This window comes from Drosophila rhopaloa, unplaced genomic scaffold, assembly GCF_018152115.1.
Source record: "Drosophila rhopaloa isolate 14029-0021.01 unplaced genomic scaffold, ASM1815211v1 contig_178, whole genome shotgun sequence".
In the NCBI taxonomy this organism is placed as follows: Eukaryota; Metazoa; Arthropoda; class Insecta; order Diptera; family Drosophilidae; genus Drosophila; species Drosophila rhopaloa.
Window position 1 is genome coordinate 7,614,225 of NW_025335059.1, and position 56,473 is coordinate 7,670,697.

At 40.2% G+C, this 56,473-nt stretch overlaps 7 protein-coding genes across 8 annotated transcripts in view; 2 read left to right on the forward strand and 5 right to left on the reverse strand.

The window, feature by feature from the left end:
* Window positions 1-220, reverse strand: part of LOC108048076 (putative gustatory receptor 98d) — a 2,714-nt gene extending 2,494 nt beyond the window's left edge. The window contains exon 1 of the mRNA XM_017128539.2: window positions 1-220. This exon is cut by the window's left edge and continues 654 nt beyond it. Coding sequence (XP_016984028.2) covers window positions 1-220 — 220 coding nt within the window.
* Window positions 221-485: 265 nt separating this feature from the next.
* LOC108048073 (putative gustatory receptor 98c) lies at window positions 486-1,872 on the reverse strand. The gene is made up of 4 exons (XM_017128534.1): window positions 1,002-1,872; window positions 871-947; window positions 642-809; window positions 486-590 (listed from the first exon to the last, which is right to left on the reverse strand). Exons 1-4 carry the CDS (start codon window positions 1,870-1,872, stop codon window positions 486-488), a joined length of 1,221 nt encoding a protein of 406 aa, XP_016984023.1.
* A 325-nt stretch (window positions 1,873-2,197) lies between these two features.
* On the reverse strand, window positions 2,198-3,596 carry LOC108048074 (putative gustatory receptor 98b). Its single transcript, XM_017128536.2, has 4 exons — window positions 2,723-3,596; window positions 2,583-2,659; window positions 2,355-2,522; window positions 2,198-2,299 (listed from the first exon to the last, which is right to left on the reverse strand). The coding sequence occupies exons 1-4, from the start codon at window positions 3,594-3,596 to the stop codon at window positions 2,198-2,200; spliced, it is 1,221 nt and encodes a 406-aa protein (XP_016984025.2).
* Window positions 3,597-13,428: 9,832 nt separating this feature from the next.
* LOC123037574 (E1A-binding protein p400) lies at window positions 13,429-19,239 on the reverse strand. Its single transcript, XM_044458980.1, is given in 6 exon segments — window positions 13,429-15,640; window positions 15,643-15,733; window positions 15,736-15,999; window positions 17,928-18,090; window positions 18,153-18,215; window positions 19,074-19,239. Coding segments are annotated over 6 exon segments (2,586 nt in total). The 5' UTR covers window positions 19,145-19,239; the 3' UTR covers window positions 13,429-13,706.
* Window positions 19,240-23,275: 4,036 nt separating this feature from the next.
* Window positions 23,276-24,727, forward strand: LOC108037697 (dynein regulatory complex protein 9). The gene is made up of 2 exons (XM_044459169.1): window positions 23,276-23,932; window positions 23,996-24,727. The coding sequence occupies exons 1-2, from the start codon at window positions 23,276-23,278 to the stop codon at window positions 24,725-24,727; spliced, it is 1,389 nt and encodes a 462-aa protein (XP_044315104.1).
* A 14,095-nt stretch (window positions 24,728-38,822) lies between these two features.
* LOC108041391 (integumentary mucin C.1) lies at window positions 38,823-41,024 on the forward strand. 2 transcript variants are annotated; one of them, XM_017119312.2, is made up of 3 exons: window positions 38,823-39,153; window positions 39,704-40,540; window positions 40,600-41,024. In XM_017119312.2, the coding sequence occupies exons 2-3, from the start codon at window positions 40,345-40,347 to the stop codon at window positions 40,731-40,733; spliced, it is 330 nt and encodes a 109-aa protein (XP_016974801.1). In that variant the 5' UTR covers window positions 38,823-39,153; window positions 39,704-40,344; the 3' UTR covers window positions 40,734-41,024. The 2 variants fall into 2 exon arrangements, with proteins under 2 accessions (XP_016974801.1, XP_016974800.1); XM_017119311.2 differs by lacking the exon at window positions 40,600-41,024 and having other exon boundaries at window positions 38,854-39,153; window positions 39,704-40,248.
* Window positions 41,025-54,933: 13,909 nt separating this feature from the next.
* Window positions 54,934-56,340, reverse strand: LOC108041390 (putative gustatory receptor 98a). The gene is made up of 3 exons (XM_017119310.1): window positions 55,524-56,340; window positions 55,104-55,339; window positions 54,934-55,047 (listed from the first exon to the last, which is right to left on the reverse strand). The coding sequence occupies exons 1-3, from the start codon at window positions 56,338-56,340 to the stop codon at window positions 54,934-54,936; spliced, it is 1,167 nt and encodes a 388-aa protein (XP_016974799.1).
* Window positions 56,341-56,473: the final 133 nt, after the last annotated feature.

Below are 56,473 nucleotides of genomic sequence, written 5' to 3' on the forward strand. Positions count from 1 at the left end.
GTATTTCCTGGTGTAAGGCCACAATATTCGCATAGCACTCATAGATGACCATCAGAAGGATTGCAAAGGAGAAGGAAAAGTATCCTGCCATCAAACAGTGCCTACGCCTCTTGTGTAATGTCCTGGCAAAAAAAAGGGGCGGTGGTGTAAGTCCGAGTATGGAAAAAACCTCCAGATAGGGACGAGCTGTGGTCAGCAGACGACTCCGATTCGCTTCCATTCCCAGCCAGGTGTCAAAAGGTACTGGTATAAGGATTAAGCTTGCTTGTAAATTGCAAGCACTTTTTTTAATGAGTTTGATATGATAATCAGAAATTTTCTATAAGATAACAATGAAAAAAGTGGGGAATGCTCTTAGAAACGTAATATAAGTTCGCAAAAGGGTGCAACTGGGTATTATTTGAACAATAAACTCTGTCTAAAAACAATAAGAATCAAGAATCAATTTTCTGTAGAGTGAATTTTTTTTTAAGTTACCCTACACATTAATCTGTAGTATTGCTAATATTATGGCTATTTTTGAATAGCGCAAAAACCTCAATTTTGAATTGTACTAAAATAATTATATAGCCGAGTATAGTGATAACCATCTAAAATAGAGAGGGTGAGAAAATAGTTATATTTGCCAAGGCCATTTTTACCCCTCCAAAGTACTTGAGGTTAATGTCGAACAAACCGCCGCACGTGAAGATCAGCTTCAGGTGTTCCATTTGCAAGGAGTATTCCCTTAGGCCCATTTTAAGCATTGGCCATTTTTCAGCTGTAGGCAAGCAACCTATTTTGTGTAGAGTGTGTGTGATGCTATTGTACTGAAACGTTTTGGGGATAAGAAATAAAGTAAAACACAATTCATAGATCTGACAAACTCACAGCTTTAATGCACCATTCACTATACAAGCAGGCCAGCAGAAGATTGATCGATAGTAAAAGACTTGCCCCAAATCGCTCTAAAGGAGGGACAAATAGAGTTAACCGTCCTAGGACTCTTAGAGATGACCTACTATATTGACTGCCATCGTTCGGATCGATAGATCTTATGAGAGCCCAGTTGACCACGTGCAGGATAGTCAGTCCATTGTAGAGGATCAGCAGCGGCATGGAGAGGGTGAAATAAGAGCCAATCTCACTCACTAACCTCCAAATTCGTCCAACCTGCAGCTGATTCCGTTTCAAGGCCACACACAGCTCCTGAATCCTGTCCCTGCACTCGCACTCCTTAAGTTCAACATGGATCTGATCGAGGACATGGCGCACTCGGAGAATCAGCTCGTAGATCAGAAGCACGAACAAGCAATATTCGGGGCCTTTGAGTTGTAGTATTATCAGGATGATCTGGGTGGGTATTATATAAGCCCAGTTAAAGGATCCCGGTCGCCTAAGGGTAAAGCGGGGTATAAAAGCCACGAGTAGCACCATCCACAGTCCTACGGCAAAGGCCAATCGAAATCGTAGGCTCCACCAGTATCTCCTTCCACTGAATCCCATCCAGGCGTTATCGATCTCTATTTCCAGATCCGCAATATCCTCATAGATTCGTCCAAGACGACGATAGTTCAGGAGAATGTTTAATTGGTTGCAAAAGGCCATTGCCACGATGAGAACTTTCTGTGTCCTTCCCATTACTTTGCTAAAGTCCTCCACGTGGAACTGATGTACATCCTGGTGTAAGGCCACAATGTTCTCATAGCACTCGTAGATGACCACCAGAAGGCTTCCAAATGCAAAGCAGCCGTATCCTGCCATCAAGCACCACCTACGCCGCTTTTGCATTGTCCTGCTAAATAAAAGAGGCGGAGGAGTTAGCCCGAATACGGAGAAAACCTGTAGATAAGGACGAGCTGTTGTCAGCAGGCGACTGCGATGGGTTTCCATGACCGGTGAGGTGTTGAAAGCTACTGACGAAAGCCGGTTAACTTTCAGAGGTAATTTCCTACTACTAAGTAATTAGTTAGATAAGACAATCAGCTACTCTTGTTAGCCATAAAGCATTTTATCACAAATAAAGTCCCTCTTGAGTTCGTAGAAACATTTTGTTTAGCTATATGGTGTTATATTCACCATTACCCGTTTCTTTTTGATAATAAAAGTTGGTGCACAAACATTAAAAAATAGGTTATAGGGGCATTACATTAATGAAACAGTCGCCAGAGAATTTATTTAATAAAAATAACTTTAAATTACATGTATTTTAAATGTGTTAAGCGCTACTGTTGAGGCTTGACTTATATTTTGTTTCCGCAATCGCTTGAACCTTGAATTGTATGAGAATTATGGTATATCCCAATATAGTGATCAGCATCTGCAAAGTTATACCAATGAGCAATCAATTATTAACAAAAGTGTGGATATAGTACCCCGCCAAAGTATTGCAAATTGATGTCAAAGAATCCTCCGCAGGTGAAGCGAAGCTTCAGGTGTTGCATTTGCAAGGAGTATTCACGTAGTCCCCTGGTTAACATCGGAAAATCTGATGATACAGACAAGCAACGAATTTGGTGAAGGATGCGTGGAAAACTATTGTACTGCATATATTTAATTTAAAATAAATATAGGGATAGATGTTTATCTTATAGTCGACTTACAGCATTAATGCACCGCTGACTAAGAAGGCATGCCATTAACAAGTTGAATAAAAGAATCAAGCAAGTTCCGAACCGGTCTGAAAAATGGTAAAAAGAACGTGATTAAGAGAATTGTGATTTAAGTATTTTTTTATACAAACCATAGCGACAGCAATCGTTTTCGATGAATGTGTTGATATATGCCCAATTGAGAACATGCAGGATGGTGAGTCCGTTGTAAATAAACAGCAGCATCACGGGCAGACAGAAGTAGCTGCCCAGTTCGCTCTCCAGTCTCCAAATGCGGCCAATAAGTAGCTGATTTCTCTTGAGAGCCACACATAGAGCTTGGAGCATATCCTGGCGATTGCAGTCCTCCAACTCCACCTGCAGTTGATGAAGGGTATGGCGCAATCGCAGCACCATTTCGTGGACCAGCAGGACAAACACACAATATTCCAGGCTCTTGAGCTGCTGCATTACAATTACAAGCTCGGTGAGAATTTTACTAGGCCAGCTGACATAGGGGCCCAGGGCAAAGAGGGTGAATCGGGGCAGTAAACCCACCAGCAGAATCAACCACAGACCAACAATGATAGCCAAACGGAAGCGGAAACTGTAGCGCTGGCCATGTCCACCGAAACACTGCGAGGCTTCGTCTATATCCTTCTCCAGATTTGCAATGTCCTCATAGATTCCGCCAAGGCGACGATAGTTAAGCAGCATGTTTAGTTGATTGGCAATGGCCATTACAGAAATCAGGCTCTTCTGTATGATACCCATTACTTTGGTAAAGTCGGCCACATTATAATCCAAGACTTCCTCGATTATAGCGATTATATTTATGTAGGTTATAGAAAAGACAAACACAAGAATAGCAGCTGCATAGCACACGAATCCGCTCAACAAGTACCTTTTAACGCGTTTTTGTATGGTACTACCAAAACTTTGGGGCGGTGGCGTCTGGCCAAAAACGGAAAAGATCTGAAGATACGGAAGAGCTGTGACCAACAGGCGACTCTTTTTTGCTACCATTTCAGGTGAGTATTGAAAACGGAATAAAGAGTATACCAAAAGATAACCCAAAAGAATTGGTGGGTGAACGTGTACCCAAAACGAGGGCTAGTGGTACCAGAAATAGGCAGTACCTATAATTATTTTATGACCTATGTAATTTTTTTAGTGGTATTATTTATTTTCAATTGCGTATGCTAACCTGACACTACTAAGGATTTCTCAATTGGCATAAATTCTGTATTTCTTTAGTAATAAATTATAATTGTGTTATTCCCTAAGATACCTTCTAGGCCAACTGTGTGTACCTTAGCCATCACTGGCTCTTCGCTTACCTAATTATTCAATATACCAGGCCAGCACATTTCACTAATTAGGTAGATAAGATGTTCTATGATCCACAAGGGGTTGTGCTCCTGGATGATTTCTATCTCGTTGCCTGGCCAATTCCCACGTCATAACGCTGGTAATTTCCATCTACCATACCATGCAAATGTGGGTTAAATTGTTTTTGTCTTTGGCCAGCCATCAGCATTGTCTTTCGACGATTGCATGTGCATCCACACATTTCCATCTCTCCATCTGTCGCTTTCAATTGCTCCACTTTCTTGCTTCATTTTCCATTTTGTGCACATAATTGCACTTCTTGTGAGCCAAAGTGGGCAAACAACCAACGTCACCGTCATCCACTGGCAAGCTGATGCTCCTTCTGCACAAGCCAAATCAAACGAAAACACCCTGCTCGGTCCACTCGCCCAACACAACCCAACCCAAAGCACCCGATCCCGTTCAATCCCCAACCGCCTGCTAATCCCGTGCTGGAATTTCCCTGGGATCCACATGCACACACGAGGATTTGGATGCGGACGAGGGTTGCCGGCGCGACGGCAAGACATTGACGGGATTAAGTGTCCTTTTTAATTTTAAACTACTTCACTTCACTTTGCTCAGTCAATGAGTGCTCTCCTCCATGCCCATCTTTTATACCCATCGCTCGGTTAGGCTTCTCCCATTTTTATTTTTTGTTACTTTGGCCGTGTATGTTTCTCTATCGAGTCCTTTTCTTTTAAGCTTGATTAAGCACTTTGTGTAACTCTATGACATGGACATGCATTTGCATGCTGGACGCCGTGCCAATGGCATTTTTAATTTGCAATAGCAACATATCCTGATCCTGCTCCACTTCACACCAGTGATGCTGGTAACGTATTGCAAGAAATATGTCTAAAATATCAACGAAAACCATTGTAAATAATAATTTCAATAATAATTTTAGTTTTTAAGCCCCTTTTAAGTGATTATACATTTTCATTTTAGCGAATAAACCCTATTAACCCTTTTTTTTACTAAGAATTTTTGTTATACGTTTGTAAATTAAGAGTTTATTATTTCCCCCAAAGCTTTATTTAATTAAAGTTTTTTAGAAGCTTATATTTATTTGTAACTTTTTATTTGATTATTAGGTTTTTTTCCAGATAGGATTTTACATTTAATTAGATATCTTAACGTTACAAATTACAAAATAGATAGAGACAAATAAAAAAAAACTTTTCAAAATATACGGTTCCTTTTTAATATTTAGCAAGGAGACCTAGGATTAAAATTGTATGAATATAAAACGGTTTTTTTAATGTTAAAAAATGTTATATAAATAAAAAATATATATATATATATTCGTTGATTTTTTGTGTGTCGGGAAAAAGGCCAAATTGTCATCGATGCCGGGACACTCAGCTTCGAGAGCAGCGCAAATTGCATGCATTAGCATGGGAACCGAGGGACGACGGGGCAATAAAGTGGGCGGTGATGGAAATCCTGCCCAGTGGGTGATGATGGAGGAGCAGGCTTCTCATTTATTATGCAGGGCATCGAAGTAACAATGACTTTGGATTATTGTTTCCTCCCTGCCGCAGCAAACAATTGAAATACAATAAAATTAAATAATTTTTAACAAGCCACAGGAAAACGGAAGTGCTCGTCCATACCCACACATACAGACAGTCATACAGATACAGCCCGCAGATTTACATGGCCTTAATAGCCAATCTCTGGCATTGGCGCACAGATAGTCCGTATATAAACCGCTTTTTTCACTACATTTTATCATTCTTATTACAAATATATTGTATATTGTTTAAATTGCATTTAACTTTAACAAAAAAAAAATATACATTCATCGATATATTTTATTCGCAAAGGTAAATAAATCCACATAAAGGAACCTTTGGCTGTGTGCGAGTGTCTGCGAGCAATAAACAAATACAATTTTATTATTTATTATTTATGTATTCATGGCCATTAAACGGATATCCGTGGCCGTGGTGCATTAAATTGCACTGCCGCCACCTCACCCATCCTCTACTTCACCCCTTACCTTTGTCATTACTTACAAGGACTCCCGCCCCCTCCATTTTTTTCAAACCCATAAAGCGGATCACGTGCTGGGGTTGTGAAGACAGCTTTAATGCACTTTAGTTCATATCCCGTGAGAGAGATAACCGATAAGGAGATTCCAACTAGTCGAACATAAAGCTTAATGATTAAGAAGGCTCCAATTGGGTATTAAAAAGGTTTTAAATATCAAAAGCAATAAACAAAAGCACACAGGAAAAACGTAAACATTCTAAAAAAGGTCTTTAAAGGTGAATTGTGAATAATAACTCACGGTTTTAAGTTCTTGCTATAACTTATTTTGTATTACCAACCTAAAGATGGAAACCGATAAAGAGCATGAATCGGTATTCCTAACTGTGCTTATAGTATTGTGGTTTAATTATATAAATATATTTTTACATTTGTACCAATTAAAAATGATTGTTTTATTGTGTTTATTATACTTTATTAAAAAAATTTTGTTCTTTTTTTCTAACATACAGTTTGGAAATTCCGTGTCTCTCTTTTGTTATATCTCTTTTTTTTAACGATTTATAATCATGAGTGAGTGCAATTCACTTCATGCAACATTTTTAACAACAAAAAAATTAAAAGAAAAATACGTGTTATATTTTTTCTAACACCCGGAGTTTTGTGAGTCTTATGAAAATTTCAGTTTAAATGCATACCAAACATTGGAAAGTTTTTAAAAATACAACATTTGCATCCATATTCCAGCTATTCCATAACTGACGTTTACAGTCAGCTTTGCCATACTTAAAATTGAAAAGTCTGAAATTCATTTAACGATGACTGCGTGACCTAATCGAATCTCCAATTAATATTTATCTTCAACTTAATACCACCTGAAGCATGTGATAAGCTTCCGTTGGGCCATAAGTATTTCGTTATCTGACAAGAAATCGTTAGGCAGGATGCGAAACAAATTTAAGGAAGTATCAATTGTTGGGGATAAAGGAGCATGCTGAATAGCAGCGTTTGCCGGTGCTAAGACACGGAGCTTTCCTTTCTCTCTTTTCCCTTTCAACGGATTGTGGTTGTCGGTTTTAGTTGACTTGGCACTGGCAAGCAGCCGAAGGTGTGTCTTCTGCTATCAATATGTAATCAATGCTTTCAAATAACTTTGCCATTCGCAGCAAGGCTTTTGTTTTGTACAAATCGGGGGTCGGAGAACCAGCATTTGGAGTTGGGTAATGGTAACACCTAAGCTAACCTATCCATGCGAAGAAACAATTGGACCTGGAAGTGGAATATAGAGAGCTTGGAACAGGGACTCGGAGATGGTGTGTGTGGCATGCCTGGGGCGCACAAAAGGGATTTCAATAATACGCGCACAATCCGTGCTGAAAGCTTAAACAATAAAAGTGAAAATTCCGCCAGAGCTTCTAGGTTCGAAAGAGAAGGATTTTATTGGGTGGTGTGATCCTTACATTGGAAATATGCGGATAAATCTTAAATCTTGTAAAAGATTAGGTGTCATTCCAGATATACGACTTACTAATTGGTTTTTTATTTAACAAATACTTTATTTAAAACTAAGAAATTGTTACTGCATTCATTTCACAAATTAATTATTAATTTGTGTCTGTTGCAATATCGTCAAATTTAAGTCGAAACCTGACATCGGTTTGCCTCTTTTTTTAACTATACTTATAAATTACTTATATTGTGTGACTTTGATTTGTAACTGATTTATGCTTCTTAGAAAATGGTCAAAGCTTTATTTTACACATTCATGAATTTTAAAATCACAACTTTTAAAATTTAATGAAACATCGAGATAATGAAATAAAAAAATGTATTATTTAAGGGTTCTTAATTTTTACAAATCCCTAATGACTAACCCCAATTCAATTCACGAGGCTCACGATCTTGAAACTTGTCCATCACTACAACAACTTAAAGTTGCGGTTGAACAGGAACAGGACAATGCGACATGTGTAGCCGTGTATCTGAGTATCCGTGCAATCGAGTCTCCGAGTTTATTCCATGTTGCCAGCCAGCCAGACAATGCAGATTAGCCCCGAAATGAAGGGGCCACCCAGCACTCGAGACCTTGGTAAGAGACAAAAGCACTCGGCCGGGATTTTAATGAATAACAACATGAAGAAGTGCGGACTGGAGAAGGAGAAGGAGATGGAGGAGATGGTATCCACATCAATTACATTGCGGTTGGCTGCCATTGCCAGGGACACTCTTACAATTGAGTGCCAGGAGCACGTTCGCATATGAATATGAATTGCAGGAGCACATGGCTGCGGCCATATCAATGAAAATCAATTCCACTGTCATTTGGGAATCTCTCAATTGGTCGAAGCAGCTCGATGAAACTTCTGTGTTTGTGGCACTGAATTGTCAATATCAGCTCAAGTTGAATTTGCTCCATTATCTGTGCAATTTGGAACACAACTCGGCGAGAACTGCAACTGTCGGTTTTGGACTCCCAGCTACTACCTTTTTGACCTCTTTGCCTGCGGCTTATTGGGCAAATTAGTTTTGCCTGATTGCAAATTGTTCGTGGAGGCTGCTCCTCCTTCTTGACAGAACGTAAATTCAATGTCCTCGTATATGTATGTATTATGGCTTCGTTCGTTTTAAACCGTACCCACATGGACGGAGCCACCCTGCTGATTTATGTTTATGGGCTTGGCAAATATTTGCGGCACTTCAAAAGCATTATGATGATTATTAGCATTGTTTGCCATCGTAGTAAAACTGTCATACGTGTCTGGCTGACTGTTGCCCAACATTTGCAGTCGAACAATATAGAAAAAGAGAGCATCGCCAACTGGAGCTCCAACTGTAGCTATAAATGTAGCTGTAACGGACAAACGTGAAACGTGACCGACGTGATGTTTATGCGAAAACATTCCCCCATCATCTGAATAAGTGCGATTGCTAGTGTGAGCAGCGGCATTAGCATCCGACATCGGATGTATGTACATTGCTGCAGAGGAATTCACATCATCAACGATTTCCGCTTGGCCCAAAAACGCGAATCGACTAATCGCCAAAGTGAGGCCCAACTTTGGGGAGACGCGTTTAAAGTGAACAAGAATCGATGGCACAGCCTTCCATCGCCTGCTGAAAGGATCCAAAACCCCAAGGGAATTGATGCTCAAACACTGAAAAAATGTATTTAAATGTTAAAGTGTTTTAAAGTATTACAAAGTTTCAAGTTGTAAGAGCTTTTCAAAGGACTTGCTTTAACAGAAGTATAATTTTCTTTCATACTTTTTAAACTCAAGTAATTAATTATTAAAAACTCTTGATAGTTTGAAGCTACTACTTCTTTTGTAATTCTTTCTTTGGTACTGTCTACTATATTCCATGTTCTTTCTATCATTTTCACAGTTTTTACACAGCTTTTAGCTTTACCCTTTAAAGGATCAATATAGATATATTGTATTGTATGTGGAGAGATATACATATATACTTATATAGTTATACCCTTTTGGCAGTTATATTTTGACAAATTTTTCAAAAAAACATTGTATAAGGTCAAACTTAGAAGTGTTTTTGAAAAGAAGAATTCTAATTCAACTTAAAATAACCGATTTAAGTACTGATTTTTCGCAGTGCTTGTAGGCAATGTCAGCTCTCTGAGCCAAAAGTCGCACCATCGAGAAGACAACTGCGTGACAATGCCTGGCCCCAGTTTGGATCCAAAAGTGGAAGTGGCTGGAAAACTTTGTGCCCCCCAACAAAGCAGCTCGGGAGGAACTTGTCGCGCATATGGCTGCACCTACAAGGACAACGAAAACGACACATAGCACGGAGACAGCAGGAATCGCACCCTTGCCGCCGACGACGCCATTTTCAGTGTAAATATTTAAACAATAATAAGTTGGCGGAAAAACGTGGGGAAAACTCTTATGTTGCCAGCGCTGCAAAGTGAGGCAAACTTTTGTTATCTTTTCACCATGAAAATAGCACGAAATTGAACAGGAAAACGCCGGCGGAGTCTGACGGGATATCGGGTTGAGAGGTGGTTGGATGGAGGAATGGTGGGATGGCTGGGTTGGGCAGGTGACAGGTGGCATGGGAGACTACACATCGACGGGTTTCGACAGACAGACGGGTTGAAAGCATTGCACGTGCACTAATCATCACGGATGGCGGGCTCACAGGGACTTTGGCTGGTGTATCGCCTTTCATGTTTTCAATTAGCGTTAATGTCAGTGCATCCCCCGATGAGCTGGATCTATTGGCTGGAAACTATCTCCGTTGGCTAATGTTTGCGTTTTGACAACGGACCCAGCCCATACCAAATAGAGGCTTGTTAGTGGACGAGTGACAAAAGAATATCATATCACCATGCCTCGAAATTCTGAAAATTTGTAAGAACCACAGAATAAAAACTGTTCACAGATTTAAAAATTGAACTGGAGTTAAATTACATTTTTTAAAGTTAAAACTACTATTGTAAATTTAACCATTTCGCAAGATGAATAAAAAATTGAATAATAAATGACTATAATGAGTCAAGGTCAGCATTTTATTAAAGTTACATAACTAATTTTTAAATAAATTTAAGAGTTCTGCTCTTACTGGTCTTACTAGTTAAGACTACAAACAATTATTTAATCACAGACCTTGTCTTGGAAAAATAACTCCGGATATGATTAACATTCTTTGTCTTACATATTATGCTAAGAAAATATTTAGTTAAGCACAATGCTGTTCGAGACGTGAGAAATTGAAGATTTTAAAAGTAACTACAACTCGAAATTAATTTCCGACAGGTTCAATCCATCACTTATGCTCCCCACAAAGCCAACTTCTATATTCATACCATAACTGCTCTATAAATATTATCCAGGAAAGTCTTGCCTTTACCCCGAAAATGTCATTTGCATAACCGTCAATCATACGCCACGTATGGTGGCTCTTGGTGTTCCACCTTGTTTGTTTCTGCTTCACTGAGTGTGCACACACACGCTGCACAACCACCGCACCACCATCGCACCACCAGAACCCTAACCCACCATATGTTCGATGGCATTGGAAATTTTGCTCCTCGATTTGCCTTTGCGTTTTATTTCGAAATTGAATTTCAGCACTGATTATATTTTTTCCTTCTTTGCAGTGCCCGCATTGAATGTGGTTGGGTGCTGGGTGGTCCTGGGATCCTGGGGTCTCAGGGATGCATTGATTGGGGATGGGGTCCCATGTTGTTTGCGCTCTTCGGCTGCCGGGGGTGCATAAATAAGCGCCACTCAATTATGCAGACTGTGGGCGAAGCAGCTATAATCCTTTATCCCTCTACCTGGAACGTGTCGATTTGATTTGCTTTGCAATTTATTTTTGAATTGCGCTGACAAGGACACACATCGCGCATACGGTATTTATATAATGTTTCCTTTGACAAAACGTTTTATAAGCTTTATGTTGTGGGGCGGAGAAAACACCTCTCATCATCTTGTCTAACATTTTCGCAATGTAATATCGACATATTTACCTTCACACTTCAACAGCTTGGCTTTAATTTCAAAAGAAATACCTTTATTGGGAATTTTTCAGTTGCTGTAAATTGAGCTCGCAATTAGCTGCCTCATAAGAAATTGTATTTTTTTGTTTTGTATTTTGGTTTTTTACGTCGTCATTAGCTGGTACTTAAAACCTTTTTGCCGATGGAAAAAGTTTGGGTCAATGCAAATATTTCATTTGAAGTGACACAACGTTTGAAATTTGTCTGAATTCTCCCTTGACTCGGGATATTTAAATGTGGCCCATTACATTTTATATTGCCATTTGCCTTTGAGGTTTTGTGTGTTACATTTAATTGCGAATTTCTGTTGAAAAAGTTTCACTTCACTCCGTCCTTGCCTTGAACCTTTGCCCCGCTCGATTTTCTTCCTTCATTTCATTTCGGTTTACTTTCTCGCTTGTACGGCTTCAAATGTTCAACTCATTAAAAAGTGAAACAAAAATGTGCTCGATGGCAAAGGGGGGATGTTAGTCTATTTACCCGACACTGCAGCAATTTCCGAGCAATTACTGGCCTTAAATACGGAAATATGCGAAGGGACAGTTGCGTGTAGTGTGGCGTACTCCCAATTGTTTTATAAATATTTAACGACTCAACCACAAAAATTGATTGACATTTGATTTAACTGTTTGATGTGCTTGAGCGTTGACATTCGGACAGGCCAATTATATGTATTAATTACATTTTACTGCTGTCATTTCGATGCAGAAATTAATTTGAATTAAGCCAGGCGAGAAATAAGAACAAAAAAAGTGACTTCAAGTGTAATTAAAAAATTTAAAATTATTTAAAAAAAGACTCCTGCGAAAAAAGCGTTCGAAATAGCATAACGAATGCATGCTAATGAGTGTGATGGTCGCATTGATGACGATGAAATTCGTAAAACGAAAGAAAAATGTCCTTCGGCCACTTAAGCTGATGGAAAAATGTCAGCAACAGTTGGAGCCGCTAGTTGAAAATGAAAATGTAAGCGCTTTCACTGCCTTAACTGTGAATCAAATTAAAATTGCGAAAGCGCTGAAAAATACAATGTACATGTAGGCCACGTATATATGCTTATGCAATAATCTATATGTATATATATATACTGGCGCTGGCATGATTTCAATTAAGTTGGCCGTTGTTGGCCAAGTAAGCATGCCTCTGCCATCCAGCGGGTCAGCAGATGAGCAAATGAACGGGATGCTCCTCATATCGGGAATCAGCATATTTGCTGGACGTGGCTTTAACCGCCTGGCCGCACATAATTAGTGTCATTGGCAGCGATGCCAGCGAGTGTTGGCCAGCAAATATAGCTGGCGAAAGGTAATTTGGAGGCCCATGGCAAAGACAATTGCACTTTTGATAAATTGCAACCTGGCAGCAACAGCTGCTGATCTTATTACCGATGTCGTTAATGAAATATTTCCCATGCCATTCACCGGGGGGCGTATGTGTGTCAAGTATTAATGCGGAATATTGCGTATACGCGCTGTTAACAGCTGAACTGTGTCAAGGCCGATTGTTGATGGTTAACAGAAATGACAAAATTAAATTTAAACAGAAGTTAATAACCAAAGATCATAGCCAGCAGCGACCAGTTGTTAAATATAAAAATATAATTTAAAGCAAGTTACATAGAAATGTCTTTTAAATACATTACAAAATATTTTTCGATTTTAATTGAATTAAATTGATTGACATGGCGACATGCCAATTATATTTTTACAGTTGTCCATTCGGTGCAACAATTAATTGAATTTAAAAATAATTAATTTGGGTAATAAAATCCTTTTAAATTCATTACAATTAACCTATATGACTTAGTATGAAATATAATAAAATAAGTATAAATAATATATAAAACGAATTCCTTAATTTGTTACCTGTAATGTTGTTACGCTGATTCAAGTTAATGAAATTAAAGATATTGCATTTTACATTTATTTTATTTAGATTATTTGTTTTATTTGACATGCAACTAAGAATATTGAATTATACGAGTATCATTAGTTTGTCGACACCTAAGCAAGCAACAACATTTGTGTGGTTTGAGGTTTGCCATTTTCCCCACAAAACTTATTTTTAGCTATTGCTGTATCCTTTTTTCATTTTCCACTCAGTTCTCTTTTTGTTTCCTAGATTTTCTGAATACTTTTCCGAATGCATTGGCAATAAATCGAATCGGTCGTTCACATTGAAATGGGGCGTGGGTTGGTTAACCCAAATGGCAACAAATTAGAACTCGTACTGTTCTCAGCGTTGTTCTAATTCTTCGCCTCACTGCCGGTTGAAAAATCGAAATCACTCTCGCTACCGCCCACGGGGGGCGTGGCTGAATTGGGGGCGGTTGGTGCGGCGGGTCCCGGATTTGCGGCCAGGATCGGGGTCGGTTTCGCGCTTGAGCTATCATCCGTTTCGCTGCTGTCAACGAAATTAACGCGCTTCTTTTTCTTTAGCTGCTGCTGCTGCTGTTGCTGCGCATCATTAGGCGCCGCTTGTTTGTCTGTCGTCGAGAGTATCGATGTGGGTTTGAGGGGTTTATTGGTGACTGGTGGTTCCGGTGGAGCAGCAGCCGCCACAGCCGGACTTTCATCCACTTCCGGTGCCTCCTTTTCGCCCACTGGATACGTTTCCTGCTGCTGCATCAGTTGCTCCTGTCCCGGCAACTCCTCGTGTTGCTGTTGCTGCTGATCCGGTTGCTGTTCGTAGGCACTGTAGTCATAATTCTGCACCGCACTGGCATCGTACTCCTGGCCGGCATAGCTGCCATCCGGCGCATATTGAGCGGCATTGGGATCGGCTATATACTGCCCGGTAGCCTCGTCGTATATGTAGCCCGGATAGGCATTGGGATCGTACCCGGATTCATACTGACCGGCCTCGTAGTTGCTGTAATCAATATTGGAGTACTCCTGCGGCAGGACGTCGCCACTGGTGGTATCTCCCGTTGCCTCTGTGGCACCTGCAATTTCGGGAGGAACCTCGCCAACTGCCCCCGCATCCGCTGCATACGGCTGATAGTCTGTGGGATTTCCGATTTCGCTGTAAAGCGGCTCCACTTTTGCGTTTGGTTGCAGGCCAGCGGAATCGATGCTGGCATAGATGGGCTCACTGGTATCGCCGTAACTGCTGGCATCGTATTGCCCGTACCCGGCAACCTCCGGCTCCTGCGGCTGTTGCTGTTGCTGTTGCTGTTCCACCTCCTGAAGTTCCTCCGGCGAAGTGTTGGTTACCAAATTTTCGAAAAATCCCTGCGTTGGTGTTGCCAACTCGCCTGCTGTCGCAGTTGCTCCACTTCCTCCAGGTCCTGCCCCTCCTCCTCCTGTCAAACGTTCGCCGTAAATGGCATTTTCAATATTCTCAATCGACACACCGGTTTTGGGTTGGCTGACTGCTGGTTCCTGGCTCCTGGGCGGCGACAATTGATTACCCCTTGCCAACTGCTCATCAACCGCAGCCGCTGCTCTTTCGAGTGCCGCCCGACTGGCTTTGACTTCGTCCAGCAAATCGTTGCTGATGCCAACTTTGCCACTAACCGCTGATCCCGACTCGCTGGAACGCACGCCTAAGGGGCGTTTGTCTTTGGGTGTGCCATCCTGCCAGGACTCATCGATTTTCAGTTCACCAAAGTATGCTTCAAAGTCGTGGGGCTGTTGAAGTTGCTGCTGTGGCTGTTGATATTCCTGCTGTACCTCTTGATGTTGCTGCTGCTGCTGGGGCTGATGTTGCTGCTGGCGTATCTGCTGCTGCTGTTCCGGCTGATGTCGCTGGCCGGACTCATTATGCCCGACGACAGTTGGTGATTTTTCATACTCGACTTTAGTCACGCGTGAATTTGTCCAGTCATCCAGGTCGCCCGTATCCCTCTGAGGTTGCCCGCCCCCATCCTGGCCAGAAGTTTCTCCTGCTCCTGCTCCTGCCTCTGCTCCAGATCCTGCTCCTGCAGTCGGCAGCTCAGTTAACGTCAGCGATGGCGACGACGTCTTTGGCAATTTATCAAATGTCAACGAGGATGTGGCCAGCGTTGAGGAAGTGCTGCTCAGTTGTCGCGCACCCTTCTCCTGGTTGGAGGATACAGTTGATGTGGGTGTCGCAGCCGCTGCTGCTGGCGGAATCCTGTCACCCAGCTCCGCCTGATAATCACCTGTCAGGTGGGGCTGCATGCGCTCCGGTAAATCGGCATTCTCATTATCAAAGGGGCGCGCAAATCGAACAGGTTCGAGGTGCCAAGGGGAGCTGCAGTTCCGCCAAAGAGCTCTGGATAGTAAACAGGATGGCCAGTTGGGATGGGTGTGGCGGGGGATGGGGGGCTGGGGGAACAGGAGGAACAGGACCTGCTGCGGCAAACTGGGGCGTCAATAGCATGCCCGCCTGCGTGGGCGTGGCCATGGCAAAGGTCCAGGGCGTCGACTGCGGATTGGTCACCTGCGGCTGCGGTTGCACCAGCACCGGTATCATTCCGCCCGCGGTTGGAGGCGCCGCCGTCGTCGTCGTCTGCTGGATGCATCGCAATGTTTGATTCTGCACCAATTTCGCAAAGTACATTTGGTACTGCAGCTGTTCACCAAAGCAAAAGAAAGATTTAGATTGGGTGTTTGAACGATGCACTTGAAAAGAAATCATGTAAATAATCCTTGAACTTAAAAAAGTTTTGAAAGCAATAATTTATTATCATTACAGAAATATTTTCTTTAAGTCGGATCATCCCATTCTTGTTTAAAAAATATTTTTAAGTTGGTGTATAACTTTGTCTAATATTAAGTAAATATTTTTAAAATTGTTTATGAAGATGTGAGGATATTTAAGGAATTACAAAATAAATAGCAACACATAAAATTATTATTTTTTGAATCTATTCCTTACTAAAAAAATTTGTAATCCATTCAAACCTCAAATAATGCAAGTAGCTTAAATTAAAAATATCTAAATTTGGTTAGAACAAAGTTTTATATTTAAATAAATAATGGTCAAAATTTTATAAATGATACGAATTTAGATAATGCAGAGAAATAAACTGGTTAATTAAAGAAAAGTACTAGGAAAAACCCTATTTCAGATTTATTTACTATTCTTTCACACAAATGCTGAAAATTCATGGCACATTTTTATACCCTTGCAGAGGGTATTATAATTTCAGTCAAAAGTTTGCAACGCAGTGAAGGAGACATTTCCGACCCTATAAAGTATATATATTCTTGATCAGCATCACCAGGAGAGTCGATCTAGCCATGTCCGTCTGTCCGTCCGTCTGTCCGTCTGTCCGTCCGTCTGTCCGTCTGTCCGTCTGTCCGTCCGTTTCTACGCAAACTAGTCCCTCAGTTTTAAAGCTATCTGCTTGAAACTTTCCCAAAAGTTGTATTTCTATTGCAGGTAGTATATAAGTCGGAACGAGCCGGATCGGGCCACTATATCATATAGCTGCCATATAACTGAACGATCGGAAAAGCCATAACTTTGGTGTTTTTAAAGTTAGGAAGTTGGGATTTTCTATGGGTTTTATTTTTGGCTAATCAATCCGACCTACCAAATTTCATAAGGATCGGACGACTATATCCTATAGCCGCCATATAACTGATTGATCGGAAAAGCCATAACTTTGGTGTTTTTAAAGTTAGGAAGTTGGGATTTTCTATGGGTTTTATTTTTGGCTAATCAATCCGACCTACCAAATTTCATAAGGATCGGCCGACTATATCTTATAGCTGCCATATAACTGAACGATTGGAAATGACATAACTTTGGTGTTTATACCCGTTACTCGTAGAGTAAAAGGGTATATTGTATTCGTGCAAAAGTATGTAACAGCTAGAAGGAAGCGTTTCCGACCCTATAAAGTATATATATTCTTGATCAGGGTCACTAGCCGAGTCGATATAGCCATGTCCGTCTGTCCGTCTGTCCGTCTGTCCGTCTGTCCGTCTGTCTGTCCGTCTGTCTGTCTGTCTGTCCGTATGAACGCTGAGATCTCGGAAACTATAAAAGCTACAAGATTGGCATTTTGCATGTAGATTTGAGCAGTTCCTACGCAGCGCAAGTTTGTTTCAAAATGGTGCCACGCCCCTCTGACGCCCACAATCGCCTATATTTTAAAAATTTAAATATTTCGGAAAAGTAAAAATGCAGTTTTATTGTGTTTATCAATACCTATCGAAATGTAGAAGAAATTTTTCAAATCGGACCATTCGTTAAAAAGTTATGCGTGATCAAAGTTTCTATCTCCATCTCCCTCGCACTCCCTTTACCTGAGTAACGGGTATCTGATAGTCGGGGCACCCGACTATAGCGTTCTCTCTTGTTTTAAAGTTAGGAAGTTGGGACATTTTATGAGTATTAAGAATACATCATATGAATAATTTTGGACAATATAATTTATAAAATATTCTGCAAGGGTATATCAACTTCGGCTCCGCCCGAAGTTAGCTTTCCTTTCTTGTTTTGAAAGTGTGATTGACTTTGCATTTGCCCCGGGCGGTCGGGCGACTTACCTTCATCATTTTAAGCCGCTCGCTTCGTTGCGACATGGCAGCCGTTTGCTCATCGATGCGCTCCAGCATGTGGACCAGCTTTTTGTTGCGCTCGTTGCGTTTGGCCTGCTCCTCCAGGAACTCCTGGTACTTTTGGCGGGTCTTATGGCGCACCGACTTGTCGCTGCAGTACAAATACAGCTCACCTTTTAGGGCCAATGGGGGAACATGACAAAAGCTACTTACAGCTCGCTGCGCTTCTGCAGGACCTTATCTAACTTGTGCTCCAGCTGCTGGCGATTATCCTCGCTGTGCAAAGAAAATCGAGCAGAGAGTCAAAGGACATGAATATGATTTGTAAGCTCCTTCATATGTACATGAAAAGCTTTGGAAAGGATGACAAACACAAAGCAACGGCCATGGCCTTTGTATGACTAACTGCTCACAGGGCATTTTAAATATCGAAGAAAAGAATCAAAAGTAATGCACCCAATACGTAAATGCACAAGAGGATATGCAAGTAAGGTTTATTATTTTTATTTAATGTTAATGCTAAACTAATTTTTGTAATAAAGTTGTTAGTACTAGCATTCAGCCGAGGGACAAAATATATCCGTTTATTTTTAAATATTGGGAACGAGCAATAGCTTTTACCTTTACAAAATTACGTTAACTGCTTGAAATGGAAAATTACGAACATAAAATGGAATTTTATAGTCATTTTTGTTGTTTTGCAAAGTTATTAGTTAAATTTGCTTTAATAAGCTTGAGGCTCTTGTTTTTATTGTATAACAGGGACACTGAAAAACGTGAGCTTTAAAAATAAGTATCTAAAATATGGTTTTTCTTATTGATTATTTATAAATTGGTGAATGTAGCTTTAAAACGATAACGATATGGACAGCGTTTAAAATTCTTAAACGTCAATTGTATAATACAAAAATTAAATATTTTAATGATTTTATCCGCTTAGCATTTGAACACTAAAAGTCTAGTGGATACAACACATTTTAATTAAATTTAGAGAAAATAAGCTTTTTAATTTTAACCAAGTTGCATTGCTAGTTGTAATATTATTATAAATTAACCTTAAGAAGTCAATAGAGTTCCCTTCTCTATTTTGCAATCATTTACTATTAATATTGCTCATATTTTCGATCTGCTTACCTGCGCTGCAGCTTCTCCTGTAGCAGCTCTACCTGCAGCTTGTAGTTCTCCAGCTCGGCTTGTGGAAACATGGCTTAAACGGGGGAATATCGGGGAGTATCCGTTCCTTCTGGCCCGAACCGCTGCGAACTTTACCACTTGGCGGCTCTGACTCAACTGGCCATATGCACCACAGCCCGCTTTTGACACAGTTTGCTTGCCACGGGGATATTAATGCGACAGTGTGTTCTATTTTAAGGCAACTTTATTTGAATGGCCGCATTAAATACGTGTTCGTATGGGTGATTGGCATTTGTTTTGTTGAGTCGCGTTGTCATGGCTGCCCGGTTTCTTGGTGGTTCCTTTGCGTATTTATTTTGGTGGTTGCTTGGCATTGGCCAGGGGCAATTGGCCCTTATCGATTTCCCTAGACGGCTTTCCCAACGTGCCACGCATTGAGGAGCAGCGGCAGCAGTAGCGGCAACTAACTTTCGATTTTTCGCCCCATGAATTTCACATTCCACAGTCGTTGTTTTTTGTCCGGCCTGTGGTATACTAATTACACGCCCAGCAAGTAGGTCACTTCTTTCTGAACTCCGGCCAGTTTTCTGTTCGGTTCTTGGCTTGGCCGGGCCCAAAATCGTGAAGAGTCGTCTGGGGTCACCGGACCCGGCCAAACCATTTATAATGCATTGCACGGGATTTGCCTGCACGAGTGGGTCCAGCTTCTTCCATTCCTTTTCTGATGAGTGTAAACACATGTTGTTGTCGCACACTCGCACCCGGACTTACACTGAGAATAAAAGTATTATCCGGCTTGTTTAAATATCATTTTTATTATATATATTTATAATAATTTTTAAAACTAGGTTATATAACATTACATGAACCTCTTAATCTCTTTGCCTATAGTTACAAAATAAATAAATAATAATATTATTTAGAGTGTGTTTCTCATTAAGTTATATATATTTTCCCATAAAAGAGCAAATTGATTTTTCAGAGCATAATGATTTTATTTATGTAGATTATTATTGTATTATTTTTATTGTTTCCCATCTCAGTGGTTTTTTCGATAGCAATAAAGTCAAAAGGGTACCGAATTCAATTATGCGCAAAATGATGTCAAAGGTAAAATTAATATGGCGATAATTTCTCTCAGTGCAGACCCTACCCTTTGTGTGCGGCCAAGCGTGCGCCACCTGAATGTGAATTAATGGTAGTGGCGTCTATCACTCCCCAGGCCGCAGACAACAGCAGAGGGCCTCTCACTCTCGCTGACATATTCACACGCTCACCACGGTGTGCTGCATGTCCTGTATGTCCTGTATGTCCTGTATGCCATCATCAGCGTTCCCAGCGTCAGCAGTGACCACTCTCGTGTTCCTGTTCCTACCAGAGCCACTGGCACACGGCAATTGCCACCGAAGCCACAGCAGCTCCGTGTCCTGCTTGACTTGCTCCTGGCTTTGGCGTTGGCGTTAGCGTTGGCTTCGCTCGTCCTGGCCTGGCTCCTCCATGTGGCACATGTATAGTATATGCCGGCGTTGTCACGGTGTCGTGGTTGCGAGCCGCAATATAAAACTTTTGGTTATTTACATGTACGGGATAACAAACGCCCGGTAGGGGGACTGTCATAAGTGCGGCGGGTTATCTCCGCGGTTCCTCGTTTCAGGACACCGAATGCTGATGGGTCAGTGTGCAAGGGCTCATGTGTGTGTGTGTGACCAGACCAGAGGCTCTGTTTAAAGGGGGAAGCAAATTTTATATTATTACTTTCCTCACCAGAGACACTTGCAACTAAGGGCCTATAAATTGGATTTAATTTATTATGTTTTATGTTGATTAATTTATACTTTTTCCTTTTACCCCCATCAGACGGCTTCCTTGACCTTTGTCAAGGAACTAAAATAAACTTGTTGCCAAGCGACCAGGACCACGAACAATTTCTCCTTGTCACTACCAATTCGCGTAACTGAAATTCGCGGAATTCCTTAAGCGGTGGCTAAGAGTACTGAAAGTTCATATTCGAAAAAGAAAATTTATAAAGATCGGAGTATCCACTCTAATGCTAAAACTTACAAATTAAATTATAAAATTGAAGAAGTAATTAACAATGTTAAATATAAAATAACAAAAAAACTATATTTATCTTAAAAATATATTTTTTTTTTAGGAATTTTTTTTTATATTAACACTCTTCAATTTTTTTTTGTTCTGTTCTCTCTGTTACCTGTTCTAAAAAAACACGGCAGCTTAGCAATTTGTGAAGGACCAGATGTCTGGCAAACTTGAGGTCCTGTCTTATCGACCAATGTTTACATATTTATTATTAAGCCTGAGCAATTTGCGACTGGGCCTTGGAGCTATTCATAGCAGAGCCACTTGGCATTTCCTGGCACCCAAGTAATGTCTTCGATTGGAAATTGGCTGAGTGCGCGCGAGGATATCAATAGAAAGTTTGTCATAATCGAACATTTGCATTGAATAGTGTGTGTTTGGGGGAGGTGGAGGATCTAAATGGAAATTGAAATTTTTTTCGTAGAAAAGGGGCGATTTATGTGTTTGACTTTACGCTGCAGTTGCCAGTCGGTCCGTGGATGCGAAGTGTATGTGAGTGCTTATCAGGCGCTGCACAGCGTCCTTTTTTGGGGGCACTTAATTTTGTCTGGCATCCTTAACGGGACGCGACCCGAGAGCTTCTTTTGCCGATTTGCAGTCAATGAAGTAGAAAACTGAAAACTTTTTCTTTCGAGTCTATTAAAAATAATGGCAGCTGAAAGCAGAAGCGTTCGCCAAGTGCGAACTTCTCCCCATGTGTGCCATTGTCCCCCATCTCTTTCTTCCCCCGGTCTCGCTGTCTCTTTCTGCCCCCGGTCTCGCTGTCCCTTTCTGCCTCCAGTTTCGCTGTCCCTTTCTGCCTCCAGTCTCGCTGTCTCTTTCTCTTTCTCTATCTCTGCGTGTGTGAGTGCGCGAGACATCGGCGGGCATTAAATTAATGTCCTCCCAGCCATTTCTCACGAAGGCCTGGTCGCAGACACTGCCGTCCGGTGCATTGACCACTTTCGGCGGTTTGCCTTTAAAGCGCTCTATTACCCCTGCGAAACATCGGGGCTATTTGACCTTTTGGAGTACCCATTACACTTGGGATTGTATTAGGCTCATAAATTGTTTGGTTTTTCTCAGAATTAAGATTAGCTGGGGTGTCGCAGAAATTGATATATATCAAAACAAGTTAGGTGGTGTATTGTTAGAGATTTTATATACAAACAGTTTTATAAAGTTTCTCCTTGAGTTTTATTTGATGTCGTAATTACTATTTCTTTATTTTATTTAGTATCAATGGTTTTTATCTTTTAGGTATTGTAGAAAATATTTTATAGGTGTCCAATCTTTAAATAAAATCTACAATTATAAGGCGTATGCAAATGAATTCATTTTGTATTAACTATTATAATATTAAAAGATTTTACCAATCTATATTTGCAATTAATTAAATGTAATTTTTGATCGCTAGAGATTTTTCTTTATAGTGAATTTAATTAATCTTTTATTGCAAGTCTCTAACCCAGGGTAACCGATAAGATAAACCTTTTTTTAAGCCTGAAAAAGGTCTATGTACTTACTTTTCTTTAAACCCTGTCGCTGCGGGCATGCTGCAAGCGCCGTGCAGGTTTTGCGGTTAATGCGATAATTTAATTGTAATGCGGGTCTGGAGTCTTGCGAGCCAATAATTTAACTTGCAATCAGCGCGGCATTTATTGGGTTAAACATATAAGCCAGGCGCCCGAGGCGAAGACGCATACTTGCATGCCCATGGTGTGAATGAACCCCAAGGATACAGAGCTGCAGATACAGATACGCAGCGAAAGGCCAGGAGAATGAGAATGAGCATGGGAATGGGAAGGAGCAAAAGGATGGTAAATAAATTCAACGATTTCTGTGCAATAAGGGGACGCAGTCGGTTGGGCATTTTCGCACGTAAGCCACGAGGACGATGACAGCAATGAAATATGCAAGCCGGGTCCTGAACCCAAGCATTTTTCCAAGGCGTACATGACTCACGACCAGCCAAGAAGTTAAAGGCATGGGGTGAGCAAAAATCCGAGTTCATGCCGAAAGCCAAACATTTATAAACTTCACAACCTAGCAACAGTTGCTGGGTGAACTCTGGGGGATTGGCTTCTATTGTCTCTGGATAACACATTTCGGTATTGGTTGCCATGTCCGAAGGACACACTGAGGAGCAATTGCAGGATCTGAGACGCATCCTGCTGCTGACCGTCTATAAAAACACATTGAATCAGTTGGTCCTGCAGCAACGGTCCCAGCGTTTAAATGCCAGGAAACCACTGTCGCTACCCGCTTCTCTCAGGAGGCGACGCAGTTCGTCGATGGGGGAGCAGGAGAAACCCGAACGAGTCCTCATTACGGGCAAAGTCCTTCCACGTTTGGAATCCCTGCTCGGTGAACCGGAGAACGATGCTGATCTGCTGGATGAGGAGGTCCTGAATGCCCTGAAATTCGAGCGGGACATGGATGCATTGCGGTCCATATTCGAGGTGGCCATGAATGATCCGGATTTGGAAGAGAAAACTATTATTGAAAAAATGGACCTAAAAGCATCGGATCAGGAAAATGAAAAGGAGGAAGTTCATAAAGAAGAGATGAATAAGCTTCTAGAAGTGAAAGAAATTACTTCCCAGGAGAGTGCCAACCTGGCCATCATAAATCTGCAAATTAATGAAGAACAAAATACATTTGAAGACGAAATGGTTATAGACATTAGGCCGCATCCTTTCGAAGGGGAAAAAATAAAATCCGATAAAAGCATGGATTTGGAAGTTCTGGAAGTGAAAGATGATGAAAGGAAAGACATGGTTCCGGAATCTAAAGATGAGGGTAGGAGTGATATGGGTCTGGAAACTGAAGATGAGGAAGAGAAGGATATGGGTCTTGAAAACCTTAAGCAAGCCATATCTGCCTTGGGAGGCAATAAGAGCGAGGAGTCCCAGGCTGCCCATCAGCTGCAAGAATCCAAGGACGAACTAAAAAAACTAAAAGAGGAACTAGAAACCGAAAAAAAGGAGACCATGGACAAGTTGCAGGACCTGGAGGAACGCATTGCGGAGACCAAGTACAAGCTGCGCTGTGTTTCCCGGGTCAATGACCTCGAGTACAGTTTGGTGCAACGCTGGGAGGAGGGTCGTCTGGCCCAAGGAACCATTTGGGGCGAGAACGCCGAACGGGCCTATTTAAGAGATATTCTGAACATCAAACAAAAACTGGCGCGGGAAGAAAGGGTTAGTGCTGAGCTCCGCTCCTTTCGCCAGCGGGAAATCCTTGAACTGCAGGCGAGGATTAAGGAGTGGCAGCAGCGGTATGTCAGCGAAATACGGCGTGTGGATCGCGAAGCCGAAGCCTGGGAACTGCGCATCCTCGAGCAAAAGAAACTCCTCCAGCGGCATCGCGAAATCTACGAGGAGCGCATGACCTACGTGCAGGAGTACCGCGCCCAAAAGGCGGAGGAGCAGCGACTCCTGGATCTGCAGATTCACCGCATCGAGTGCGCCGTGAGACTGCAGGCCTGGTGGCGCGGTACGATGGTGCGACGCGGTCTGGGACCGTTCAAGAAAAAGCCCAAGCGTGGCAAGCGAGGCAAGCCCAAGAAGTAGGACACGGCGGAAAATTCATTTAAAACATTTTAATACTTCAAAAAATATTCACATTTTCCCCATTAAAACACTTGTCCTTAAATCAAAATAATAAATTAATTTTGATCAATTTCAAATACTGTATGTGAAGACAAGACAAAATTTTTAAAGTTTCTATCTGTTACATAAAAATGTATTAATTTTAATATTTTTTTTCTAAATTTTTCTGCGCTGGTAAATTAAGTTATACACAAATACTGAAGACATAAGGGTGATCTATGCTCAATTGGATATGATACAAAAAATGCTAAAATAAAAAACAAACTGGTAAAGAAAATAAACAAGTTTTCTTAAAAGTTATCCAGAAAGTTAAAGTTTTGTTATAGTTAATTAAATCGTATATAGGAATGGTCTTAATAAGATAAATTTAAGAACATTCTTTTTGAAGCCTCTTCAGATGCTTTTGCAATCATTGGATAATTCTGCGATATTTTGTTTAAATTAATATTAAAACCGAATACATGTTTCTACATACTTTCCATTCATCACTTAATGATTTTCCTTTGTGTACTTTTGTCCAGGGATTTTCAGATTCAGCGCTTGCCCTCTTGCTTTATGGAAATCAACTTGTGACTTAAAACCAATTAAAAGTTGGACGCGCTGCAGTTAACACGTCGACGGTCGGTGGCCACTGATGTCGTCCTTAATGACATGCTGCCCGTGTCAACAGGCCCGTCTCGAGAATTGTTTACGCGAGGCGGTAATAATGGTCAGTGGGACCTAAAGAGGGAGTACTGTGGCAGTGACCCACCCAGAAGGCAGAAGTTTAAGTTGCATCTGGAGTTCCATTGTTTTCCCCCTTTTATTTGTTGCCCGTTGCTTTTCTTTTCCGCATTTATTTATCTTTTATGCCAGAGAATGGCCAAAAGTGGTTTATTTGTTGCGGCGCTTTCATTGGCAACACAAAAATGGGCGGCCTAAGGGGGCGTGCCAGTATGCATTTTGTTTTCGATGCGTGCGGAGGAGATAAACTGCGACAATTTGCCCGGTGAATGAGTGGAACTTTTTCACTGTCGACGCAAAGGGGCGCGAAACAAAAGCAAAACTTTCCCACGAGTATGCCACTGTGGACATTGCAATTTAAAATATAATTAATGGTCGTTGAAGTAATTTATTGAATTTGCATGGCACAAGGCTGCATTGCTGTCATTTCTTGTTTGCCGTTTGCCAGTTTTGCCGGTTGGCCGGAGTCGAGAGTTTCCCCACAGTTTGCTGCAGTGCAGTCCAGTTTTGCGAATGTCCTTGGGAGGCGAGTGTCTGCACATGCACTCATTTTTGTTTTAATGCACTCCGCCCGGTCTCTCGCAATTGTTCCAGGCCGACGTGGCAACAATAACATCCTGATAATGACTGGCGAAAGTCCATTTGCCGCAAAAAAAAAGCCCGGTTGCCACTTGGATGCGAAATTGGTAAACGAAAAATGTTACCCAAAGCGTTTCGAAATAGCGTACCAATACGAGCACCAAAAGTAAAACCGAAAGAGTGAAACGAAAGAGTGTAAAAAGGTTCTTTGAAATGCTTACTGAATTTGCAAATAGAGTATCATTTAACTTTATAATTGTTTAATTTAATGTACAGAAAAGTACTCTAAAGAGTAAAAAAAATGATTTCCAATATTGATTATCTATAATAAGAGAAATAAATTTAAATTCTACAATCATCTTTTTACATTAAATTTTTTTTACCAGTTAATCCCTTACTTTAGTGGAGATTTAACTTTAAACATGAAGTCGTTTATATCGTCTTATGAGGAAAAATTAAAATATACCAATATTGAAATGGAGTAAAATGGACCATTTTTGGCACTGGCCACCAAATGTGGCCACGGTGGGGGCCAGGCCTATTGTTTGCATGGCGGCGGATGAATTAATGGAAGATGGGGCACCGCTGCATGGCGAGAAAGCGAGAATGAGGGCAGCAGACAAACAATCTTCCATGCTTTTTTCCCCATTTTTGTTCACTTCATTTTCCTGGCTATCTGGGCATCTCTTTTGCTCGTTTTGGGCCGCTCCAACAGCCAACTCATTCTCGCTTCCTGCACTTTGCATGCCCCGCACTATTTGCAACTTGAAGAAAGCGGCGAACGCTCCATAATGGCCACTGCCTCCCCCGTCGACCATTTCCTTTAGTTACTCCCCGCTTTCCGAGTCATGTGCGTTACTTAAAACATACAAAATGGCGTGGTATTCGCCTTTAAAGGGCGCCACACTGCATCCCCGTGAGCCGCTGGGAAAAAAGGGCCAACTGGGGCACCCGAAAAATTTACATACAAATTAGGGTTAATGAGCAGTGAAATTGTTATTTAACTTCAGTTGGCCCGTTAAGCGCTTTAAAGTGCGTCACCGCTTCAGACAAAGAGTCTTCAAATATCTGTGTACTTTGCGACACGTTTTCGAAATTCTCTTTAGCCCCGGGTAAACGGGGTGACCTTTTAGTGCTTTACCGCCCACCAAACACCGCCCACCGCAGAACAACAGAATTTAATTAATAATCTTGCGCATAATTCATAAATTGAATATTGCGCATACGCCACGTGTTCTTAAATTAATTTTCGTTCACATTTTATTATACTCATTTTGCAGTTTTTACTGCTACAGCTGCAACGCGCGAGAGAGATAGAGAGAGTGCGAGTATTATTTAAAATTTAATCAAACACTTTAATTTGATTAACAGCGCACGTCTTTCAATATAAATTTATGGCCGCACGACGCATAATCAGAGACCAGAACATTCAGCAGTAGAACCGGATCCGGAATGCCGGAGTGCTCCGCTGACCAGCCGTAAAAAAGGGTTGACCGTCCGCACATCCATTCACCCGATCTCAACTCCCGTCTGGGCTTTCAACACATCAACGCCGTCATTTGATATGCGTACATGTGATGGGTGGTAGAGGGGAAGGGGGAGGGGCGGGAGACTAATAGCGGCACGTACGCTTGATAAAATATTTTATTGGCATGTATGGGTGGCGTCCTGACGGGCCCAGCGGTTTTATAGATTTTTCTAATGCTCTGGTGGCGGGGTTTTTCAAAAAAAACCCTTCTAGAAACGATTTGGAGTGGAAACTCAAGTAAAAATACTCTTTATTGAAAGTAAATCCCATTGATCAATGGGTTAACATATTTTATTATTGAATACTTATGTTTTAAATTACATAAGGCTATCTTTTCTTTAGTAAATTGTTTCAGAATGGTATCAATAAGATTTAAAAAAATGTTTAAAATCACATTTTTTAACAAAGCCACAGAACTAAAATTATTAAGATTACTAAATTGAAAAGAAATTTTAAAAAAATTTTTATTTGGAAGCTGAAACCCAAAATTAAAGAACAGATCAATTTAGAATTAAAACACTCCGCCAATTCATATAAAATGATTTTGTTGTTAAAGGTTAAGATTTATGGAGATTTTACTGTATTTACATCACACAACTTCTTATCTTTTATTGATTGTTTTCCCCATGCATTTCTTATGAAATTAGTGCAATGTCTGAACGGCAATTTGGCTACACAAATCATTTTAACATAATATACAACTTCAGCTGTGGAGCCCAACAAACGAGGATGGCATTTTTATTGGCCTACGTGTCTTTTGTGCCATGGTTGTTGCCACAACACTATCTCGTCATGCGAATCTGGAATAAATCTTTCATTCCATTTCTGGTGCACGGAAGTCACGGCCACCGGTCAGCAAGTTTCGGCTGCGAAATGCTATGATAAATGCCAAACAATCCGAAACGCTGTCATCCTTATGCGGATATTCTATTTTCGCTGCAAATTCCATCGACTCTCGCCTCTTTGGCATAATTCCACAATTAGTTCAAGTCATGGAAAGCGTCAAATTTATGCGCATTCGAGGGAATCCCCGTTCAATGAACCTGTCCACATCAACGCACGACCCACTAAATTGAATTCTTTGTTTTGGCATCAGCCAGCAGCTTCAAAATCCGAAATGGGAAAAATAAGTTCAAAAAGCAAAGCAAAAGTTTTTAGCAAACGGCAATTTTCTGTTATTTCATTTGTTTGCCTGCTTATATTGCCCGACGTTGTTGCCGGGGTGCCCGTTTGGAATTTTAAATATGGCGTCTGTTTTGTTTGAAAACGGAAACGAGTGTCTGTCAGTTTATTTGTTTGCTGTTGATGATGTTGTTGCTGCTGTGTTGTCGTCTCCGTTTTGTCGGCAGAGTACCATTCGCAGTCCCAAAAACGAAGTCAACCAACTTTGGCAAAGGAAACGCCGCCTAATGTGTTAGTTTGTGAGCGACTGTAGGTCGGTGTATTTGTGTAACTTTGTTTGCGATTGAGAGGCCGTTGCCAGCGGCGCTGGTGAATGGGGATATTTATTTGGAGATATTCAATTTACCAAAGATAAGAAAAGATTTTTTAAGGCCTAAGCAAACCTGGAATTCAGACAGAAGAAAAACAAAAATGAAAGACCCTTTAAAATGTTCATGCACTGTGAAAAAAGGTTTAGCAAGCATAATGTGGATTGTTCATAACTTTAACATTTTAGAGACCTTAGTTTTGTTATAATTTAAAATTTATATTCGATAAGAGTAAGCAAAATTAATATTTTGTTAAAAAAAAGTTTAAGGTTCAAACACTAGTTTTTCCAAGACCCATCTTATTGTTCAGTATTTTATATTTTATCCTGTTTTATATAGTATTTATATTCGCTGACTGTTTAAAAATTAAACATTTTTCTTAGTCATATTTTTTTTATTGTTTTTCTTTCCATAAGCTGATTTCTTGTTATACTTCCACCCCCTTTTCGTAGAATTTAAGTACACAACATCTCTGAAATGTAGCCTCAAATTGCACACACACGCACACATACAAATGACACAATTTTCCTTTGAGCTAATAAAGTTGACTTTACATTTTTAATAGTCTACTTTTCGGCGCATTAGTTTTAATGCTTATGACGATGCTGTTTTGCATGTAAAATGCATGGGGTGAAGTCATCCCTTCTGGCCCTGTTTTGCGCTACTGGTTGGTCCCATTAGATTTGGCTTCCTGCCCTCGGCACTATCCAGTACCTGACTTGGTTGCCAAAACAAGATTTCTCACTCATTATGCGGGGCACAATAAATATTTGCCTATCATTTTGCTATTTGCATTTGCCAACCGAAATTGATGAACGTCCCCGGCAGAGCAGCAAATTGAATTGGCCGAGCCATTAACAAAACTGAATTTTGCTTATCGCCATTTGCAATGGCTTTTTCTCTGGCCCTCCAAACATGACACACACTCATGCGCTACATTTGATATTTATGCAGATTTTGCTGCTTCTGCTCTTGCCTAGTAATGAGTAGCAGATAAACATGGCGATAAATTACTGCATTTTTGGGCATTCATTATTTACCATGTGCCATACACACACACACGCACACACCGTACTGGGGAAAATCGAATGCCGTAAATGGCATAACTACATATACACGCACTTAAATCAGGTCCGTCCTTGCTGCTGTCATAGGGCTGCTTTATGGCCGCATTTCCCGGCCATTCTAGAATTACAACAAATTTTAATTAAATACAATCTACAGCAAGCAATGCGCATATGTAAATGCAAATGGCTCGAATGCTTGCGGGCGAAACAAACAACAAAAACTTAATGCATAAAAAAATGAGGATAATATAAAAAGACGTCAAAAGTATTTAGCGCACAATGCAGCAGAATGCGACCAAAGCGCCGGGAAAAAAAATTAAACGACATGGCCAGACCATTAAGCGGCACTTGCTCTTTTTCTCCACCCAATTTCCACAGCCTCTTTGCTCCGCAGCAATTTAATAATTCTCCCTGACAATGCACTTGCTCATTTGCCATTTGCTGTGCATTCGAATTTGTTTCTTGCAAAAATTGTAAAACAAGTGGAAAAAACGCATTTGACAACCTACAAACAACGCATCCAAAAAACTGCAGCTGGAAATCATACAAATTGCTGTATGTAGGGTATGCAAAAAAATTAAGTTTGTGAATGCTTGTTGCTGATGCCTGCCCGCTGGCTGAAAGTTGTTGCTGGTTGCAGTGACAGATGGGTGGACATTTTGTCAGCGAGCGCAAAAAAAAGGATGCAAAAAGAACCTAAGCGATAGAGAATCTTAATCGGGACGATCATCAGATACCCTTATTTTTCGCTTTATATGGCATGAAAACAAATATTTTCCAAAAAAAAAAATTGGAAAGAATTATCATATCAAAGCTATACATATTATAAGTAAAATAGATAATACTAAAAAGATATTTTCCGTATATATGGTATGGAAACAAATATTTTCTATCTAAGAAACGTAATAAAAATGAATCAATAAACCTACAGATTTTTTTCTTAGCAAAGTTATACAAATTATAGGAAAAATCCACGACAAAAAACTTTGTAAATATAAGGGAATATAACCTTAAAAAATGAATTAGTTTTGATACAACTCTACCAATAATTTGTTTTGTGGCTACACCATTTATCAGGGTAATGTTACGAACTTATTAAACTATCAACTTAAACTATCTGTTTATTGTAGTAACCAACTCAAACCTTGTTCCTGATCATTTCCAAGTTGATAATCTAGGGAGAAAGAAAGCTTTCCATTACTAAGTTTCTGCATTGTTACATTATTAATCTGGCTTGGCAAACTATATCATATAGTTGCCATTACTCCGACATAAGGCTCTTAAGAGGAGAGGAAAAAAACAAATTGTTGACGCCAGATACAAACAATTTGCAATTCAACAGCTAAAGGGATCAGCATGGTACAAGCGCATTTGCTGCCGAGAGGAGATATTTGCAACTGTGGGGATGAGATGGAGCCAGAGGATTTGGCAATCCTACACATGTTTGTGTCTGCGAGTTCTGTTCGGTTTGGTTTGGTTTTTTGGTTTGGTTTGGTTTGGTCCGGTCTCTGGGCGTTATCAACAGCTGTCTATCTGTGCGTTCCACTTCAGTTGCTGTTGGCCTTCTTTTTTGTTCTCCTGGGTCTTAACAATTCACATCCACGCACTTAATACGCATTTGTTTTTGTGTCAACTCATCGAATGGCAGCTACTGCTGTTGATGTTAAAATTAATGATTTTGTTTGCCTGACATTTTGACTGGTTTAAGGTTTCAGTTTTTGGCAAAATTCCCTTGAAAAGCGAATACGTAGCCCAGATACAATTCTAATTAGGACACAAGCATTTGATTGCTTGCCATCTGATAATTGACTCCTCGATTCGGGTTTCCTTGCCTGGGGAAATTAATACCATATGTGGCAAACACCTGCCCCCAGTGCCCCACAGGGGGTCATTATTAATTACTTATTAATGGATATTGTTGCGTAACTGGCCCATTAAGGTCAATCAGCAGGCGTCGAATCGTATTCTCCTTCGGCCACTCTGAGCCATTTAACATTTCATTAACAATTTAGAGTACTTAAGTGTGCGGGTGAGCAGCGTGAGGACGTGGTCGAAATGACTAAAAAGAAAACACTTAATGAAAATATTACGCAAGTGCGAGTAAATTGAAAGCCAAATGCATTTTAATGCCGCGTTCTTAACTAAAATGAGGCACAAACACAAACAAGCGCTCACGCACACAAACACACATCCGCATCCGCCAACCGGAAGCCGCAATGTGCAATAAAGATTGCAAGGCGCCCGGGTGTTGTTCGTTCACTCAAAAAAAAATGTATATCCTGATTTCCAAATATTATTATTTTATAAAAAAACTACATTTTATGGTATATATTATAAGTAATAAGCTTTGCATAATATATAATTTGTAAAAAGTAAAATGCTTATCTAAATCAATAAATGTCAAAGAAAGCTTTAAATTAATTTAAAAACTTTTAGACACTCAGATACCTACACCTATGTTGTTTTTCTTTTAAACCAAAAACTGGGTTGCTTGGCGTTTAAGAAAAATATTAAAAGTAAAATAATATGTTTTAAATTCATCCAAATCTTTTTTTTTTTTTTTTTACTTTTATAAATGTGGAAATTTTATTCTTAAGATTAGCACACTGCTACCCAACTGGCAGCTTAATCTAATCGGTTTTTACAAAAATTATACAATAATTAGTCTAACCGTTAATTAGGGCAAGAAGTGAATTCATAATATATATATATGTATATATATTTTTTTTATTAATTAAAATGAGTTAGGTAATGTTGCTAGGTCAAAATCCGGTCCGGTAGGTCTTGAGGGTGGTGTCTTTTCAGTCTTCTTTTGACTCGATTACTTGGTTCAGCGCTGTTTATAGCAGCGGTAATCCAAATCTTAAATGTTGTAGTTTAGTAAACTATATTATGAACTTTACTATTTAAGAAGATTATTCGATCTAGAAGAAAACCTTAAAAAAAGGGAAGATTTTCCAATTATTTTTTTAAGTGTCCTAGATGTGCCGGATGCTGAACGAGAAACTTTGAGGCGGCACGTAAAGATCGTTGCCATTGATTTATGCGCCGCGTGCCACAGCGAGCGTGAAGCGTGCAACAAGCCCAGCGCACAAAGAGCAGAATAAATTGGTGGCCAGAAGGGATATGTACCTCCCCGAGCGACCGGCAGATGACCATGGAACTGCTCCCGTGGCCAGCTGCTAAATAAGTGTGTCAACGTGGGCCCTCGTCTATCCGAAAGTCCACCCACTCGACAGCCCAACAAAGCGCCCTCCAAAGTATGCTAAGATTCCGTCCGACCGAAAAATCGTGCCGGAAATGCTCGCAACGGGCTGGAACTATTTTGTGCTGCGAAATTTGATTAAGTTCACGTTGGCGATGAGTTCATTGCGCGTGCAAAATGAGTCGCTTAACGGTGGGAGTTTTGCATTCTAGATGGACAACGGAGTGCATCTCCATTCCACTAGCATGTCAATAGAATGCTTCAATAATTGGTATCACTTATAAGTACAATTACTCCTAAAAACATTTTTTCAATAAAGAAGGTCTGCATTTATATATTAAATTCATGGACTGAAAATAATCACTTGTTATATATTTACAAAAAAAATCATTCTTAAAAACAAACTTTTCTTAAGTTCATTGTTAATTTTAATGTTAATCATTTTTAACGATTATATATTTTGTACATGTAAACTTAAAATTGGTTCTGTATATAATCACTCCATTATTATTGTGATATTTTTCTAAAAATTTATTGATTACACCCTCCTAAAGATCCACCCCTATTGACATAAGCTATCATTTGGACAACGACTGTACCATTCAGCAAAGCCACGAACATGTTAATTAACGAATGGTTCGAATCGCCGGAACTGCTACAACTGCCAACCCGAACCTAAACCAATTACAATTGCTGGCCAAAATTGCATCTGTCAATGGCATCAATGTTCGATTTTTGTCACACATGACATGAGTTGCAGTTTGACAGGGGCCAAAGTGTAGCAGGTGCCACAAATCGAACGACGATTGTTGAACACGGTGCGGGATACCACCCACCGTAAAATATAATCCAGTTCAATGTGCCATTTTCCAAAGCCCCAAAAGTGTTGCTATGGGCTGTGAGCGAAGTGAAATTGATTTCAATTAGCAATGTACTACTATTTTTTATTTGCTACCCTTTAATTATTCATGGCCGCGTAATGAGCCCAAATGAATGATAAATTTAGGAGGGGCGTGCAGAGGCGCAGCACCATGAATGCCAATTCAGGCAACTGGGTTACGGCCAGGCAATTTGGCCAAAACTTGCAGCTGATGTCGCCACTCCATGATTTGCATTAGCCACGCCCTAGGAGCTTCGATCTCCCTCTTTTTTGGTAGCCCAACAGAATGCAGTTTTTTGTGCGGTGCATGTTGCACGTCATGTTGGCCATGTTGCAGCCGAGCCAGCTGAGCGCGCCCCCTGATTTATGACCTCGGGTGTTTATTTGCTAACCGTGTCCGAAAGTTGCCCACCCGAGATTTATGGGCACCCCGAAGACAGACCGCACGCGCAGCTTCTTGAGTCGTTGAATAAACTGCACTAATAAGTTGGGGAGTTTAGGCCAAGTGGCTGAGAGTCCGAGGTTGCCAGAAATGCCACAAGATACAGGGCAATAGACAAAACAAATGTTGGCAGAAGTTTACAAAGTTTTCAGGGCTCGAAAGGGGCAAGCAGCATAAATCGTTTTATTGAGCGCGTCAGGCAAAAAGTTGCAACAGCAGCAGCAGCAGCAGCAAGACAGCAATTTGCCAGCGAGGCCCAAGATGGGATAACCGGCACAATAAAGCGTAAAACTTTTGCAAACATGGCCTGGAAAGAAAATTGGCAACAGAAGGCAGCGCTCAAAAGTCCAGGCCAATTGTTAATGGCTAATTATTTGGAGCTAACGTTTTTCCAATGCTGCCTGGCCAATGTGAGCAAAAAAACCCAAAGACAAAACCGAACAGTTCTTGGCACATTTCACACTGGAGGGACAGACAAGAAATGCACATAAATTTTACTTAGCCAAGTTCCAAAGAGTTTCGCCTGCCAAGTGGCAGCCAAAAGAAGTCAAAAGAAGTGCAAAGAGCGATAACAACAATAAGTTGCGAGCATTGCTCGAATGCACAATGCAAGTGGCGATAGTTTGCCATAGTTCAGCCATTGCCAATCCCTCGATTACCCCTTAAAGGCAATCCCATGGCTTTGATGAAACGCTCAATAGTTGTTTGGCAAAAGGGGTGCCATTATTCAGTGCTGCACGGCTCAGGCCTTTGTACTTTTATTTCAGTACTTTTTGCATTACAGAACATTCAATAGAATCAATACGAAAATTCGTTTTTTTATGTTAGAATAGCTGTTCAAAATTTAATATTAAAATTAAAATATTTTCTTGTTTGTCCTTAGCTACATTTTTTTCAAATACCTTCCACTTTACCTCGATAAAGGAAAGCCTCTACCATCTCTGGTACTATCCTTTTAGTGTCGGGGCAAATGGGAAGTCGCCAGCAAAATTTATGCGAGTTTAACAAGCAGCTAGCAACAGAAAGGTTCCGTTACACTTTCTTGCAGCAAATAGGCATAAATTTGTATTTAATGTAGTCGACAAAAACGTCAGGAAAAAATGAGCAGCAAAAATGGCAAAAAAATTATTCTGCTATTTAGTATATAATTTCCTGGAATAGTCTTGGTTGGTGTGGTCTGGTTTTTGGATCCGTGGTCCGGTCTGCAGTCGCCAGGTGCCATTAAAGCCGCATAAATTTTTTAAACTTTTGCCAATTTGCATTGCAAATGCTCCTCACACACACACACGTAGCACATGGCTAATATACACATGTGCAAGCGTTTGTATTTTCGCGTTCTGCATGTGGTTTCAAAAGCGTTTGGGTCAGTCTATTAAAATGCAAAGGGCCGCCACTCCATGGCCCACACTCTCTCTCCTTTTCGCCAGCCGGAAGTCCATTTTGTCTTGTCGTTCACATCATAAATATGGACGGTCAAATGGCGGCCCTGTTTATGGCTAAGTCCTGTCTGTATGTATGTGTGTGTTGCCGCTTTTAATGACAATTTGTTGTGGCTTGCATAAAATTTCGACGAATTTCATTTGGCACACATTCAACACCCGTTTCAGTCGTCTTCATTTTATACTTCCTTTTTTTTTGTGCCAGGCATAAATTTAAATGATTTTCGCTTTTGACGCTTTCCCTCACAACTTGCCAGTGAAGTGGCAGTGGCCTTTGGAGTATGTCTGTGTTTGTGGTTTACGACAGGTTCTGTTGCCATTTTACGATAAAGTGGTGGTGGATTGGTTGCCACTCTTGGTCAATTGTCTGGCCTTTTCGGCTTAGGCCATCGCTCAGCCATTAAATTTTCAATCAATCTAATCATTATCAATATATATATATATATCTGCGGAGAGTCAGCATTCCATTTGCCACAATTCGAATGTCTTATTCATGCGCCTGCGGTTATGCAATGATAAATTTATGGCTAGGCCTGGGCGTGGTCAGCTCGTCTCAATGTCGCCCGAAATGCTGCAATATTCACTTGGAATCGATATAAATATATGTATATATTTTATGTAGCGTTCAAGATCAAAGCCTGCTTTTTAAATTTGCCAGTTAAAGTCCCCGATATGACAGCTGTGTAATTGCAGAGATGTGCGAAAGTGGAGTAACATTTTTATTTTGCAGTGTGCTTGTCTGTGTTTTTGGTTTATTATTTTCCACACGGGTGCTTCGACATGACGAAATTCACTAGCCCCCAAAAAACAACAAATAAAGAGAAGGGAACACTACACCAAGATGGGAACGAAGACATCGACAAAGTTGTCGTCGCTTCGCTCTCACTGCTTGTCACTTAAAGCGAAAAACAATTTTTCTCCAGTTGAAGAAGTGTACGTGTGCATGTGTGTGTGGAAGCTATCTGAAAACCAATTTTCGTTGCTAAATTGATGTTTATAGCTATGTACGAGCACGCCGACGACGGCGATGAGAATGACGATGAAGATGACGATGATGCGGCCGTCGATGGCTATGATGAGCTTGTTGCGGCCACCGCTCGGCGTCCCTGATGAAGACAAAGTGCCAATGCGAAAAACTAAACGCCCAGCTCCCAAACAAGCCAAGTCAAGCCATTGCACACTGAGAAAAAATATCAACTCTGACGAATTTCAAGAAAAGTTAATTATTTATTAAGAAAAATTGACTTAATGTTTTAAAAGTCTAATTAATCCTTTTTTTGAAATGGTAAGGTCACACTGACCCGAAAAAAGTTCAAAAGATACTATGGTTACTCTAATTGGCTTGCAGATTTATTTGAAACAGAGCTCTGCTGCTTTTCTCTTGGTGTACTGCAAGTGGAACTTGCTTCCAGAATGCGGCAATGAAAATCCTTTTCGTCGCGACTCGAATCAACTCTACTCGCCGAGCTTTTCCCTCCCCCATTCTTCATTTGACAGCATTTTGATGCTTCCGCTTGTAATTTATGTGACACTTGCAGTGCCATAGATCAGGCTGGCGGGGGCAAGTCATGAGACTGCTAGTTTCTGCAGCCATATCCTTGTTTTTATTGGGTCCTTGCTACTTGGGAGCTGCTTTTGTGCGGGCGCTTGATTTCCTCGAGCAAATTTGATCAATTGAAACGGGCGATAAACGGGTAGGTACGACAGGTAATCCGCATTCTGCACTCAGTTAATTAGATTGCACAGGAAGTGCACATAAATAAACAATTAGGTGGCAGCAGATTACCCAGGCGTGCACTTGCAATTGCTGCATATTAATTGAAGCTCACTCGCACACATCGTCCTCAAGTTGGATTCCATTCCACGTCATCCTCATCCCCCAAGTGAACTGAGTCATCAGCCCTCGGATTTCCTCTAAAGTCTCCTTCACATTGGGGAGTAATTTAAAACGCTCCTGCTGGTGAATGCATTTGAAATGCTTTTCCACCGCTTACAACTGGATGCGCCCGAGTCGCACCCCACGAACTGGAGTGCATCTGCCAGTTCCAACGCCATTATCTTGGGCATATGTCTAAGTCAGATCAAAGCCATAATGCTGGCTGAGTGCAAGTGGGGTGTAAGTGCGGATGACAGCGATATTAGGACCAATTATATGTCCGACTTTGCCGGAGAGCATCACGGCGAAACGAATTGCATTTATAACAGAGTGCTGGAAAATCAGATTCTGCGGTGATCAAAGCCCAGCCTCAAGCAGCCGTCACATTAAGTTTGACAAAGATGCAGTCTGAATATTTCCTCTTGCTAGTTGATATTGCTTGGAACTACGACCATTTCATTTCGTTCATGTACATTCAATTTAGTGATGACATTTATTGCATCTGTTGTTGATGTACGGCTAACAACTAATAAATAAATATTATAGTAATTATTAGGTACTGTACTATAACAAAAACAAAGAATAGCTTTTAGAAAACACGTTTTCAACCTAAAAAATATGGTTGAAATTCAGTATTATTACTAAATTCGTACTAAGTCTTAAAAATGTTTAACTTATTTTCTTTTTAATAATAAAATATTTTTAAGTAATTTAAAATATATGGCTGATCACGTTCATGCCTAAAATAAAAAACCTTCATATATTTACTTAAGGCACGGCACGGTTCATTCATGAGTAAAGTACACTTGCAGCAAACGAACTCAGGTGTTTGTTAGATATTTAAACAGCCGACTATTTAAATTAGATTCAGGGTTATTAATATTAGTGCTCGAGAGCAACCGTCAAAAACGAAGTGTTTCCGAGTTTTGTTAGACATTCGACCACATCTACTCGCCGCTTAAGGAAAGAAACAAACCATTCAATTCACTCTCGCCCGTCATGAATCTACCGATCTGGATGTGCCTCCTTGGCTGTCTGGCCAGTGCTAGTGGTTTTTTCTTCGATTTACCAAAGGCAAATCACCATTCGCCAGGCATTTTCGGAGCGATTGGTGATGCAACAGTTAAGATTGATGGTCTATTTCAGCAGTTTACAAAGGTAAAATGACACAAAAAGTTTTAAATATTTGTTTGTTTTTTTGTTCTAAATAATATCTAAATGAAAAAACACTAAAACGTCGGTAGGAAAAAAACCTAAAAATTAATTAGAGTCCAAAAGTTCCCATAAAAAGACTTTGAAAGTGCTTTTAAACACAAACTCATATAAAATTTAATGAAGTTTAGTAAAAAGATCTCAAAAGGCTTCTTTAGTTATCATTAAAGTTCGGAATATAATTTTTTAGTTCGGAAAATATATGTACAATTTTTTTTATCGTTTTTAAGTCCAAAATAATACCAAATACTCAACTTCAAAATCAGACTATGTAAAGAAGCTTTTACCAAATATACAGCTCTTTGTTTACACAATTGCTTTTCATTTCAAATTGATTGTGTTTACTTTTTATTCTAACTTTACCGAAATTTTCGCAAATATATTTCTGTTTAACCACAAATGAATTTAGGCTGACTTATTATTTTCCTTTATTTGCTTTATTGTTAAAAATTGACATTTTCAAAACTGAAATTTATCAAAACAATTTTCTGTGCAGGACATTTTGGGTGGGCTGAACATTTTTGGTGGTGGCCATAATGCCAAGAAGCCCGATTCCTCTTCCACGCCCCCAACAACAACAGCTGCTGAGACAGAAACACCAACAACAACGCCCCCAACAACATCAACTGCTGAGTCAGAAACACCAACAACAACGCCGGCAACAACAACAACTGCTGAGACAGAAACACCAACAACAACGCCGCCAACAACAACAACTGCTGAGCCAGAAACACCAACAACAACGCCTCCAACAACATCCACTGCTGAGATCGAAACAGAAACAACAACGCCGCCAACAACATCAACTGCAGAGATAGAAACAGAAACAACCACGCCGGCAACAACTGAGGAATCTGGAAACGAGTCGGCAGAGGAAAGTACAACAATAGCTTCAGACTCAAGTACATCGGCTCCATGAGGAGATATTCTGTCGCTTAACCTTCGTATCGGCTATTGCTCGCTTTTGTTTTTTCCTGAGCTACTTTGTACTGGTATTTAAACAACCGGAATGCAAATATAAGTACCAGTCACCAAATTTAACGCGCGTGTCTTCAATATTCCTATATTTACTCAAATGTTTGAAAGATTCGGGGTAGTACAGAACGAATTTTTCCTATTATCAGTCGCTGATCGACAATGTCTCAGTTAAGTAATTGCCTGTTCATCCTTTTCCTAACGATCCAATGGCTGGGTTTTGTTCTGCCAGCACCCACTGTGAGTCAAGAAGATATATCCCAACGTCTTGGGGTTTATGAGATGGAAATTGGCAGAGAAGACGATCTACTGCCTGAATTGGAGATTCAATTATTGCGGGCACAAATGGATCAGGATGGTGAGTTTGATCAATTCACAGAACCAGATATATTTTCTTAATGAACTGGTATTGTCTAGGTCTGGAAGTGCTTCGAATGCAATTAATGCAGCTAAACTTGCTGAAGCTCTTAATTGCCCTGGACTGCTTTATACTGTTATGCATTTTTTTTTACGCAAGAGAACAAAGATTTCGTCTAGTCCAAGTAATGTAATCTATCATGACAATTAGTTTTTGATATTTCGATGATGAAATCAAATGAATTTATAACATAGTCTGCTAAGGAGAGAACGAATTAAGAATTCACTTGACACCTCTCCAATATCTTATAAAAGATTATTTATATCTGCGATATATCAGAATAAAAGTTATATTTTAATTTATTTTTATTTAAGTTTATAGGTTTAAATTGAAAAAAAAAACTTTTAGCTTACTTACGGTTATTTTAAAATAAATTGACCTTAAATTAATTTTCATATATGAAGCTTTAACAGTCTGCTTTAAATAAACTGTTATTGAATAATTATGAGCCAATTCACGCCTGATGTTTGTTTCGGTTCGGCCGCCGTTCAATTTAAAGCGAATTCCGGCAACATAGTTTTGGCCACCGAATGCATCGTTAAATATCGACAACAGTTGGCTCTATTCGGTTGTTTGAACTTTTAGTTCATAAATATTAACAGCTATTAAAGCAAACACACAGCACGTTCAGGGCCAGCAAATAACGGCTAAAAATTAATTTTAAAATTTAAAACTAACTGCATGCAATTTACGCGCAATTTGGCAGTCGCTTGCAATGTAAAATGCATCGCCTGGAAATGGGAAAATGCCATCAGGTGGTTTGCATTTAAGGCGGCGGCTCAGCCTCTCGCCTAATGTTCATTTAATTAAAAGCGGAAATTGAGCAAGTGAGCCAGCAGTGACCAAGCGGCAGCCAAGCGGCGAGCCGTGGCCAAAAGAGTGTCCTAAGTGGCCGGGATGCTCTGTTCTCAACTTTTTCCCAAGTCGGAGGAAATATTAAAAACGGAAAACACTTTGGGGCAACTAATTCTCACTGGCTTGCTTTCGACACGACTTCCACTCGGCTGTCCTTTGCCATGTTTTCCTATTATTTTATACACACTTTTTTGGCAGCTTTCTTGGCCTGAAAAGTCTTGGCAAAAAGGGCGGCATAGCGAAACGAGTTGAGTTGTGTGTGGAAGTGGAAGTGGAAGTAGAAGTGGGAGAAAAGTGAAGTCGAGTGGCGAGGAAAAAGGAAGCAAGGCGGCGCAATTAGCAAGTTTACTGCATGAAATTATGAAACGCTTAATAAAAGCATGCTTGGGCGAAAGCGTACGGGAAAAAAGGGTCGAAAGAAGGAATATTCGTACAATATATTAAAACACAGAGCTTCACAAGTGTCGGCAAGTTAATTAAAAGACTTGCATATTTGAAAAGTTTTGCCCTCGGTTTTTCCCATAGCCATCACATCACCATTACTGGTATCCATCTGCCCCATCATCAGCGTACTCGGGGCTGCAATTTAATCATGTAAGTGCTGGCAAATTGTTGGCTAAAATTAGAGCCAGACAAATATTGCGCATACGCCTAGTATCCGCGTTAAAAGGATGTTTCTGGCGTTGCTGTTGTGGTCGCTGTGTTGCTGCCATTGCTGTTGTTGCTGTTGCCAAGTTTTATGCTAATGGTTTTCGTTTAAAGCCAAAAGTAATTTATTGTTGTCAGCGGGCGCCATCAAAAATGTTGCTGCACATTCATTATGCCCCCGAATGTGTAAGTGTTGGTGTATATCTGTGTTCGGCAGTACACTCTCATGTGTGCACGGCATGCATTAAAATTTTAGCCAACAAAACAAAGCCGCCTGTCAGCCGAAAGACTTGCATAGAAATCAAGTTAGCCAGGAGGAAAAATGCAGCCAAAAAGAGAACGAAATGTTTTCTCTGGCGATTTCTTATTTGCCATAGCATTGCTAAACACCCCCTAAATGTGTACTAAATTAATTTAATTTGCGAATGTTTTTTTCAGCCAGCTGGCAAGGGGAAGCAAACAAATGTCGAGTGCTTAAGCCTTAACTAAATTTAAATATTTTACTCTGGCAACAGCAAGACCATTTTTCTCTATGCCACGGTGACACGTTCTCGACCCGCTGGCTCGCTGGCTGGCCGGGGAAAACTATGCCACAAGATAAAACAGCCGCGAACTTTGCAACATGTTTACGGTAAAAACGTGATTTTCGGCACAAAAACCGGAGAGCGCTTGACCAAATGTGGCCAGGATCTCGAACCCTTTGCCAACTGTAAATAAGTTGAGTTAAGCGACGAGGCACGCGCAGCGTGAGCCGCCCACAAACCAAGGCAAATGCCCGACCACAGCCATAAAAATTAAACATTTGTAGCTTTGTCACGTTTGTGTTGACACTTTCTTATCACAGTCGGGCGCAATGCGGGGCCCCCGTTCCCCCCACCCACTCCCTACACTTCCGTTTCCTGCTCATCCCAGTCAAAAGCCACCCACTCCGCCCACTCGACCCGGCCTAAATATGTGCGTGTGCGTGTCAGCTTTGACTGCCGGCGTGACCCACCTGACCCCGGCTGAAATAAAACTTCAGGTGAGTGTGTGGGACTGACACCGACTACCCACCGACTCCCCACCGACTGCCCCTCCCCCAATGCCCCCAAACCACCACCAGAACTACGCAACCACCCAACCACCCCACCACCGAACCCACTTCACACAGCATATGCTGTGCGATTTCATTAAAAGCCGGGCAAGTGCGGCAACGTGTCAGACTGATTCTGGATGCCAAATGCTGAGTTTGTGGCTAAGACCCAGCCGCATGCCAAATGCCAACTTGGCGGGTTCTAGTGCCAGTTTTCGGTGGTATAATTTGCGTTTTCTAATTAAGTGCGATTAGGACGACAGGTGATCCTTGCAAATGGATTTTTATCGTGGAATGAGATCTTAATAAAATTGTTGTGCTGAATTTTTGGTATCGAACACTTTAAATAAAATTTATTTGTGGATTTATTTAAATAGTAGTATGTCTTCTTACAGATACATTTTTATTCAGATCCATTTGAGTAAAAATAAGGAAATCAAACTAGATGCTCTAAGTTTTTTGCCTAAGAACCTTCACAGAAATCTGCACTTAATGACATTCCAATTCAGGTATTTTATTGTATTTTTCTATTTAATCTATTCAACTATTCCGGTTGCAATAATTGTTTTTACGAAGTGTTAAGGAAGTTTTAGTTGAAAAATAATACATCATAGACAGCAATTGTTCAGAGTTTTGTTTTATGACGAATTACTCTGTTCGGTTTTATAGCTGTATCAAAAATGAAAAATGAAATGAAATGTACACCATAACTAGTTCCCGCTCTTCAATTAAAAATCTCTTTTCTGCATATGGACTAAGGAAACTAGCAATTTGCATTACAGTTTGAAGGCAATCCTCTCAATTGCCGAACATAAAGTGATTTTGTTGGCTCAGTTTTTAATACTCCTTCAGAAGTTGGCTCTCAGAGCGATATTTGCATGTGGCCCAAGTGCTGGGCCATATTTTTTGGTCAGATGCCCGGGCCACAGACTCCTGAATATGCACTCTATTCCGACCGACACTCCGGCCAAGGTTTTGAGCTCCTAATGCGTTCCTTTTGCCTTCAGGATGGGCTCGATAATTTCATTTGCATATTGTATACCGGGCACTGTTGCTCCTCGCATGCTGAGATACATTTTGGGGCTGAAATTTATGACATGCCATTTGCGCTCGAGTTTTAGGTGGAGTAGCAGTCCTCTGGGATCTTCGGGAGGCGACTTGGCAACTTTGTTGCCATGCAACTTTAATCAGTTGACGCACGAGACCTCAAAACTTGACACCCAAAGGCTTTAAATTGAAAAAGTTTAATGAGCATGCGTGTTTGGTTGAGGAAGGCATCCTTTTTAGTCGTGGTTTTCCCGTGTCTTTGTGTCCTGATGCAATGATATACACAGAAAAAAATAAATGTGAGGATCAATTTCATCATAACAGATCCATTTTATATTTACAAAATCAAAAAAGGGAAAAAAAGTTAGTTAGCGATTAAAAGTACCTTGATTTGGAGGGGATCAAGTCGAAATTCAAACGGCCGTATTTCGAAATTGTTGTCCTGCTTATGCACTAACATTCGAACATATCAAGTATTTTTTAACATTTATTTTTTTCTGTGTAGGTATGCCGAGTGCACTCTTATTGAGAATTGCCTGTCTCCCTTTGTCCCATCATATTTAACCTGAAATGAAAGGCAAGCATCTGGAGGGATATATTATTTGAATTTTGCTCGGAGCTTTTCTCGCAAAGTTTCCTGCTGGCCGCATGCGACAAAGAAGTTGGAAAAAGTGCCAAGTAAAAGTCCTTTGGCGTGTGGCATTGCTTATTGCTGGCAATTCAATTAAATGCAGAGCTGCATGAAATACCCTTTGAGAGGAGTGGGCGTGTGTGGGTAGCTGGTTGCGCATCGGAAATCCATAAAATGCATCACATGCCATCAAAGGCTCAAAAGTTTTTTTCCAAAGGTGCCAGGACATTTATTATTCGGCAGGCGTTGTGTGCAGATTTTTTTTTCGGCACTCACACAGCTCTATTTGTCTCAATTGCAATCAAACTTTGTGGCTCCCAGTAAGTTCCTTTCCCCATTTCGGTTTTCTTTTCCCATTTTGTCACGCAAATTGCACAAAAGTTGGATTGACTTGAGCGGGAAATTAAGTTGATGGTTTTTCCTTGCCATTCTCAAGTCCTGATTCTCTAGTCAGCTACTGAGACCTTTGTCAGTTTGCCGTTCTGTTTGCTTTACTCGTCTAGCGATGTCAGCACCGCGTGCCTTGTACTTTACTTACTTATTTAACTTGCAATTTTGACAAAATTTCGCAAGCATATTAAAAAGTTTTTGGCTAGCTTGTAAGTGGCGCACTCGCCTGAAATAATAGCTGGCTGCTGGCAAGGATGCACCATTTAATTGCAGCAGCTTAAGAAAATCAAGAGTGCACACAAAACACAGAGCAGAACAAAACAGCACAGCGAGGAGACTAAGACAAAACCAGAGAAGCCCCCGAAAAAGGGAAGATAAAGCCGGGCCGCAATGCACTCAAGCGCATTGACGTCCAACTAGCTTTGACTTGTGCCAAGCCAAGCGGAGATGGGCCAAAGTAGCTTGGTTGACAACCAAACCTAGCAAAACCAAACCAAACCGAACCAAGCCGGGCCGGGCCAAAGTGAGCTCTCGGCTCGTCCCACCGTGAAAATCAATTGGGCACTGCGCAAGATGCTGCCCAGGCTCCCCTGCTGGGCCACCGGGCTCCCCTGGCGACGCCTGTTTGTCTGCACTGGAACATTTCCAATTCAAGAACAAAGGAATGGAAAATCTACCTAAAACAAGAACAAAATTTCATTCAAAATATTTGTTTTTGGCAAATATATCATTTATTTAACATAGTAAGGTCTCCTTTAAATGCTAGTTTACAATTTCATACTTTATAAACAAATAAGAAAATTAATGATTTGTAAAATACTGTTAATTATATTTACATACATTTAATGGCAAACATTTCAGCATAGATAAAGTATATCTTTTAAATGCTAGTTTATAATTTCATACTTTATAAGCAACAAATAAAATTGTAATACTGTTTATTATATTTACATAGATTTTTTGGTTTAATTTATTTCCTTTGTCTTTTTGGTACTTTTTCTTAACAGTAGCAAGGAAGGCGGGACCTAATAATACTCCCAAAAATGTTTATTTAATTGCTGCAAATAATTATTGTTAGTTAAAGCATAGAATAAATAAGATAAGACTTTTTGAGATGTTTGACTTATTAATAGTAAACTAAAAACCTTTTTTTTTTGTATTTTACATTTTAAATTTCGAAATATTTTTAAGCCTATGTCAGTTTGGTTAAAAATACTTCTTTCCTCAAATGAAAAGACAAAAACGCGGTCGTTATATATTTTAATTTTTTCAGATATAATAAACATTTCCGTATTTTCCCTCACTGTAAGGGCATTGAGCAGGGATGCGGGCAGGGGAATAGATTGCAGCTGAGCTGCCTTTTGCGTGGCATTATGCATGCGTTTGTGCCTGAATATACTGTTGAAATAGAAAAAATAAAACCAACAATGTTTAAGTCAACTTCTGTTTCCTGTGCTGCTTATGCTAACTCTTCTGTTGTTTCCATCCCTTTTTTTGTTACTGTTACTGTTACAGCTTCTGTTTCCTTTTCGGGTTTCCTCTGCAGGCAGCTTAATTATATATGAACTGCCACACTAATTGCCGAAATGGTTGAACGTTGCGTATGCGTATCTGGGAAACCACCTACTCAGCCACCCCACATCACGTATACGCACCGTAGGGGAATGCGCCATTTGTGGCGCTCAATGATTGAATGAGTGGTTGTTGTTGTAGGGCGATTAAATTACGTTTTGTTTGACTCAATACACACACACACGCAGGCACACATACACGGAAAGGAGATGAGGTCGGGAAAATCTAGTACATTTGCCATTTGCATTTTCCCCGTAACAGTTTGTTAAGCTCTGAACTTTTGCAAATTACATGAGTCCTGTGCCACAGGATGTATGCTGTTTACTGCCCTCCCCGCTGTTGTTTCTGTTGTTTCTGTCGCTTGTTTGCGTACGTCTAGGTGTTTGTCTGCGTTAATGTGTCACAATCTGCATTGGCGTTAAAACCTCAGCCAAGGACCGCCCTCGGACCCACCTCCTTCGGACCCAAACGCATTTGGCTAACGTCTACAGTTTTGGCACTTTCACATTGAATTTGTTATCAAATTAGTTTCATCAAATTACCATTAGCCAACAATTTGATGCTCTACTTAATCCAGTGTGGGCAACAACAAAATATGGCAAACTAAGCTATGCTCCCAAATTTAATTTAAAATGTAATAATTATTTGAGCTATTAAGTATTATATATTATTACTGAATTAAGTTATGGTAAAGGTAAAAAGATGAACTTAACAAAATCTGTTCAACTTACAATAACTTAGATTCAAAATAATAAAATTTTATTTGTTCCAATATCAACCAAATAAACATTTAAATTATTTTGGGAATAAATACCCAAACGATTTGAAAATTATGTTGGCGAATACAAAAATGAGACTGAGTCGGACTGTGTATCTAACAGGAAAGTATTCTGAAAGGCAGGCAAAAACCAAAAGATTTGTTCCAATAATGCCTTCAGCTATATTCTGCTCAGCCATGGCTCCATTACGTCCCTCCCATGGCCAATCCCATCCGCCGACCCCAAGACACCAACAATGGCAGTGGCAGTGCCAACATATTGCGGCAGCTGTCCATGGGAAATGTGGGGGGATTCCAAGGCCCCGGAATCTGCCGATAAGGGGGGTAAATGGGGCGTAACTAGGGGGCGCGAGCATGCCGAGAGACAAGTGCATTACAACGTACTAGGTTATTGATGTATGTTTGCATAATGTAGACGGAACTATATACCCAGATATATGCTGGAGGGGCGAAGAACAGAGGGGCCGGGGCGGAGCGGGGCGAGGTGGCCAAGGAGTATGCTAATAATGTTTGTGCTTCAATCACATGGAAAAACAATATTGAAAAATACAACTTGTATGGATGGCAGCCACGAGCAATCGTTTAGGGCCAGGACTCAACCATTGTTTATATTGCCAGACCAACAGCCCCCATCGCTGTCCCTTATAAAGAGTTATGACAATGTTGTGTCAAAGTGTTATTTTGCCGTATTTTGTTGCGCCACAAAGTAGCAGCAACATTGGCGCGTTTAGATAGCCTGCAAGGGATCCAATTCGTTTGGGGTTAAGCGGCCCGCCGATGGAAGATGGAGCGATTTCAGCGAGCTGTGCTTGATTGAGCGGTTGCCCGAGTCCTTGGAGGCATCGTCCTCTCGAAACCCAAAAAGGATGAAACTGCTGCTGTTATCCTTTGTTTTTATCTCGAGCCAAGCCATTCAATGTTTGGCAAATTATTCCGGCTTGGCTTTTGGCTTTGAGTGCTTTCATTTACACAGCTTCGAATGCATAAATCCTTAATCTTTTCAAAAGCTTTTTTTAATTAGTATCAAAGAATTTCAAGTAATTTATTTAGATAAAAGCCAAGCCATGGCAAAGACAATTTCAGACCACAACTTCAAGTTGCAGAAATCTGTTTTCAATTACATAAGAGTGTTCATCAGCAAACATTCGATATGCTCAACATTATTTCTGTAGCCTTTCTATGCAAAAATTCGATTTGTTTGAAAATTGAGTAAAAAACATCGGAAAACAAATTGTTTGGGGCTATAAATGAATATTTTACTGGCTTTGGCCAATCGAAATATTGAAATTTAATGGAAATCCCATTGAATAGAAGTGCCTGAAAAAGAAGAACCAGCTCTTAAGTGCATTTAAAACATTTTGGCAGCGGGTGTAGTTTGGAATCGGGCCAAATTTTCTATTTAGTGGTGCTAATGCTAATGGTTCTTGGCCAGCCAACCTCAAAGAAGAAAAAAAGAAGAGGTGCGAAAATTTTCGAGCATAACTTCTGCACCCACAGACATTGTGGGCGTGGCAGTTGAAAAGTTGGCAGGCTCTGAAATTTACGGCACTCCGGCACAGAGATCAGTTAACGATTTGCCTTCCAAATGCAGTTTCCTGGTGACAAGTTGCTGCAGGTGGGCTGGCTGTGTGCCTCCTGGCCAAACACAATGTCATCGTGAACAATGTTGGAGAGCTGGCGAGAAATGGGGTAAAACAATGACAATGAGGAAAGGATTCCCTAAAGCCTCTTAGTCACTCAATCCCTGGAGTATTTTGATGCCTTTCAGGTCTAACACATGCCGATAAAATGGACACATCAATGGTTATTGCTAAATGGCAGCAAATGCAATTGGAATAAAGAAAATCGACTCTGTGTCTTTGTTTTCTCAGCAAATAATTAAGTACGTGCTATTGTCCCTCTTGCCGAGACGTTTTTAAGCACTTTTAAGCAAACATTTGCACAGCAATTAAATGTTTTGCATGTCTGTTTGTGCCGAGTAAATACTATCACATGTCAATGGATCGGCTTTTTGGATTTGGCTTTGCCACAGCATTTTGTCAGCTTCAATCACACATGCCTCATGTCCACAGGGCTTAAAAACTGTTCACGTGGCGCCGTCGTCATTGGAATGTGCGATGTCCACAGACGGAAAATGTGAAAAATGTGTGCCACAAATAAACAAATCAGGTGCTGGACCGTCCCACCCACTCGGCTCATAATTTATGGCAGGCCGGATGGGAATGGGAAAGGGAGTGGTTCCAGGGTCGCAAGCCCAAGTCACCGGGCAACTAAAGAACCCAACTGAAATATTGGTCAACATTTTGCCCTACTCGATTTGTTTATTATTTCCACACAGTTCGGTTGGCAGGAGTCCAATGGAGGAGGCAGGAAACTGAGCCGGATCCGGGCTTCGAAGACTTTTTGAGAGCCGGCACAGGCAGCAGGGCTCAAAAGTGAAATGGCAGCTGCCTATGGAGAACTCTCGAATGTACATACACATAGACCATAAATATGCCAAATCACTTCAGCCAATTCGCTGGTTGACCTGGTTCAGTCAGTTTCGCCTGGGGCATTGGCTAGATTATTGTTTTAATTACAGCTCATTCAACGAATCAACTGATTATGGAAAGTTTGCATAATGCGTTTTTTTTTTTCGTTGTATTTACTGGGGAAAAGGGATTGTGATAGGTCCGCCGCAGGGTAAACTAATATCCACTTGACCATCTGTTGAATTTTAATTTGTTTTTTTGACTTCGATATCATTATCATTGGTAGGTTTTTTCGCTGAATTTTAATGACTTTTATGGATATTCGTACGTGCTTTGCTAATGTCAAAGGCATAGAAAAAACGCCTGTTTGTTTATAATACTTGTACTGAATACGACCATATTACAAATTACAATTTAAATCTGAAAAAGGATTTTTTTTATATACTTTGGACTTTTTTTAAATGCCCAAAGACCATTACGTAACGTTAAAAAGTTGTTTTAAATTTAAATTAAATGTTTAAATATTCGAAAAAAATAATGTTAAGTTAAGTATAAATGTTAATTTAGAATTTAGTCAATATAATTTAAATTTAAACAGGTATTTAGCTGCATTTGACTATATAAATTTTTTTTTTTAATTTCAAGGCCGTGTTAATCTTGGTTACTAAATTTTGTCTTATTCTAGTTAATTGAAATATCGTCGATCGTAGCCTTAGCTGTTTTGGTCCCAAATGTTTTGGCAAATGTCCGGCAGCTGCAACCGCAGTCGCTATGCAAACCTGCTGACCCTTCACCTTTAACGCTTAACCCTTACCCAGTCCTGCAACAACAGGTCCAGTGTGCAAACATGTGCAATAATGTTTTTGCTGCCTTAAATTAAAGCTGTGCTGGCGAACTATAATGGGATCCTATGCATTGGCAGGACAAGAATATTATCTAGTGCTTATCGCTCACTCAGCGTGCTCGCCCATCGATGCATAATACTGCTGCAAGGTTGCGAGATTGTGGGTTATTTGTCGTTAATATGCAAACAGTTAACTGCAGCCACCGCACATTGCACACTACACACTACACATTACACATTACGGTCCGTGAGTGTGCGTGTGTTTATTGCCTGGCTTATCGTCCTGTGTGTCCGTGCCCGGCTCAAATATGGCCGGGTTCAATCATAACCGGAAGCGGAAGTTAATTGTGCACATGTTTAATGCAGACAATGCTTGATGGTTTAAGCACTCTGCCGCCGTCCAATGACAACAACAATTAGCGATTGCAAATATTGTCGCTGGCAAAGATTACAAAATCCAGGCCAAAAACGAACGAAAACTCGCATCCTGCAAAGGCAGGATGGCATAGAGAGAGAAAAAAAAAATAATGTAATTTGTCGCTAACCAAGTGTGTACTAACCTCATTTTACTAAAAGCATTAAAAATAAAATGTAATCACATGCTTCATAAAAGTAATAACTACACACACACGCACACAGAGCTGCTCGTTTCTGTCTATGATAGAGCTTCCTGCACTTCAAAACGTGCCTGACTACGTGTCCCTATAAAAGTCCCTCCGGCAAGTGTGCGAAAGTGTGTGTTTTGGTTGTGTTTCCACTCAAATGTCTGTCACTGCCAAGAAGCATATACATACTGCGTTTATGCGGAGCTTGTTCATAATATTTCTACAGTCTTAATGAAATTATTAAGTGCAACCAAGTAGGTACGGCCCTTACCCGAATAATTAGAGCACAATCAACTCAACAAAGTACCAAAAAAACTAAATGGCAACTGTAAGCTAAATCAAATTTTAAGAAATCTTAAGTTGTGATGAAATTGACCTGAAACTTTATATAATAACAGGACTCCTTTATTTTGTAACTCAACTTCCTTTATTTTGTAAAACTTAATAAACTTAAAGTAACAATTAGTTAAGAACCAAAGCAAATTTTAACAAATCTTGAGTTCTGATGAATTGACCTAAAACATTAAATACTTAACAGGAGACAATATAAAATTAATTGTCTTTGATGTAACAACTCTTAACTTAATAATTTGTGTAGCTGCAATAAAGGAGCTTAATTAATTCGGATAGCAATTATACCAGTTTTTATAGTTTAATATGTCACAAATGAATTTACGCAATCATAATTTTTGGAAATTCAACACATAAACGTGGTAATAGCACGGTCATTGTCGCCATTGTCTATGTCAAAGAACTCATAGCACTGGGTACTGCCATTGCACTATGGGGAATTTGCCCGATTTTTTGGAATAAATGTATTTTTTAAAAGTATGCCGATTTTCAATTTTTTTGTTTTAATGTATTAGGAAAACATCAAGCTGTTTGGTAACATACCGCAAATGTTAACTTAAAAGTCTAGTATTTAAATACCAACTGTTAAAGTCAGCTGTTGCAAGCGCACATGGTTTGTTTACATTTTGCTTAACTTTGAAGCTCACTTTCAAATCATTATCTCTGCAACAAAATAACGTAAGACAGTCAAATTTGAAATGATTTCCAATTCTTAAGGTATGTTCTGTGTAAAAATACTTATATATTGCTTAATATGTGCGTCCAATTTTAACAATTTGTAAATGTAGCAGGTGATGTTTTCGTTTGGGTTTTGGAAAGAAAGTTAAACTTTCAATAGAGTTTTAAAAAATGTTCAACTTTGTTCAGTAAGTGTCTATATCCATGTTGTAGAGTCATTAATTCCGAACTCAGAACATATTGTCTCATCGTGCGCTTCGTGCGACTTTTCGCGTAATTTAATTTTTTAGAAACCAATCTTTTGATCATTTGAAGAAGCGCGTCCGAAAACATAAGCTGCTTGCTCTTCCACCAGAAGTCATTTAATTGTTATTATGCGAATATGAACCTGGAGACGAGTCTTTAGATGTTGATAATTATGAAGAAGAAAACGACTATGATTTTTTGTACAACATTGAAATTGGAAATTAAGAGCATATAGAGCTAAATTTGTATTAAAAAAAAAAAAAAATTTTGGTATACTTTCACTTTTCCAACAGGTGTGTATAGGTATGTAGAACACTATAAAAAAAACCTCACTGAAATATGTTACATAGTTCGCGAGTTATTAATTTATTCCAAAAAATCGGGCAAATTCCCCATAGTGCATTGGCGTCTATATGCATTAATGTGCGTGAGCACATCTGATTTTTATGAGACGATTATGAGTTGCCTTTTATTATTTGCCATTGGGTCTGCAAAAGTGTTGCGGCAACCGCTCACGAACATTTGCCATTCGAATTCCACTCAGATCGGGGCTTCAAGTGCAAACTCCTGAGTATTAATTAGTGTCAACACATAAGCTGAACGTCGAGAAGGAAAAATACCCGACCGAGTTGGGGAACAAAAACGTTTTCAGGTGGGTATAAGCCATTGCAGCTGCAGCCGGCTTCTTTAAGCTAACGTCGATGGGTGAAATGAAAATCCCAAATGACTTTGCATTCTCTCTCACGTTGACACTTAGAATGCACAGAGGGGAAAAAGACTTTTAATGAATTATCAAAGTAGGTTATTCAATTCTTATCATGAATATTTTAAACAGAATGTGTTGCTATAAATTTAAGTTTCTTTAAAAAGAGTTAAACAAGTTAATATACATCAATGAAATTGTATGACAAAAATTTAATTTGTTATTTTAAAGTCAGAGGAAAAAAATTTGTGTTTCTATTTTGAAACTTATATTTTCCGCAGTGTTTAAATAAATCCCAGTGTCAAAGACAGAACATTTTAAGGCCGGTTCAGAAATTTGCTTGCTTTTGACAAACGACAGAGAGCTTGTTAGGAGCCTTAGTCAATAACGAAGAGCATTTTCATGTCGCATATGACAGCAAACAGTTGCACTTTATTGGATCCTACACTTGGTCGATGGATTTCCTTCTGCGGAATTTTAAAACAGGTCGAAATGAAAAGTTCATCTTGATTAATGAAGTGCCCTACAAATTCGAGATTTGCCGCATGACCGAGACACGATTTTGTTCGACTCGACATCTTCCCACATGCACACCCACTCGATTCAATTCGATTTATCATCAACCTTTGTAGATTGGCCTAGGCTTCAACTCAGGCCTACTCGTGCGGATATATGAAGAAAGTCGGAGTATTATGCATGCTCACTTGCCCACGAATCTGTGCGTGGCAACAATGGCCAGAGGGGCAAACTTCAAGAATACTTACATCTTTACACTCTGAAAATACTCAGCAACAAACTTGAGTCATTTGTAAAATAGTAACATTTTTAAATTGCAATTAACAATAAGTATACTAAGTACTTTACAATCTAAGCTTTTAAACAAGTCAATTATAATTTGTATTAAATGTGGTTTAAGGTACTTAAAGATTGTACGGGTTCTATGTTTACAAATAAATAATATTACAAAATTAATTGTGGAAAAAAGTATGCAAGAATAAATTAATTGATGTTTGAGGTTGCAGTTACACTTCTGATATTTTACTTAAACATCTTTATATGTGGTTTGAAGTTAAAGACCCAGAAGATTGGTTGTTAGTCTTCAAGGATTTACTGTGTATACTTTTAAAGTGTACTCCATATACACACATGGACCCCTGACAGATTGGCCAAGCATGGCAAACAAATCCAAAACATGGACCTCCCTTAGTCCTACGTGAACGGTCAGTGGCCGTTGGCAAAAGTTTTTAATAGAATTTTTAAGCATGAATAATTATGTGAAGAAGACGTTCTGCCAGCTGCTGTTGCTTGCTGCTGCCTTGATTGCCCGTTGTCCTTTTTTGATTATGCACGGGCAGACATCAAATTTGCTAATTAGGTTAATTGACTTTAATTTAATAAGCACGCGACTAGACTGCCCAACAAATATCGATTTAGAAGGGCACTTAAATGGGGCCACTGGGTGTGGTACTTTGTGCCAGTTTGTTGGCGTTGCTCGCCCTCATGCTGATGCTAAATTGAATGCAGATCACAATATAGCTGATCATTCCGAATACGAACTATATTAAAATAGAGTAAATTTTACTCTTGTATTGACTCAATTAATTTAACTTACCTTTCCCAGCATTTCTGTGGTGATTTCCACCAGTCCTCCTGCACTAAATTGAAATCTCTCCTGACTCAATTGCAGGCAAAGTTTCCTAAGAGCCAGATTCAGTTGGCTATTACGTCGATCCGTGGTTATTGTGTAGAATATAGAGCGCAACTTTCGCTGCATTACATCGCAGCGCATGCAAATCCAGCAGGGCACTACAATTTCCAATAGTTTGATGCACTCTTCGCAGCAGACATCTGCGAGAAAAATATGTGTAACATTTTGAAGTGTTTTCTTATTAATAATATATATAAAAATTTATTTTAACTTGAATTTAAAACCTTAAATATTCAATTTGAGGTTCAAAATTATTTTTATTTTTTTAAAAACAGTTTGTGTAGAGTAAAAATAAGCAATAAATTTGGTTATGTGATTACTAACAATATTGGATGGACACTGCTGTGTGCTGCACTTGGCCGAGATAAAGCCAGTAGGGCAAAGCCGAGGAGTCTACAAAGAACTTCAGGAGCAGGGTGATCAGACTTAGTCGGAAATATTGCTCCAGACAACGGATGGATTGCCACAATTGTCCATGGATTCGTTGCAACTTTGACAACTTTTCCAGCGACAAGCGGCGTATGGACCACAGCTCGAATCGCGTTCGCTGCAACTCTTCCAGGACATTTGAAGCTCCAAGGAGAAGCTCCTGGTACAGGAAATAAATCACGGCACAGTAATGAGTGAACTCGGAGAATCTGGCCAGCAAAACTAATTCCGAATATAAGGCATAATAGGTTAAAGCGCGATTGTTGTACGCCGTCATTAGGATAAAAATCAGACTTCGAATGAATAGGGATCCGTAAATGGCATTGCAGTAGCCACGAACCCGATCCAGACTAGCCGGAGTGCCCAGGTGTACATTAATCGCGAATTGAATCGCCTGCAGTTGCCCATCGACATCCTTGCAGCTATATCCCCATAGAAGCTCCATTACGACGATCACATGAATCGCAATCAGGGCCGTAAAGTTGGTCAGATCCATGCTGCTGGAAAAGTGATCATTCAGGAAATCGTAGTCAAAGTCGTAATCAAAGCTGAAGCGTCCGTAGCTTGAAAAGCCAACTGCAACACAAAGGACCACATTGCAAAACACTTTGGCAAACAGGTTTTCCCACACCGGCAGCATTCCCAAGCACTTCATCACGCGACGCATGCGAAACAGTGAAGCCGTGTGTAGTTCGTCGGGCATTTGTCCCATGACTGAAACGACCATGAAGTGCCCTCCAAGAGGTCGGGTTTTTAATTGACTAATTGCCATTATCGGACAGGCGAAATCCAATAAACATTTTTATTCTTACACCTTGAAAAGCTTAAAGTTTTTAATCATATTG

Coding starts and splice junctions, on each gene's coding strand:
- LOC108048073 (XM_017128534.1), bottom strand. CDS start 1,872: ATGGAAACCCATCGCAGTCGCCTGCTGACAACAGCTCGTCCTTATCTA. Junction 948..1,001: donor GAACGATGGCAGTCAATATA/GTAGGTCATCTC, acceptor TCCCTCCTTTAG/AGCGATTTGGGGCAAGTCTT. Junction 810..870: donor GTGAATGGTGCATTAAAGCT/GTGAGTTTGTCA, acceptor AAAACGTTTCAG/TACAATAGCATCACACACAC.
- LOC108048074 (XM_017128536.2), bottom strand. CDS start 3,596: ATGGTAGCAAAAAAGAGTCGCCTGTTGGTCACAGCTCTTCCGTATCTT. Junction 2,660..2,722: donor AAACGATTGCTGTCGCTATG/GTTTGTATAAAA, acceptor ACCATTTTTCAG/ACCGGTTCGGAACTTGCTTG. Junction 2,300..2,354: donor ATTTGCAATACTTTGGCGGG/GTACTATATCCA, acceptor ATAACTTTGCAG/ATGCTGATCACTATATTGGG.
- LOC108037697 (XM_044459169.1), top strand. CDS start 23,276: ATGTCCGAAGGACACACTGAGGAGCAATTGCAGGATCTGAGACGCATC. Junction 23,933..23,995: donor ATGATGAAAGGAAAGACATG/GTTCCGGAATCT, acceptor GATGAGGAAGAG/AAGGATATGGGTCTTGAAAA.
- LOC108041391 (XM_017119311.2), top strand. CDS start 38,995: ATGAATCTACCGATCTGGATGTGCCTCCTTGGCTGTCTGGCCAGTGCT. Junction 39,154..39,703: donor TATTTCAGCAGTTTACAAAG/GTAAAATGACAC, acceptor TTTTCTGTGCAG/GACATTTTGGGTGGGCTGAA.
- LOC108041390 (XM_017119310.1), bottom strand. CDS start 56,340: ATGGGACAAATGCCCGACGAACTACACACGGCTTCACTGTTTCGCATG. Junction 55,340..55,523: donor AGCAGTGTCCATCCAATATT/GTTAGTAATCAC, acceptor TTTTTCTCGCAG/ATGTCTGCTGCGAAGAGTGC. Junction 55,048..55,103: donor CCACAGAAATGCTGGGAAAG/GTAAGTTAAATT, acceptor ATTTTAATATAG/TTCGTATTCGGAATGATCAG.